The 72,089-nt window shown below is 41.3% G+C and overlaps 3 protein-coding genes across 3 annotated transcripts; all 3 read left to right on the top strand.

Moving 5' to 3' along the window:
* Nucleotides 1-514: 514 nt before the first annotated feature.
* LOC145413794 (transmembrane protein 65) lies at nucleotides 515-12,773 on the top strand. The gene is made up of 6 exons (XM_080283452.1): nucleotides 515-728; nucleotides 7,220-7,348; nucleotides 9,347-9,394; nucleotides 10,643-10,710; nucleotides 12,026-12,229; nucleotides 12,615-12,773. The coding sequence occupies exons 1-6, from the start codon at nucleotides 515-517 to the stop codon at nucleotides 12,771-12,773; spliced, it is 822 nt and encodes a 273-aa protein (XP_080139578.1).
* Nucleotides 12,774-43,265: 30,492 nt separating this feature from the next.
* Nucleotides 43,266-59,200, top strand: LOC145413359 (hydroxylysine kinase). The gene is made up of 8 exons (XM_080283040.1): nucleotides 43,266-43,301; nucleotides 48,433-48,506; nucleotides 51,500-51,611; nucleotides 52,788-53,028; nucleotides 56,015-56,157; nucleotides 56,938-57,112; nucleotides 57,622-57,878; nucleotides 58,400-59,200. The coding sequence occupies exons 2-8, from the start codon at nucleotides 48,448-48,450 to the stop codon at nucleotides 58,586-58,588; spliced, it is 1,176 nt and encodes a 391-aa protein (XP_080139166.1). The 5' UTR covers nucleotides 43,266-43,301; nucleotides 48,433-48,447; the 3' UTR covers nucleotides 58,589-59,200.
* Nucleotides 59,201-60,552: 1,352 nt separating this feature from the next.
* Nucleotides 60,553-66,239, top strand: LOC145413328 (protein FAM32A). The gene is made up of 4 exons (XM_080283033.1): nucleotides 60,553-60,656; nucleotides 62,310-62,469; nucleotides 63,328-63,481; nucleotides 65,744-66,239. Exons 1-3 carry the CDS (start codon nucleotides 60,583-60,585, stop codon nucleotides 63,448-63,450), a joined length of 357 nt encoding a protein of 118 aa, XP_080139159.1. The 5' UTR covers nucleotides 60,553-60,582; the 3' UTR covers nucleotides 63,451-63,481; nucleotides 65,744-66,239.
* Nucleotides 66,240-72,089: the final 5,850 nt, after the last annotated feature.

The raw sequence follows: 72,089 nt of genomic DNA, 5'->3' as shown, positions 1-72,089 counted from the left end.
GAAGAGAGGAAAGGGCAGACACCCAAAGCAGCGCTACATCGAATAAGTGGATGGTGAGCGCTCCCCCAAATTGCTATTTATAATATACGAAAAATATTTACATTTTGTGTTTCCGAACTTACCTGTTCCTATAAGGATGGAGATTTTATAATGTGAAATATAACTAGAACAGCGTATATTATTTATCATGGGAAAAAAAGTGCAGACGACAGGGATTACTTTCCACTGTAGTCGCGCGCTGCCTGTGACGTCACATTTGCCAAGTAAAAAAAAATATATATGTGGAGTGTGGACGACTTTCAAGTTTTGACAGTCCCAGAGGCGAGACGGTCTGACCCGCGGCGCGTCGGCTGCTGTTTTGTTTACAATGTTGACGGGATGGCGCCGGCCTGCCTATTATCAGCTTTCATGGACTTGCCTGCGTCACAAACTGGCCGCAAATGGCAGCTTTTATATCATTCAAACACGAAAAATAAGAACCTCAGCACGGAGGTACGAGGAAGAAGGAAGCAGGATGGGGAAGCGTGAAAACGACGTGGACCCTGACGGTAGTAGAACGTCAGGCAAAGTGTCAGCAACTAATGTCAGAGCTTTGTCAGACAACTCAACATTCCTGACAGACGAAGACTTAAAGCAGCTGGTGGCCTCACTCACTCCGGAGCAAAAGGTCACGCTCCACGAACACATACAGCTTTCACATGCCCACGATGTTAAACAAAGGGCAGAAGGTAGAGTACTGCTTGGATGTTACTGAGGAAGCTTGCTGTCATTTTACTAGTTAGGTCGTATTCTAAGGTTAGGGTAATGGAGATTGACGCAAAGAGATTGAATTGACTTTTTTTTTTTTTTCAAACATACCAGGGTAAACCAAAAGGCCTAAGTTACATCATAATGCCTGTTAGTCCAAGCTTTTTTTCTTTTTATGAACATCTATTGCAGATTAGCTGAAATTTTCATAGAATATTCCTATTTGTTTGCATTGGAAATTGCATTTCTCAGAGGCCTCCATACCTAATATTTGTTTACTTGTCTATATACAGATGTCATAATTCCATAAGGGATAGCCGTTTGTGTTTGAGTTCTTTTATGGAGAGGGACACTAACCCTCTGTTAGCCCGCTTGTTGACTCATAGGGAAGACACATGGGTTGGTTATATGGTTACCACCCAGCATTGTAAATGGTTTCCTGCTTTACAGGAAACCATTGGGCTTGTCACTCAATGTACAGCCACCTGAACTGGAGAAAAGATTAATAAAAAGTTACCGGTACAGGAAAGATGGATACCGGTACTGTATTTGTAAAGATGCTAAACTGGGTTAGATTAATAACAGTATTGCTGGCAGAAGTAGTTGTCAGAATTGGTGCTTCACATTAAAACTTTAGGAAAAATAACAGTTTTAATCTTTTAAGAGAGTCTGGTGTAAAAGTAAGAGAGGAAGACTCCCTGACCTATACTTTATCTTGTGTAACCCTATGTATGCTCTGGACACAGGCCAGTTATGCCTCTACTGTATGTCCATATCTTTATTATCATCTTCAGTGCTCACTAGTTGGGTGTTGAGACTGGCATCATAATCAGATTAAAAATCCTGGTTTTTCCAATATTGGTCTAGGCAGTTTTTGAAAGCCTGTACACTAGGAGCATTCACAACTTGAGTAGGTAGGCTATCCAGGTATCAGTTATTCCTAGGGGGAAATGCTACCATATATGCAATATACTGTATTTTTGATAAATGTGTATTTTTGTGCAACCAGAGAATATCTGGCTCCCTTTGTATTCTTCCAGTGTTTTTGTAATGTGTTTTGAATTTTTTTGACCCTCATATCTATTAGAAATAATTTTTGCAATATCTTCTCTCTTAGAATCTTAACTCCCCATAATGGTGAGAAATTTCAGTCAGAGTTATTTGTAATATGGTACATAAAAAAAATATTGGATATATGTAGTTTCAGCATAACCTTACCTACCAGTCTAATTTAATCTAGTCTTACTGTAGCCATTCTTTGGTCCGAACCAACTGGGAACTACTGTATTTGAAAGTCACCAACAATGACTGTGCCATGCCGCAGTTGTGGAATATTATTCACATACACCAAAAGTATAATATGAAGCTTCTAAGAATTATTTAATTTATTGCATATCCTAAATTCCCAAGATTCCATGTTTGTATAAAAGTAAAGTAGTACCCATATTTTTCTATTAATGACCTATTTTAGCAGTCCTTTCTTTAAACCATTTTCAGTTAAAGGTTTCTTATTAACCTTTTGGACTAGGAAATATGAATGTTAATAAGGTATGATGTTGAATTTCAGTTGGTCTTCATATTATTTTTGGGTAACTATATGGAAAAGACCAGCAGTCACATTTAATAGCTATAAAAAACTATATATATATTTTTTTTTACTAACTGTTGATGATTCTTGCAGAAGTGGTAGCCATTTTGGGGGGAAATACAGTACCTGGTTACTTAATTAGCTATAATCCCTTTTCTACTATATATCCCTTTCATATTCACACCACTGTTTATTTCTTTCTTAACCTGGGTAATAGTCTGTCCTGACCTAATTATCCTTCAACTCAAACCTTGGCAGACATTTTATGTCTGTCAGGAGGGCAAGCTGCGATGAATGTTAGTTGGTATGAGCAGCAGGAAGGTGTGGAAGGGAAGTACCGGTACAGCAGAAGTAAAGTACATATGAGAATGGCAACTGCAGGAGTTCTAATTTTTAAACACTTATGTAAATGTATAAGTGACTGAATTTGAAGGAGGGAGAAGGCCTTGTAAGGTAGTAGATAGATATAGTGCCATATATGATTGTGTGAGGAAGTGAGTTATGGACGAATGTTTGAGGAACTCGTTGTTTATGGACTGACTAGCAGTCAAGTAGATGTATGTGAAGTGCATCTATAAAGAAAAATACCGTACTAAATTGTACATAGATTGGTCTTGTGAAGGGGAGCCAAGATTCTGAGAGCTTGATATGTGATTAAATGTTTACGGTACCGGTACCCATTTCAGTGGACATAGCTACTGTTTATAGATCACCCACTATTGTTCTTTCTTTCTCTGTTTCTGGGTCCTGCATCTTCCTACCCTTACATGAGGAAAAAGATCAAGGTAATAATGATGAAATAAAGAAAAGAGAAAGGTGAATTTCTGAGCTAATCATTTGAGTAACAGAAGTACGGTAAAAAAATAGAAAAATAGGAAATCTGAAGCAAGTGGTATACAGTTGACTAAACTGAAGCTTAGTTATGGATGTGACAGACCAAACTTAAGAGGATCTAGCTTAAACGTAGACACCACATTCTTCTGCCCTAACCTTGGCATTATTTGGCCTTACCCCGCATTCACTGATCCTAACCTTAGCATCCTTAACCTATAACTTTGACATCTATTAGGCCAAACTTTTGCATGCCTTGGGCCAAATAGTTGGATTAGTCAGATCCAAACTTGGCATCCTTTAGCCCTAATGTTGACATCTGTTGGCCCTTATTTAGCATGCTTTGGGCCTAATCTTGTAACATTTTAAAAGGGTTACTCTATTTTATATGTAGCTGCAATACTAACCAAACGTAACGGAACATAACCTACCCATATTGTTTGGTCCTGACCATGGTAGTTTTGGATCAACTTGGCATTCTTTGGTTCTGAACCTGTCATCCCAGTATTCCATCAACCTATGGAAAATAGCTACTGTATCTCAGCACCTACATTAGTGTTTATTCACTACTGTATGAGTATAATCAAATTTGGACTGTTTTTCATGTCAGATCCTGGGATGAAGTAGTATATACAGTCTTGTGATTTTTTTTTTTTTTTCCCCACAGTCAGCCATTTTAGCATTTTCCAAAAAGTAAAGCCACAAAAAAGCAGATTGACCATATACCAGAGCCTCCTCTTTAATGCAACCTCCACTTACAAGTGTCAGGGCCCTACTCACTTGTTGCTTGTTTTTATCTGTAAATATGATCAGGCATTACATAACTGAAATCAGGGAAAATATGTAAAGTTGGGAAAATCACACAAGATGCAGCTTCAAAAACCCTTATTTCTTTTGTTTAACTCAGTAGTTTTGTGTATTTCTTACTAATCATCTATCCTTTTACAGCTCATACAGCACAGGTACAGTAGTAAGTAGCTAAGACTGTTGTGTCTCAATGTACTGTACTGTAGCTATGTGTCCTAATCCTAAGGTTTCCTTACAGGGTCAGCATTATTTGTTGACTTTTTTTTATCTTTCTTTACTGCTGTTGTCATTCCCTTGTTCTTCATCACCGTTTTTAGCATGCTTAGAACAGTTAAAATGTTCTGAGACTATTGGTATAAAGTTGACTTATCTAAATGTATTGCATGTTTATTATTATGTAGGGACAGTACCTTATAGGATCAATATTCTGTATCTTTTTTCCTTGTAATAAATATTGCTTTTAGCATGTTTCAAGATGCTGTAGAGAAATACCTTCACAAGGTGGCACCATAATAGTCAGGCAAGAAATTCCTAGTTGTAAAACATTTGTCACGTCTCTCCCTGTCCCCCTGAAATGGGGTGGTGGACTGCAGAAAGATAACTTCAGCTTGTAGTCTTCATGATTAGTCAAACCTTTGGGGCACAGCAACAGCAGCTTGCTTAGAATGCAGTTAATGTGTTGATCCATTGATATAAGTTTTGTGTGAAACAGTTGGGTGGAGGGTGGGTTTAGAGGGGGGGGTATGACAGTCTGGTACTGGAGGGGTTTGGTCTTAAATTTAATTGCTTCATAGGAGTTCAGTTTGTCTCGCTCAAATTCCCAAAAATCATGTAAGAGGTGGTATGGTTGTTCAGTAGCCTAACATACTTTATTACACACAGTGGTAAATGGTGGCAACCATTATTCACTCTCTTGATGTAGTACTCCCAACTACTTGCTTTGGTGGCTTTTAACTGAATGACAAGCCTAGTGTTTCCTGTAACCCAGGAAACCATGTACAATGCCAGGTGGTAACCATATAACCAAAACAACTGGTTGATATGGAACCTACTGTTGTACTCCTGTTAACTGAGTGGAGAGACTCAAATGTAGCATCCCTACAAGAACCAAATCTCCATACTCTTCTCTACACCTCACTGTGACAAGGTACTGTCAGCCATAAGGGAATATCAGTTTGCTGCATGGGATGACCCTGCAGGGACAACTGAATGCCTGTGGTTGATGGGTCTGCTAGTTCAGTCAGACCAGGGTTACTCTACTGGCTTTACTGTACTGCTACCAGTACAAAAAGTGTATTTCTCAATAACTGTATGAATATAGTGAGTACAGTGTTATATTTAGTTACACAAAGTGTATTTCTCATTACAGTAATTTTATTATCATATTTTAATAGTGATTTTTACTTGTAAAAATACTAAACAGGTTTAGCACATTGCTAGGTATTATGGTTTGAATGTTGTTTAACAGGTTCAGTTTACAAAGCTTTGGAATGGAAAAAAGAAACATAAAATATGGCATCGCTGCACCAGTATGGATAAACAGAAATGCTGTACGAAGAGATGGCATGGGCATATTCAGTGAGTACACATTGACAAGAGTACCAAAGAAAGTCAATGAAAGCGAGATTAAAGATAATTTTGAAAGCTGAAGACCATATGTGGCATGCAAGAAAAATGTATGACAGTAAACAAGTGTTGGAGAGGGAAAGTGAAATGGAAGTTTGATAACAGAGTGAGTGAAGCATGTTAGGATGAAGTATTGTGGAAGTGCTGTCATGGCCATTTCGTATTGAGGGATTTGTAGTAGCCAAGGAATAAGGTATTAAAATGATTGTTGTTCATTGAAATCTAGTCTGCTTTGTTGTGCTTGACCAGGCCATATGCTCCACAGTAGTGCAGTCAAAACCACATCACTACAGTTCCATGGACGTCTATTTTTAACAATATTTAATATGATAATCTCAGTGTTGTTGTTACCAGTACATGCGTTTGTTGGGTGACCATTGTTTTGTGTTTGTTCGTATGGTGGTTTTCATTTTTTTTTTTTCCCCATACTGTAGAGACTGGAGTAAGAATGACCTAGGTGACCAAGTTTATCAGAAATTGCATGTATTCTCTGACTTAAAATGAATTGTCCATAAATGTCATCATGCAGTCAGGGCTTAAGGAAGCTGCTTGCCTTGCTTTCCTCTTTGGTGGCCCTGATTAGGTGATGTCTAATCATGTAAACATTAGTGTCATTTATACAGTCCTTTTTTTTCCTTTTTTTTTTTTTTTTTTTTTTTTTTTTAAATTTCAAATTGAAAGTTCTCTAAATTATAACTGATACTTGTATTACCATAGATGTTTAAGATCTAAACTGCTTTACAAAAAATTATTGTTGACTGAAAACTTGTGCAGTGTAAGGAAACATCCAGCCAACTTGTGGTCACAAAGTACTTCATGCTCCAACAAACTTCGCTAAATAGGTGCAGCATCTCAGCTCCTTAAGAGAGGAATGCACAGTTTAGAATTGCATCCAACACTATATGTGGCTTGGGTTATGTTCTTTTCATGAAGACAGGAGCCAATGACTTGTGGGAGAAATAAGATAGTCTGAGAAAATCACAAGGTCTTTTCTCTCTCTGTTTAATTTCAACTCATTGGGATGAAACCATATGACAGTAGCGGAAATAAAGTACTGACAGTCTTCACAGTAAGTTATGGATGTTCCAAAACGAACTGTAACTATTTCCATACGTGTGGTTTTATGAAGAACAGGAAGCTGGGTAGTCAGCTGTATTCAGTAGGTAGTAGTCGAGCTCTAAAAAGCATTTTTCTATTTTTTTCTATAAAATGCATAAAAAAGAGGACTTATAGTGATGATTAATGGCAGTGAAAATAGCATCATGATTAACTCGGCTAGTCCATATATATTTTTTTTTTAACTTTAATTCTTACAACCACCAAATGATATTCAACTTATAACAGACTGCTGTTAATGAAGAGCTTCATGAATGTTCTGTCTAACTTTTTCAGTGTGGCAAGTCTTTCAAAGCTAAATAAAATAATTTGGATGTAGCATACATAGAATAAAACAGATGCATCATTAGGTTAAAAAAATCATTGGGAAAATGGAAATAGGTTTTAATTCCCCTCACAATAAGACGTATCTCTTAAGCCTGACCTACCATAAGCTTTATCTTCACTCTTTAAATGTACAGTATTCTGGTTTGTTGTGAAATACTTAGTTGTGACCATTTACAGATAAACTGGCGTCATGGCGGTGGCGATCAAAGTTTGGCCGCCCAGCATCCTTACACTCTAATAAGTTTGAGTCCGACCCCACTGGCACGTATTGTGAGATTCCTGTTGACTGGCTGCAGCAAAAGGCAGGTAGGTGCTGCATCATCTACACCCAGCTGAGAATGCAAGTTTGTCAAATATTCCATCACTTCTGCTCACTAAGATTATATCTGTAACTTTCATTCTGTGTCTTAATCTTACTTAGTACATGTCTCATTTTTTTTTTTCCTGAAGTGTGATATAAGGAAGCATCTTCTGTGGACAGAGAAACATAATAAGCCTCTCTTAGGAATATTATGCAGTAAATAGTAATGAGAAATGGAAGAGGTGAAATATTAGGTGGACTCTTGTCTCCAACTGTTCAGCTAGGGACATGTGTATTCCCAATATTCCACTATTTATGCTTGTTGCTGCCCTGTCATGGCTAAAATTCCAGAGCTGAGAAAGGTTTAGCATGTTTTTCAGCCCCTAGATGACCCTCTTTTATATGATGCATCTGGGAGAAAAATGATCAATATGCCTGAAATTTTAGTATATCTGGTGGCTTATTTAGGAAACTTATGAACCAGGCTGTACTGTCAACATCAGAACTCCAATCACCTCAGCTTCTCTATTCTCCATGGACTTTAGATATCAGTCTCATGAGTTCACAGCAAATGACTTGATGAGAATTTGGCTGCAGATCAATGTCATAAGTGTCAGTTGCTTTGGCCTCACCTGATAGATTTTCCAAGTTCATGGAGAAAGCAACGGGATATGCAACAAGGCTTTTGATGCCAATATTACGGTTCCTCAAATTGGATTAACATTCTTCTTAATAAGATCCAGTGCCTTTTTTCTGGAATCTTTATATTACTGGACAGGAAGTGGAAAGTTTTACAGCTTTTAAAGAAGAATGTGTGCAGTAAATGCCAGTAATGACTGCAAGATAATTCTTTGAAGTATTTGGAAGAGTAGGGAAGATGAATGTTCAGAAGGCACTGATAGATTATGCAGTGGTAGATGAAAGTCCCAGAACAATTATGGATGTAGAATCAATGAAAGAGTTATTGACAGGTTCAGATCAATTTGCAGTATCAGTAAAGATTAGAAATACAGCACAGTATACAAAACTGGAAGTGTGGTAAGACATGAAAGGATAAAACTGCCACTGAAAAGGGGTAAGGTTAAAGAGCCTGGAGAAAATTGAAATAGCTGAGAGTTTTAGGCTAAGGCTGAGATGTAGAAGAGACTCTGAGTGTGGAAGTAAATGAAGAGAAGAGTATGGTGTGAAGAAGGGCTTAATAGAAGCAGCTGAAGCATTATATGGTAAGAAAACAAGGAAAAGTGGTAAGATAATTGGAAATGCATGGTTTAATTGTTATACAGGTGTGTACTTTAAAGTGCAAAGGAGACATGGAAGAAGATGCTTAAAAAATAAATAAATAAATAAAAATAAAAAATAAGATGTGAGAGAAAGAGAAGACAGTAAACGTAGAAGCATGAAACAAAGTAAAACAGATCATAAAAGAAGCCAGGAAGAGAATGGATGATTAGTAATCAGTAATGTAATAATAATAAGAAATATTATGAGGCAGTGAAGGAAATCAAAGGATTCAATGTAAAGAGGCTGGAGTGAGTAAATTTTGGAGCATTGTGGTAGTGTGCAAAAGGATGAGAATAATGTATTGAGAGATGGAGAGACCATAATTGCTCTCCGGTAGTAGCAAAAAAAAAAAAAAAATCTATCTGTCTATCTATCTATCTATCTATCTATCTGTATATACTGTATATATATATATATATATATATATATATATATATATATATATATGTATACAGTATATATATATATACAGTATATAAAAGAGAGAGAGCAAGAGAGAGAGAGATTTGGGGGTTACAAGGCAGTAGAGCTAATGCAGGCTGCTAAACTGGCATGGGATGCCAGGATACTATCAGACGACTGGAGAAATTCAGTTATAGTTCCTGAAAACAATAAATTCCTCTGTCGCTTAATTATCTGCAGTGTTGCATAGCTTTTTACGTAACTTGTTATCATTCATCAGTTAATATTGGTACTGATATTGTTACACCTTTCCTTGACAGCTGAGCTAAACAAACCCAAGCCTCCAACAATGTCAGAACTGAGACAGCGTAAGTACTCTGCATGTTGTTTTACTATATTCTCTCTTCTTTAACTTGGCCTAAAATTGCCATATCTTGATCATGAATGCTGAGTTGGAAAGAGAAGTTAACACTGGAATATGATGCCATACACTGTGCACCTTATCTTAGCCTAAAATTTCTGTCACTCCAAATTGAATGCTGATACAGTATATGGCAAGAGATTACCACAAGGACATATCACTAGTCACAAAGAAGTGCTATAAAAAGGATGTAGAGCTGTAGTATTGACATAATTCTGCTATTGAACTATGAGAAATAAGCTAGAAAAGGGTGAAAATCTCCATAGTTAAGGTGGGTGAAATGCAAAGCCTGTTTCATTTTTTAAGTTTGACACCCCTTTTTAAAACTTGATGGAATGATTACTTTATAGGTGTATAAAAAGGACATCCATAAAGATTAGTGCAACAAAATTGCAGTAGGCATGATGTTTGACAGTCTCTGGTTTCTTATTTTTCTTCTAATATGTTTCTGATCCTGGATCATATCTCAGAAAATCTTAACTGAAAATAAGGATCAGGTTGATAATGAGAGTTATGATTTTATAGATGAAATCTGAACACTTACAGATCTTGCACCGTGCTTTGTGGTACAGAGATTATTAAAGTTAACCATTTCAGTATGATGTCTTTTTATTTTTTCTTTGTAATTTAAGACACTTTTATTCAGTTCAAGAGAGACTTTTCAGCTTGAAGGATTAAATACCCTTCATGAACACCTTCACCACTGGAGTGCCCTCTAAGACTGGATGAAGTCTTCCTGTGGGTGAAGGGGTCAAGTTCTGTTAGTGAATTACAGTACCTTGATTTGTTGAGAGTGGGTTCAGTTAAACATAGTGAGTCAGAGTGTACAGTACAATGTGGTAGGTGATGTTAGGATTGCTTACATAAGACTGCACTAGTCCCTTCAGATTGAGAGGTCATAGGAGCCTTCAAAAAAGAAGTCTTATTGACAGCCAGAACAAAGTAAAGGAATTGTTTGTATTGAATTGGTTAAAGTTGCCTGTAGTTCTAACCCCATCACTTCAGTAGCTCTTGCCTAATTTATGTGAAATTATTTGGTGTTTAATAAAAATACTTTCCTTATACTAAAAGAATTAGGTAGAGGACTGTAGTTAAATTTGCCCTCTCCTTGGTCGGGAAAAAGAGGTTGGGATGATGATGATAGTGATAAAATGTTAGTTTGTACATGAAAATTAATTACACCTCTTTCCCTCAGTGGCAATTCACAATGCCCTCCCCTTCATCGGGTTTGGCTTCCTGGACAACTTGATCATGATTGTAGCTGTAAGTATACTTGTGGGTAAGGATGTCTTGTGTGATATTTTTTAAAACTTTTGAGTGATGTTTTAACTTCTTCAGTCCTATGATGTATTTACAGTTTTGTTCTAGATGTCTCCAAATGTTTTTTTTCACTTTAGAATAGACTGGAGGGATTAAATATAGTCATCATTAATGTCTTCAGTGTAGTGTGTCTCCCCTAAGTTGAATGAAATAATATGATACTGGTGGTTCCAAAAATTATAGGAAAAGTACGTGAGCCTGTGGAGTCACGTGGAGAGACCGGCTGACGAATGAGGATATAAAGGAGCGTTGTGGTGTGGATGTGGATGTGATAGGAAGCGTTATGAGGAACACACTGAGGTGGTTTGGCCATGTGGAGAGGATGGAGGGTGAAAGACTGACGAAGAGAGTGTATGTGAGCGAGGTGGAGGGGGGAAGAGGGAGGGGGAGGCCGAGGATGAGATGGAGGGATGGGGTGGAGAGGTATATGAGAGAGGGGGGTGTGAGTTGGGAGCAGGGCAGTGAAATGGCGGGGGACAGGGCGACTTGGAGGCGATTTGTTTGTGGCCACCCCAAACGGGATTGAGGCGTCTGGCAATAGATAGATAGATAGACATCCTTGGAATGGGAGAGTTTATTTTACCCATGCTAATGTCAGATGATTATATTAAACTTAGGCTAGACATCCTGTAGAAGAGGGTTTAGTAGAGACTGCATCAAACTTCTTTACTTTGAGAAGTCTCTAAGTTTTTAAAAATCAGATGACTATAACAAGCTCTCTCTGTCTATAGCCAGATGCTTTAATCCTAAAGTGGGTGGTCATGAACAAATTGCCTCACCTCCATAGGTTAGAGTAAGGATCACAATAATGTCCTGCAGTGGCTTCATTATTTCCTTTTTCACTGACCTCTTTGTACTTAAAACATTCCTTCTCTGCTATACCCTTTCTCACACTTCAGCCACTGAACTTCAGTCCCATATGCAGCACATCACTTAGGTACAGTATTTGGAGCCACGTATGTTCTCAGTTTCCTCACCATTCAACATCACTGTGCACTGTGGCCTCATTCCTCACAGAAACCATGATCGTAGTTACATCTACATTTGCTTTGAAATTTTGCTTGTTATACACATTTCTTCTCATCAAGTCTTGCAGCTCCCACATATCTTCATGTACCAGGACAGTAATTGTAATATTACACCCCTCATTGATTGCAGTAATAAACCCTTGTTGCCAGTAAGAGTGCATATCCTTGATGTCTGCACTACCCTGTGATCCCCATTCTATTGAAAAGTGGTTGTTTCATCTGGCCCACAGGGTGACTACATAGATGTGACCATAGGCACTGGGCTGGGCATCAGCACCATGGCAGCTGCAGCTCTAGGCAACACCGTTAGTGACTTGGCAGGCATAGGATCTGCATGGTATGTGGAAAATATTGCTGGCAAGATTGGAATTCGTGCCCCTGAGCTAAGTCAAGCGCAACTGGATATGTTTGGAGCTCGGTGGTCTGCCAATATGGTGAGTGGTTGCTCTTGTGATCTGATATACTTCCAAGCTGATGGTGGAGGACTGGGTGCCATGATGCCCAAGCCAACTCAGTGTCACAGTATCCCAGTTAAAATAACTTATTTAGACAAGTACAGTATAATTTTAATTATAGTACACTGCTTTAAGGGTTCATTGGGTCTTGAGCAGTTTTCTTACTGACCTGTATCGGATGATGATTGTATTGCAGTATTTACCAGTGTCATATCAGTATATTATTTCTCCACATTGGCACCTATTTCGGCTATAAGAAACTCAGATCACTTATAATGGAATGCAGAAATTGTTGTCAAACTTTTGCTCTTGATAGAACCTGTGATTGATATTATCATCTAATTAGTTTTGTATCCTGTTACAGGGTCGTGGTCTAGGAGTGGTGATAGGTTGCCTGATTGGTATGTTTCCTCTTCTTTTCCTTCCAAACCATGGTGAAGACAAGAAGACCCAGGCAGACCCTGATGTGATTAATAAAACCCAGGTGGACTCGGCCACACCCAGCTCAGGTTCATGTAGTTAAAATTATGTTCCTTCCAGTGACAACCAAGCTACATCGGGAAACTCTTTGACAAGTACATTCATGAACCATAGAGTCTCCTCACCCTGTACCGGTACCTCAATCCTTGGCTGAAAGGAAGTCATAGACAGGGTTCACACCAAGACTTAGGGGTGGTTTGATGCTTTTCTACACTGCACAAATAACAGTGTTGTCATAAACTGTTCATTGTGTAAATTAGCAAAGTTTCAAACACTGTATAGCACGAAACAAAGGCTGGTTGTAGGTGGTTTGTTAGAAACTGTGGGCCACTACAGTGCTCCCAAACATGTAGGAATATTACACCCCAAACACATAAAGACATTTGTATGCAAATTGTAATATATTAATTGTGTTTGGAACATTCACACACACAAACACACAGACCCATCACTATTTACTAAGTCACACACCCTGTCTAATAATACATGCTGGTGTGACACTAATAAGGACTCCACATGTGGTGGTGCTGTGCACCCTGGGTAGAGCAAAGCAGCTGCAGTGTCTTCCCAGTAGCCAAACCTTCTCACATTTCCCTGCACCTCACCTTGTGGAAGGACCTTTGCCCAAACCTGGTGAAGCACTGACAACCACAAGGGGGTGCTTGTTCCTAGTATAGTGTATATACTATCACCTAAAAAAGCTTCCTTGATAAAGTGACACAAGTCATTTTGAAACAACTGATGACGAAATATGGAATATCGACACTGTTCAAATCGCATATCATGGAGTCCTGCATTCATGTAAACAAGGATACTTTTTTTAGCAGTAGTATTGTACTGTACCTGTAGGATGGCCCTGCAGAAGCAATTGCACACCTGTGGCTGATGGGTCTGCTCAGCCAGACAGATCAGGGTTAAGTAGTAACAACAACAACAACATGTTAGTGTGAATGGTGTTTTTAGTTCATTGTGTGGTGCTCTACTAACGCATGAGATTTTATTGATGAGAACTACTGTTTGTAGTTGTCGTTATTTTTAACAATAGACAGCTGCTCACCCCAGTTTTACTTTTTCTTACTACAGGGAGTCCTTACTTAAAGTCTATAGTTAATTTGTGTTCATCTAATGTGATTGGGCCACAGCCACAACTTGAGTACAGTACAGTACTTGAATTTTAGTGAGAATTGATGTAGTTATGAGGGAGGAATGAGTAACATAGGTCACAAGTTAATTTGGCCCTCCAGTTTGACAACACTTGTCCAGCAACCAAGTTGAAAAGGGCTAGAGATTTTTTTTTTTAGGTTAGGGTAAATGTGACATAGGATATGTGAGGGTGAAATACTGCTTAAAAAGAAATAACTATGTGAGACATGCTTATGCTTTGTGTGTCATAAAAAAATCTGACTTGAAAACTTTTAATATAAAATTAATTGTGAGCAATGTTAAGTAAGTAAAATATGTCATTTTATCATTAACCTAATGATGAAGGAACTTTAATTAAGGACACCCTGTTCAGTAAAGTTATTTATCAAGTACGATTTGTAATTCTGTGAGCCCCATATTATTTCACCCTTATTTTTGTCAAATTACAAGTGTGAATGAAGGAGGTATGCTCAAAGTAAAAGCAAATGTATATTTGTTTATAAGTGTACATTTGTTTACAGTATAAGTCTCTCAGAACAAATAATTGTTTCTAAGTCACTCAGAGGAGTATTTTAATTTCTGCCTTTGCCATTATGGTGTGTTTAGGCTTCTATCATTTCATAAAGTTTCTTTGTACATGGTCATTTAGGCTTTTGAAGATTTTCACATTTCTTCTTTTTAAATTTACAGCTTTTATTTTGAAATTACCTCATCTTGAATTTGTTATCAGATTTGTTCAAGTTCATATCCTCACTTATGATTCATCCTATTCATGTAACTTATTCTACACTCCACCAACACCAAAAAATATATCTATATACTATACACTGCTCAGTGCAAAATGACTTGGAAAGAAAAAAAAAAATCCCCCCACTCCCACCTCCCACGAGAAAATTGTCCATGTAATTACACAAACACTTAGCTTTCACAGCCAGCCAAAATCTTCTGCTAAGCAGTACCATATCCTGTAAGAGCTGTCCCTGGAAATATATCCCCCAGATATTTATTTCCCAAAGTGGCAAGAGTTTTCTTTACTGTATTGGATTAGAGTGTAGATATTGTGTTAGCCATATCTGCAACAGTTCCAACACAAGATCCAATTTATACACTTCCCATTCTGCTACCTCAGCAAGGCTTACTCGTACACTGGAACATGCTTGTTCCCTCAGATGTACAAGCACTTCATCCATACATCATAGTATTTCAACACACTATCCTTATGATATCTCGTGCATCACCAGGCTAAGCTGAAATGACCAGATATTTGTAGTGCATCTGATTCACAACTGCATGAGCCAGGGACCACAGCCAAAACAACAATGCTTGGGGCCATAATAGTACACGTGTAACCATTGTCCAGACAAACCTGTTTAGTAGTTTGTCCCATTCTTGGGTGTGTGGCAGCTGTTTTTATGGTATGTTTATATGATTCATGTTTTACTTTTGTTGTTGCTCTTTGATATTATTTTATCTTTCTCTGATATAAATATTTTATTGTTTCAGTGTTTGTTGATGTTTGTACTGTACATTATGATTTTCAGGTACTTACCTGAAGGTGTTCATTCCCTTGGTATATGCTGTATTTTGTGGCATAAAAAGATCATTTCATTAAATATGCATCCTTATTTTTGTTGGTAGTATTTGAGATAAAGTGTCTAGCGTATACCTTTCAACAACAGCCTATGTACATAGTCATTCCCAAATGAGCATGCTTATATTCCTGTGTCTGTGCTTAGTAATACACATGTTTCATATAGTAATGTCATTTTTGCTGGTAGTGGTATTAGCATTTAAAAGAAGTGATGTTTAGCATTACAGTATTTAGTGTTTTCCAGACATGTTGACTTTTCAGAAATTCCATAGGAATATGACCTGAAAATTTGTTGTTTATAGTATTATTGATTCTTAGCATTTGTCAAATTTTGGTAGAACTTTTACATGTCCCCATTTCTTAATGGAATTACATCCCTGTTGTCCCATCAGTAGTGAATGGCTATTATCATGCCTCTGAGGGGCAGTATATATTCAGTAAACAGCAACCATTCCTTGTAATGGAACAAGTTGGAGTGAAACACCACTGGATTTTTTTTTTTTTTTTTTGGGGGGGGATACCTAGTGCAGATATTGGAATTGCTTGTGTGATTGTTTATTTGTGAATGGGTATGTAGTTTATAGCCTTCATCATTCAAGATGCAGGAGAATTTAAGGTAAAAATATGTCTTACATTGCCATAGAATACAGTATCATGCTAATATTTATAAATGTCATTGTGTATCCTCATTTAAGAGGGACTTTTTAGGATAATATTTTCCCTGTTAAGGCCAATGATACCAGCATACTACATAAGACCGTTCTCTAACATACCTTTAACCCCTTCTGTGTGATGGCTTCTTTTGTATTTAATGGGCATTGCCACTGGATTACTTTACTTCATGTAGTGATACCTCTCATACTGAAGGGGTTTGAAGCAGTCTCTAATAACCTCTTCTGTGTGATATCTTGTAAATTATAGTTTGACTTGCTCTGTGTATATTTTTTTATCTATTTTTTTACTTTGTTTTTACCATTAGATACCATTGACTAATGTTTACTTTTTTCTGATAGGAGGTGCTCATGTTTAATTTGTTGATTGCTAACTTTTTAAAAATTCTTTAGAGACCATTGATTACTGTTAGATTACAGTATTTTATTCTGTCTAGGAGATCTTTGACACTGAAGGGGTTAAGGCAAGAAAAAGACTGCATGTATGTATTGCATGTGTGTGTGTGTGTGTGTGTGTGTGTGTGTGTGTGTGTGTGTGTGTGTGTGTGTGTGTGTGTGTGTGTATGTAGGATAATTCAGGACTTATTCATTTCTTCATGCAGTACCTTTAACCTCCTGAATCCATGTGATGTCCTTCTTGCTTTATTCTTGCTGTCACCAGACAATTCTCTTTAACTTCAGAAAGTCATCTAATTTAAAGAGTCTATTGAGCTAAGTAAAATTGTGAGGAGATGGCAAAAATGAAAAGCTTAAGATGTCCTTAGGAATGTTCATTATAAAGTTTTGTGAGTCTGAATTTTGTTGACTTTAGCTTTATACTGTATCTCGTCATCTGTCTGTCTGTTTGTCTGTCTGCTTTTGAGTTTTGAGTGTATCAGAGCATAACATTAGATTTTAGAAGCACAGATGTATACACAAGCATATTACTGTCATCTCTCCTCGAACATTCAGTATTGTGAGCAAATAACAGGCATACTGGTAAATATCAGTCTTGTTAGGGTTAGATCACAGTTACATCCTTTTAGATCAGTTTGTTTGTACTTCATGACTTATCTCTCTACATTTTGGAGATCCAATTACACAGTTTTAGCACAACCCCCATGAATCTCTAAAATGAGAAGAGATATGCCACCCAGACCAAGTCAGACAGACTTAACTCTGAAACAGTGTAAGTATGAGCACCAATTTGGCACTACATCCATACATAAAAAAAATAAGCAAGAAGTAGTGCCACCTAAAGCCAGTGTAACAGATCAGACCTAACTGTGACTTAAGATTGAAACCTGTATTTACTGCCATGTTGCTTATTTCCACACACTCTGTATGGTCAGTGGATCTTCATCATGATCCACAGAGAGATGGAAGAGATATGCCTCTGCAGATATGAGTGTGTGGAAGAAGTCCTCTTATCCAAGTATTGTACAGTTGTTTATATTCAGGAGTTGTACCTTTATCATCTTATTATTAGTGATGAACTGCCCAACTGCATTAGTACAAGGTTGCCAGATGATGGCATGGGTTTGCAATGTAGTTTTAAATTATTTTTGGGGTATGTGGTTATCATGCTCACCTGCAGACACAAGTCAGTTACAATGAGCTGGATGGATGATGCTTAGTTGCATTACAAGATATCTTTCATTGTCGTACACAGGATTACCCTCATCATGTTTAAGGATTCACACACAGGCAGTGAAATATGCTGCCACCACTGCACCTGCAGCAACTGAAACATTGTTTAGATATCATTCATGGAATTTAGTGCATATAATGTGCTTTGCAGGAGTGCTGTGTTATTGGTGATAGCAAATTTATGGCCATATTAGGCTGGGACATAAAATTTTGGGTTGCAAAAGTGAGCATCATATGATACTACCCAAATTGTAAGGATTAAATACCATATAAGCCCGAATCTGAATCAATTTAGCTGTCTTGACATTGAAGTACTGTCCTGTGATTGCATTGAAAGACAGATAACTGTAAGGACAAGTCCATGTAAGCTGTGTAGGCCAAAGTGGTCTGAGAAGAGAGAGTGCTACTAAGCCAGATCTCAGTTATGGAGAAATCAGAATTTGGAGCACCATTATTGAACACTGGAAGATAATGATCAGTATATGTTAATTTAGACTGTATCTTAAACATAAGTTGTTGCTCGTTATATATGAACTAGATTTTCCATTAGCAAATAATACACTGGTTTCATGCACCATAATTATGACGTATCACTTAGAGTAACGAATTCTGAATAAGCATATCCATAGAGGTAACGTTTATCATCATACATATATCACTTGTTACAAGATGTGGGAGAGAGAGAGAGAGAGAGAGAGAGAGGGAGGGAGGTGATGAGAAAGGAGAAATGGGAGAGTGAAAGAAAAAGAAATTGAGTAATAAAGAAAGAAAGAAAGTAAGAAAGAATATGAGAATAATATAATCATCATCATCATCATCCAGACCTCCTTTCCCACCCTAGGGCAGGGTGATATAAGAAATTAGAAAAAGCAGAGAAGGAAATGAAAAAGTTATGTTGTGGAGGAGAGAGAGAGAGAAAAAAGAAGGTATTTTTGAGATTGAAAGATATAAAGGTGAATCCAAGAGTAATACTGAAAAGTGGTTGAAACAGATTTAAGTAGTACAGTATAGAAGAAAAAAAAAAAAAAAAAAAAGGTACCGGTACTTAGCGATTAAAATGTAGTAGAGTCAGTCCTTGCCAGAGTTACTGATGTGAAAATGTAATCTAACCACTGCAGGTTTTTCATCTCAAGGTCAAAATATAGTACAATATGTCAGCTAAAATGCGTGCTCACTAAATGGACTAATCCACATATATCAGTGTAAGATGAAAAATATGAGCCAGTGTGTGGTTTGACTTACATGTATGTGCTGAATTTTTAATATATTTTTATGTTTGATGGAATCTATTTGTTTATGTTAAATTGTAAATGTTTATGAATGTTAGGTGGAATCACTCTCTTACTGTACATTTATTGTACATGTACTGTGTTATCAAATGTTCACTGGTACTTTCATGCTGGCAGTGGCATGAAAGGTATTATGTAAGAATTTTTGTGTGATAGCAATATGAAGCACACAACAAATGAGTACAAGAGTGAAGAATAATGTCTGATGTTTGGGTAGGAATACAGAAATTTGGAAGGCAGGACACAGTGCTGGCATGGGTTCGTTGAACTTTTGCTCATTAGAACTTTTTATGTAGCGCCAACCAGTTTCTCTCCTTACAGATAAGTGCTTGTATTGTTTCCATCCCTCCTGCTCTGGTCTGCTCTCATGCTCTCTTCTCTATTATCACATACATTGTCACCACATTTTCTCGCCACCCCTCTCCTCACCTTTTTGATGTCTCCCATATTATATTTTTCTCTTCATCACGTGCTCCTCCTTCCCGACTGACCTCTCTTCTTCTCCATTTGACATCATTTCCCATTCCTTGCTTTTAACTTTTACCCACAATTTTCCTCTCTCTCCCTTCCACAAACTCCTTTTCTTCGTCTTCCCATATCATCTTCCTATATATATATATATATATATTACTGGCTCATCCCCTTTTACAAGTTTACATGCATATAAGTAGATATATAACTGTCACATACTCTTATAAATATATCTTATCTTACTCAGTACTAAGCAAATAAAAAGGGCAATAGGCTAATAATAGTAATAACCAAGTTCCTCATTCTTAACAGACCTTATCAAATACATACAGTAAGTCCCTGTCAGAAGTTGCCTTTGTATGTTCTTTTTTCTTTTGAATCCACAGTAATGTACAGAAAAATGCCCTATTTAAAATCCATTGCTACCCATAAAGCTGTTTTGTTTGGTTCACATAATTGAAAAGTACTACAGTATTTATTTATTTATTTATTTATTACATAACAGACTTCTTATAAGGACTGTCTGTATGTAGTGTCTGTAAGTATAGGAGAGGCAGCTGCAATAGTTTTATGAAATAGCCACTTTTCACAGCTCACATTGTATTATTAGATATTATCACAAGAACACTAGATAAATACAACATAATAATAAGCTCTCACTAAGTAGGGGCATATCTTTTTTTCTTTCTTTCCATCTTACTTTCCTATGACCCTCTATCCCTAATTAATAAACATGCAGTTAAATATGTATACTTTTTGACTGATCATTTCAAACTAAAAAAGAAATTCTGAGAGAGTCCCTATGTTAACTTAATGTTTTTTTCTTGTCATCCTTTTTACTTTATTTTCAACACCTCCACTCCTCAGCTCATAGCATCCTGGGTTGAAGATGTTTACTTTGTGAATCCCCTCTCTCCTCTCCTACAATCCTGGATATGCCTTTGCTAGGAAGAGTAAGATTGAAGCTCCGTATTTCACTTTGGTGCTACACTTAATCTTTCCTGTCAACTTCGTAGCGTTATAATTTTAGGTTAGATTATACACTGACTGAACACAAAGATGGAATATAGAAAAGACTGTATTCCTGTTACAAGTAGAACATTAGTCTGAATATGGAATTTAGTAGAGAGCAGTTTATAAAAGGTTAGTCCCTTCAATCTGAGGATGTATTTTTCGTTTTGTTCTTGCTACTTCCAAATGATTTTATTCAGATATAGGAATACTTTTCAAACTGGAGTGGTTAGATATAGATGTCATTAACTTCTTTCTCATACAAAAGACATTTTCTGAGTTGACTAAGGATTATCTGGAAGTAGAAAGGATAAATTGAGGAAAACATCATCAGATTAAAAGGGATAATATTAGGTTGAACATGGAACTTGTTAGAGATTAGTTTATAAAGAGGTAATATCAGTTTGAATGTGATACTTATTGGAAAACATTGTATAAAGAATTAATAACAGCTCACAAGGAGAAATCTGCAGTGGAGATTGTACTAGACTAGGCAGACTACCTCCATTCTCAATATAGGTGCTAGCATAGTCCACCCCTTTGAAGGTAAACAAAGACAAAATACGCAGTACCAGGTGGTGATATGGTACAGTAATCTCTGTTATCAACTGGCATTTATGAAATATTAAGGGTGCTTCATGGTCAGTACTTGTTGTCTAAATGATAGTGTAAAAGCTAAAATTGTAAAAAACAATGTACTTAAGGTTGTTGATTTAAGCTTGTAGCAGCCTGATTGCATGGTACATGTATATTTTATAACTATATTAATTTTTTTTTTTCAAAGTCATTATCACACTGAAGTAAAGGTGGTGAGTACAGTAAGACCTCAGTATTATATCGTCTTGATTTGTACTTTTTACACATTAAGCTGATTTCGCAGTTTACAAGCATGGTGCTGGAGAGGGACATCTTTATTTGGTGTCGCCAGTATAACTGAATGGTGGAGCTGCCTGGTTATACAGATGTCCCTCAGCTCCTTCACTATCTCCAAAAAGGAGGTAATGGTCTGCAGGAGAGGACAGTTTCCACCTGCAGTCCACTGGGTTCACATCCAGATGAAACTGAGGTTGAAACTAGTACAGTATTACTACATGCAGTTTACAGTACCAGTTGTATTAAATGGTTGTCATATTTTTAACACTGCCATGATCTGTAATGAGGACAGCCTTTAGATTCATATTTTTCCATGTGATATACACATTGTATTGCTTGTAAGCCAACACCTGACCATTTTACACATATTCTGAGTGTTTACGCACCATTTGATGCTGAGATTATTGTACTGTTAACCCATTCACATTGTCCTGTGTATTTTAATTGTGCTGTCAACAGCCTATTTCGTTTAACATCTTTTTTTTTTTTTTAATAGCCTGATTATAATAACAATTTGTCATCATAGTGAAGAAAATGATAATAAATAGATAAACTTACCTTGTGATAGTTTTGAGAAAGTAGAAAGTTAGCTACGACACATTTTCCGAGTGATAATAGTCCTAGGAAATTAGATGATATAATACGACATTTAGCATTTTGTTTGGTCAATGTGATAGATGTAACATTTTGGCAGATAAATGATCAGCCATAGTCCATAATGAGAGTAGCTAAGTATAACAGTATTGTGAACAGTATTTTGGGAGACATAGGGTAGCCACAAAGGTTTAAATATTTTTAAGCAAAGTAGAATTTCTGGTGAGATTATATCATGGCACAGCAACATTTAATCATACTTGTTTGATCCTGAACATGATCTTAGCATACGTTAGCTCACATAAGACTGACAGACCAGAAGGTTACAGGTACAATATAACCATTTTTAAGTTTACTCAGAATTTTTAGCTCTGAAGAGATGAGACCTGGGGTGGGCAGCCCATTGGTCAGTGATCATATATGAGTTTTTTTTTTTTTTTTTTTTTGACTCAGTTTAATGTACTCAGAATATTTATTTAAAATTTTTCAAAAAATTCTATATCACTATATGAATCAATATCAATGTAAGAGTGTTTGTTGGCCTATTTATCTATGACGTAAAAAAAATCACCATGAGAAGCATCATAATTCTCTTGGCTTTCAGTGATGCCATGCATTTGATAGCATTGCATTTGATGGCTTGGTGCAAAACTGTCAGCAGTGTGGACAGTGCACTCCAGCCAAGAGTGTCTTCCTGTTTCAGCCTCATGCATCATTTCGTAAAAGATTCTTCGAGTTTCAATACAGTATTGAAAATTCATCAGAAGAATTTTTGAATTTGGTAGCATTAGATGAATGAACTTTCAGACAGGCTTGCTCTTGTTACAGAGCTGGCAGTCGCAACAGCAGGTTCAAAATGAATCTCTGGCTGAAGGTTGTCATAACTTATTTGAATGCCATCATTGCAAAAGTTCTTGTTGCTCAGGTCTGCATGTTAGAACAAGTTAACATACGTTTTCTGCGGACTAAAGGTCAGAGAACTGATTTTGTTTCATTGATATGAATCTGGAAATTAAACTGAGAAATGCATTGTGTGTGTAATTTGAGTTTCAGTTTCTTAAACATACATGTGAAGAAGGATGTCAAGTTTCTGATTAAAATTTCACTTTTTTTCCAGTTCATTGTTTTTTAAAACTGAAGTTGAATATAATTCAGATTCTAGTGTAAATTTATTATTAAAAAAAAGTCTGTCTTATTAACAGTATGGCCATTTCAGTGATTTACTAGCCACAGCCATGGTCAGGAAAAAAATTATGTTGCCCACCCTTGAATTTTACCACAGAGCAATGATGTTCAGTCATTCTTAAATTGTGATGTGTTCCGTTAGGGCTAGCACATTGTATATCATAATGATGATAAATAATGGTGCTGGAGAGTGACCTTCACATGGTAGCACTGATATAGCAGAGCGGCAGAGTTGCCTGGTTTTTCAGACATCCTCAGCTGCTTCCTTATTCCCCAAAAGAAGGATGGTGGATTGTAGATGAGGCCAAGTTAAGCCTGTAGTCCACTGGGTTTACATCCACTTGAGTCTGGGGCCACGACAACAACGTGATAAATAATGCAGAATAGGATAGGATGTTTGGTAAAGCACTAAATCCAGGAATTGTGCTTCATGCAGGTGTATTTCTTTGAGGCAAGAGTTTGAGATTACAGGTAACCAAGTTGTGTGGAAACATGTCTTCAGTATGTGTTGTCTTATAATGTGTAAATATTTCTGCATGACTATTTGTTTGTGAATATCGTACTTATTAAAGAAATTAGTATTTTTATGTGTTAGTGGTATATTTGCTCATTCTTATATTATAGTATGTGTATAGTACAGTAGTCTACATAAGTTATAAATTGTGTGTTATGAACACCAGTTTTTTCCAGTTGCTGGAAATGTTTGTGTACTGTCACAATCAAAAGTTTGCCAACACTTCACTACTGGCTGTAATAGTGGAAAATGTTACATGAAAAATGTTTATGAGATAGTGGTATCAAGCACACAGCAAAAGTATATGAGAAGGAAGGATATCCTCTGACATTCAGGTAGAAGTGAAAAATATGGTAGGCAAGACACAGTGGTATGGGATTGTGGATGAACTTTTTGCTCGTGATAGTGCAGGATGTTTGTTGCAGCAGGTGGAAGTGTTTTGTCATTTAAAGAATAATGTGCAGCATTTCAGTTTTGCACCATATACAGAACAGCTCAGTTCAGGTAGTTGTAATGAGGACAAGTGAGTGTACAGTAGTAGGATGGTATTCCTTGCTTAGATCAGTTTTTGTAAGGTTGTAATGGAGCTGACTGGTGCTGACACAAATTCTTTCACTGGTATTGTTGCACTTAAGTAATTTGTTGTAGCTAATGCATATATTTAGAAGTACTGTGTTCCATCCATACATGGGTCAGGCTTGTTCACCTGATGGCTGCTTTCCAAACTGCACAATATCTTGCAGCATCTCCATCAGATCCCTCTCTTCAGAATCCCATTCTGGTTTGCCATTAAAAATTCTTTCTTTAGTGTTTGGATATGTGCAACACTTCACTCACTTTCACATATTCTCCTCACTTGTTCAGCCATATCGGCCAGCATGTGTACATCACTTCACTGACACACTCAGTATTCTGATTTTTACACAGTTTTGTCCCTTAGCAATGGAAAATCCAAATTAGTCAAAAGGCTAATATGATGGAACAACCTTGAGTCTGGGGTATAGTGGCACTGTGACCTGCCCATGTAAGCCAGTGGTACCCTCCATTATTTTATTGCATTTTTTTTTTTCCCCCCCACCATAGGAGATAGGTAACATGATTGTTGCTCATTTTGGAAAAAAAGAAACCTTTGAAGTGTTAGTCATTTCATTGCAGTATTTCATTGCTTTATTAATTTTATATATATACAGTACTATGATCACTTCATAGATGCAGCATTGTCTATTATATTACAAGGTAAAGTTCAGTGATGTGTAGGTGTTTTGTCTTTTTAATGTATTTTGACAGCAACTTTGTCCATGAATTACTGGTATCCAATATTCCATCCTTATTAGCTCTCAATTATACCTCATGAATAATGCCAGCTCCTTCTATCCAATGATGTATTTTTATATTTTATTCTTCCTGGTGCTGGAGAGGGGTGCCTTCATGTGGTGGCACAGCTCCCTCCATATCCATGAAAGGAGGAGGATGAACTGCAGGAAGAAGGCCACTTTAGCTTGCAGTTCACCGGGATTAAATTCATATGAGCCTGGGGTTGCATCTACTGCTGCTATTCTTCCTACCACCAGACAATTTTATTTAGCTTACGACTGACCTCTAGAAGTAAAGAGGTTAATGAAGGCCATGTACTAGTCCTCTAGTCTGAAAAGTCTTTAAATCTGAATGAAATAATCTGGTGGTAGCATTAATACAATATCAAGTACATCATGGGATTCAAGGAGATAGAGCTGTATGTCATAATGATTCCACTGAGGCCTGTGTGGTGCAAAGATCAGGCCACTTGATGTATTACAATGAAAAATTAGGATGTGTGTAGCATTTTGTGTATTTTGTATCAGTTTACATTCAGTCTCTCTCTCCCTCTTGATTGGATATTATGGGCAGTATTCTTGTCAGTTTAAGAGCCCATCTTGCATCTTTTCCTTAGTGATTTATTTTGCATATTGCTGCATGTTATTCATTTAAATGGTATTTATATCTCTTCCTCTCAATGCAGAGTGCATAAATAACATATAAGAAACTAGAAAGCATTCAGAGAGTGCATACCTTCACCAGTGCCAATAGAATTTATGATTTACTGCCGTAATTCCTCTTTCCTGCCAGATTAATACTTTTGTTGTCGCAGAAAGTCAGTCAATATTGTGGTCTTAATTTAACCTGGTTACACAGTTGCAGAATGCATACCTCTACCCATGCCAATAAAATTTATAATTTACTCCAGCATCTGGATTCAGATTCACCCTAAAATCTAAGCAGCTCTTCCTTTACCCACTGCCCACCTCTCCACCAGATTTCATTGAAATCCAGTAATGACATTTTGAAATATCCTATACACAAACAGACATGGGTGAATACATAATCTCCATCCAGCTTTGTTGGCAGAGATAAATATTAATGTATTATAGAAAGAAATGAACTAGTATGAAAGTATTAGTAAGCCTTGTAAACTGACGAGAATATGGGTCCATATCCCAGTACATTAACCTGAGTGGCCTCCACTATAAAAACCAACACATCCTTATCGTATAGAGTCCTTTCTGGCTATGTGTAATTTGTTTTTTTACACAACTTTTTTAATGTTAAGTTCACAGTAAACTACCGAAAAATTGCCTGTTAATGCTCCCATGCTATCTGTAATGCTGATTTGACAGTTTACTCCTATTTACAGCTCCAATTGTGTGAAAATTTTTAGAACAGTCTCTGATTTTTCATGACTATTTACATAACTACTGTACATTCCTCCATTCCATCCCACATACTTGCTTTCTCCTTGTGTTTTATGATTTACCTCTCCTGATTTTTCCATTCTTCTCATCTTCCCATCCATCTCTTTAAATTCAGCCTTTTCCGATGAAAACTAACTTAGCTTCCATTGTTTTTGTAACCCCCTCGATTAATATTATTCTGCAGTATATTTTACAGCCACACTTTTTTTTTTTTTTTTTTTTTTTTTTTTTTTTTTTTAAACTTTTCTGTCACATTCTTCCTGTGTGGAAAAATAACTGACTTCAAAATAAACTGACACCATTCCATGCACTCTTTCAGACTTGCATTTATCTTTCCTTTACACTTTTGCCAGTTATACTTTGATGTGCATATCTGTAACTTGAATTTAGTAGGAAGAGAGAGAAGGATAAATGAACAATGTCTGGTTTGGAATTGAGAAAGATTAACTGCTAACCCAGAACTCAGCTTGTAGAGAGGGAGTCCAAACTTTAAGGTTATTTTAGGATTCCAAATACAAGGTAGGGTAGTGGATGTTGGAGTGGCCCTGGTGAGAGAGGATAGTGTTTGGAAACTCCCTGTACTGTTGTTTGCAGATGATACTGTGTTGTTGAGTGAAGATGAAGGGGAGCTGCAAGGCTTGGTGGATGAGTTTGGGAGAGTGTGTAAGAAACGGAATCTAAAGGTGAATGTAGGGAAGAGTAAAGTGATGGTCTTTGAGAGAGATGAAGTCAGTGAATGTACAGCGAGGATGGATGGTGAGGAATTGGAAAATGTAAGTACGTTTAAGTACTTGGGTAGTGTGATGAGTAAGGATGGAGGTTTGGAGGGTGAAGTGCTTGAAAGGGTACAGCAGGGAAGAAAGGTTGCTGGTTCTTTGAAAGCAGTGATAAGAAACAGGGAAGTGAGCATGAAAGTGAAAAAGTTACTACATGACAGTATTGTGATACCAACTCTATCGTATGGAAGTGAAGCTTGGACATTGTTGGAAGGACACAAGTCAAGAGTGAGAGCAGTGGAAATGAGTTATTTAAGAGGAGCCTGTGGAGTCACATGGAGAGACAGGCTGACGAATGAGGATATAAAGGAGCGTTGTGGTGTGGATGTGGATGTGATAGGAAGCGTTACAAGGAACACACTGAGGTGGTTTGGCCATGTGGAGAGGATGGAGGGTGAAAGACTGATGAAGAGAGTGTATGTGAGTGAGGTGGAGGGGGGAAGAGGGAGGGGGAGGCTGAGGATGAGATGGAGGGATGGGGTGGAGAGGTATATGAGAGAGGGAGGTGTGAGTCAGAAGCAGGGCAGTGAAATGGCGGGGGACAGGGCAACTTGGAGGCGATTTGTTTGTGGCCACCTCAAATGGGATTTAGGCGTCTGGCAATAGATAGATAGATAGAAATACAGTACCCCTTAAAGAAAAATAAGGGGCCTAGACCACTATGAATTGTAGTGGCTGGCATTGGTTATCTCAAAGTATGTTTCATCTGAGTTATTTTTCTCTCATATAGATATCATGTCCATGAAATATTATTTAATTAAGATACCAATGGAGAAGTTATCGTATGGCCACTGCATTTGTCTGACTCATTGGTAGAGTAGACCAGGTAAGAGAGTTACTGTTATATTAGGATTAGCCATTTCTTTTTCTATGATGGCCACTGGAACTCTTAAGACACCTTGTAAACTCTGAATCACATGTGTCACTCACTACATCAAGAAACACAGTGCTTATTTGTATGTCTGCTGCCTATACTTGCATAACCATGTCACAGGAATATTAATGTCATGAATCCAGCCATGTAATTTTATTATTTTTTCTTGCCACTGCTTGGTGATTTTATTCAACTTAGGAAAAGCCTGTTATATTAAAGAAGAATCTGAAGGCACTATTTAACATCCCCAGTTCTGAAACTCTCTCCGAAGGCAGCTAAATCCTTGCTGGCATGGGTGCAGTGGATGGGAGTTCTTCATCACTGAAACCCATAGCAGTTCTCATCCACACACACCCACATCCAGTGGGGCCACGTGTACAGGTTAGTGATACAAAACTTTCACATCCATCCATCCACATCAGGAAGCATTTGATGTGGACATAGCCTAAGATGAATAAAGTTGTCAGCACATAGCAAGAATAAACTAAACTAATACATCATCTGATTCAAGTGGTTAATATCTTCCCAAAGAACATTGATAGGGCTAGATAAAATAGTCTGGAGGTATCAGGATCTGTGTTTGTATCAATCCATACTTGATTCGCAGCAGGATCAGACCTTTTCCTCAAAGGGAAAGTGATAGCCTGAATCAACCCTTCCTTATGATGGCAAAGCATTTTTAGGGGAAAGTCTGGATATGGAAAGAATTAAATATAAAAGACATCATTAGTAGTGATTAATGCCTTCGGTCCGATGACGTATTTTTAGCCTTAATGCTTGCTGATCTGAAATTATATATATTCAACTTAGGAAGGCCCTCTAGCAGCGAAGGGCCTGGTGAAGGCTGTATCTAAAGACTCCAGTTGGAAGTGTATCTCCAAAGTCAAATAACATCGACTGAAGTTGGGTTAATCTGATATATAAATTAATGTTCATGGGAAGTTGTGTCATGTTCCTGTGACGTGATTAAACCTGTACCGCTCACACGAATTTTTGCATTTCATTATCTGTTTTTATTAAGTACGTTTTTTATTACATTCTTATTGCATCTCCATATTTATATTAGAGTAACTAATGCTTAATATCAAATGTCATTAATAAACAGATAATCAATTTTGCAACTTGTTCTTCCTGGTGTCATTGTTAAATATTATTTAATAACTGTTATAATTGTATTTATATGTAAATTACTGTTTGTGTTTAGGGTATAAAACTAGAGCACCTTCCTTTGACGGCCATATTGACTATATCAGTGGTTATGTATCAGGCTAAAAGTATACATGTTTATTTTGTTCATTGATAATAATAAAAGAAAATAGCCATCTCGTGCTGTTATTAACAATTACACTTGTATAATTTCACCTTGGTCCACGGAAGATATATAATGTCTCTGTCATTTTCACCTCTTGGTAGGTGGTGGTGACCATCATCCACCCACTTGATGAAGTGCAGCCTACTTCATCCTTAGGTGGCTTTACATTGAGCAGCAAGTATAATGATTTCTTGTAACCCAGGAAACCATTTACAAAGCTAGGTGATAACCATACAAGTACTGTATAACCAAATACAGCAATACCTCAATAAACGAAACCCGTAGATGCGATACCCCGGCTTAGCGATGGGGGTACAAATACCACCACGCCCCAATACCAGACGGCAGAGCCCTGGTTTAACAATGGGCCCTCTGACGTTGTGTCCACAGACGACGGGCTGAAATTTTGAATCGCGCACATTCCCACGGCCAGCTGAGACTACCTGCCTCCCAGGATGCGCAGAAACTCTCATGCAGGCCCCAGAGCCATTGATGACCCCACACTCACCCATATCGCTGTTTTCGCACCGGCCATCTCAGAGTAAGGATCTCCCTTACGCTCGCCCACCACACATCGTGTTGCACCACCAGTGTTACGCAAGCTGCTGTCATAGTGCATCGTAACTGTTTGAGCAGTGCCTTGAGTAGAGCAGTGATACTAATCATGTGTGGAGTGCGATATTGTGTGATCTTTGGCCCAAATAAGTGTCGTAATGTCTGGTAAGGGTGCTGCACATGGTGGGGCTATTGGTGGTGCTAGTGGAGTCCCTAGTTGTGGTGGTAGGCTAAATGGCCTGCTAGTGGTGGTGCTGGTGATTTTTCCACGAAGCTTATGCATAAGACTGTGTCACTAGAGGTCAAATTGGAAAAGCTTAAGTGCCACGACAAAGGTGAAGGTGCATGTGCTATCGCATTGGCTCTCCACCTGGCCCAGTTGACTGTCTCCACCATCATCAAAAAGAAGGAGGCCATTAAGGCTGCTGCTGGGGGGGTTACAACCTTACCCGCCTCCTGTATTGCCCGTCAGCGAGAGCCTGCGATGGAGTAGCCGGAGCAGACACTCCGCACGTGGGTGGAAGATAAGAACCGGTGCAAGGCACCCATGAGCCAGGCAATAATATGCACTACGGCCCTCTTGCCATGAGATTAAATAAAGGTCAGGCGAGCTCTTGATGAAAGCAAGACCTTCAAGGATAGCCATGGGTGGTTTGACCGGTTCAAGAAGCGACCAAGCCTCCACCACATAAAGATGTATGGTGAGGTGGCGAGTGCAGATACGGTGGCAGCGGCAGTGTTTCCTGACAAACTGAAATGCATCATCGAGAAGGGTGGCTACAGTGCAAAGCAGGTCTTGAATTTTGATGAGACTGTGCTTTTTTGGAAGAGAATGTCCTCCAAGACATATCTTGCAATTGAGGAAAGGTCTATGCCAGGATTCAAGGCCTTGAAGGACCGGCTGACACTCCTGCTAAGGGGACAACGCTGAGGGTGACCTCAAGTTGAAGCCGCTCCTTGTTTACCACTCCGAGAACCCCTGGGCTCTGGTGGGGTATGTTAAGGAGAACCTTGGGGTTATCAGGAAGTCGAACAAGAAGGCCTGGCTGACTTCAGATATCTGTTCGTCATATTTCCACTTGTACCTCTCTCATGTGCTTCAGTGAAGAGGTATGCATCGCGTGAAAATTTGGCAAACAGATTTCTCATGGTGGTGGGCAACGTGCCTAGCCACCCTCCAGAGATGGAGGAATGGGGCAGCAATATTGAGGTGGTGCTCCTGCCTCCCAACACCACGTCCTTGTTGCAGCCGATGGACCAAGGGGTGATTTTTTTTTTTTTTTTTTTTTTATGCGAGGAAGAAGGAACCAAAGGCCATGAGCCCGCAGTAACAGTTCCCACCAAGAGAAAAACAAAATACAATAGAGAGCCAAATTCAAGATCCGATCATTTTGAGATGCCTGGACACACTGCGTTTGAAAGACTGGAGATCATAGGCAGGAGGAAATACAGACAGAGGGAGACAGTTCCAGAGCTGACCTGTTGCATGAATGAAAGACTGGGAGTAACGGTTAACTCTTGCATTAGAGAGTTGGACAGAAAAGGGATGAGAGTTTGCTGCCAGACGGGTGCTACGCGCCCGTCGTAGAGGTGGAGGAATGCAAGCAGACAGTTCAGAGGAGCAGTGACCATTAAAGTAGCGATAGAAAAGAGATAAAGATGCAACAGTGCGGCGAAGAGACAGAGGTTGAAGGGAGTCAGTAAGAGGAGGAGAGTTAATGAGACGAAAAGCCTTTGACTCCACCCTATTGAGAAGAGCTGTATGTGGGGAGCCTCCCCACACATGAGAGTTGTACTCCACACAGGGACGGATAAAACCCCTGTATAGAGTCAACAATTGTGCAGGGGTAAAGAAAGAGCGGGAGTCGACACTTTGCACATCTCTTGGAAGCAGATTTTACAAGAGATGTAATATGATCTTTCCAAGATAAGTCCCGAGTAAATGAAACCCCAAGCATGTTCAAGGATGATGCAGGATTAATCTGAATACAGTATTATTAAACATAAGTGGGTATACCTGTGGAAGATTTTGTCGGGTTGATAGGTGTAAGAACTGAGTCTTAGAAGCATTAAAGACAACCATATTATTTTTACCCCAGTCAGAGATATGAGCCAAGTCAGACATTAGGTGTGCCATAGCCTCATCCCTTGTTTCTTGAAGTAACTGTTGAGATGGGCATTGCGGGAACCGAATGGAAAGGTGAAGGGTGGAGTCATCAGCGTATGAGTGGATAGGGTTAGATGTACAGCTTAGAAGATCATTGATGAATAAAAGGAAGAGAGTTGGTGATAGGACAGAGCCCTGAGGAACACCACTGTTGATAGATCTAGGAGAAGAACGATGGCACTGCCTACGACAGCAGCTATAGAACGACCAGAAAGGAAGCTAGCGATGAAGGTACAGATAGAAGGATAGAAACCGTAGGAGGGGCAGTTTTTGAAATTAAAGATTTATGCCAGACTCGATCGAAAGCCTTTGAGATGTCAAGTGCAATGGCAAAGCTTTCGCCAAAGTCCCGAAAGGAGGATGACCAGGAGTCTGAAAGGTAGGTGAGAAGATCGCCAGGGGATCATCCATGACGGAACCCATACTGACGATCGGAAAGAAGGTTGTGATAGGAAAGATGCCTTAAAATTTTTTTATTAAGAATTGACTCGAAAACTTTTGAAATACAGGACGTTAAAGCAATTGGACGATAGTTGGAGGGTTGGGAGTGGTCACCCTTCTTTGGGACTGGCTGAATGAGAGCAAACTTCCAGCAAGAAGGAAAGGTACAAGTTGACAGACAAAGGCGAAATAGTTTGCCTAGGCAGGGTGTAAGCACAGAAGCACAGTTTTTGAGAACAACAGGAGGGACCCCATCAGGCCCATATGCCTTGTTAGTACTGAGGCCAGTAATGGCAGAAAATACATCAACTGAAGAAATTTTAATGTCAGCCATGAGGAAGTCAGAGGGGGAAGTGATGGAGGAACAGCACCGGAATCGTCTAAGGTGGAATTGGAGGAGAGAAAGTCTGTGCGAAGAGATCTGCTTTATCAGTAGAAGAAATAGCTACAGAACCATCAGAGTAGAAAAGAGGAGGGAAGGATGATGAGGTAAAGTTGTTAGAAAGATTTTTGGCAAGGTGCCAGAAGGAGCGGGAAGAATTCGAGTTGGAGAGTTGAGAGCATTTAATATGGATGAAATTATTTTTAGTAGAGCGAAGAACAGACTTAGCACGATTCCGGGCAGAAACGTAAAGATTATGTGATTCAGGGGTGGGTTGGCTCCGGTACCTTTTGTAGGCCTTCTCCTTGTTGCGGACAGCATTAGAACAAGCGTGATTAAACCAAGGCTTTCTTGCGTTAGTCAAAGGATATGAGAAAGGAATGTATGCTTCCATGCCCGAGAGAATAACCTCCGTAATGCGCAAGGCACACTCAGATGGCTCACGGCCATGGAAGCAATAATCATTCCAGGGAAAATCAAAGAAGTACTGCCTAAGGGCCTCCCAGTCCGCAGCTCCAAAATGCCAGAGACGACGTTTCCCTGGAGGGTCCGCAGGCCGTACTGGAGCGATAGGACAGGTTAAGGTAATAAGGTTGTGATCGGAGGAGCCCAACGGAGAGAAAAGATTAACAGAGTAAGCAGAAAGATTAGTTGTGAGGAAGAGGTCAAGTATGTTGGAGCTCTCTCCAAGGCGGTCAGGGATACGGGTAGGGTGCTGTACAAGCTGCTCTAGGTCATTAAGGACAGAAAAGATGTAGGCTTGTTCACCAGGTGGATCCGTGAAAGGAGAGGAGAGCCAAAGGTGGTGGTGAACATTGAAATCTCCAAGAATGGAGATTTCAGAGAAAGGAGAAATGGACAGAATGTGTTCCATCGTAGAAGTAAGATAGTCGAAGAATTTTTGATAGTCAGTAGAATTAGGGATAAGTAAACAGCACAGATATATTTAGTCAGAGAATGACAGGAAAGCCGAAGCCAGAGAGTGGAGAATTCAGAAGAATCAAGTTCAGGAACACGAGAGCAAGATAAGGACGTTGCGTATGTATACACAACAGCCACCTTTGGCTTTGAAATGAGTATAGAGAAAGTAGGAGGATACAGAAAAGGGTTTGCTGTCAGTTGCCTCAGACAGCTGAGTCTCCAAAGAAAAAGAAGGTGAGGTTTAGAGGAGGAGAGGTGGTGCTCAACAGAGCGTAAGTGAGTTGAAAGGCCGCGATTGTTGCAGAAATGAAGAAGAAGAGAGTCAGACAGTGGTTCCAGGCACCTCGAGTCGTCACCGGGAGAGGGGCAGATGGCGGGGGCATTTATGGTCCCCCCCCCTGGGGACTCCGAGGCTGGGTGAATTGACGCCATTTTGGTAAATTTTGAATAGGAAGTGTAGTGTGTACTGTGCATGTAGTTTGGTGAAGATAGATAGAGAAATTTGTACTGGAGAGCATGCTGGCCTACTCTCTGTGTAACTGAGACACTGAAAAAGTTCAGCAAAGGGGGATGGTCAGGAACTAGTCCTGAGGGCTGATGAAACGGGAGCTCCAGCACTCCCTGTCATCAGCTTTCCATCCACCTCGGGAGTACTGCCCTGCTCGACTGGTGCTACAGGCTTATTACCTCTGCCGCATAATGCAGCAGTTGGTAAGGGCCTGTGACAGTGATGACAGGACAACAGTGCAGCAGTTTTGGAAGGGCTACAACATACGCCACACCCTAGAGAATATCACTGCAGTGTGGGGTGAGGTTAACCAGGCGATGATGAAGAGGGTGTGGAGGAAGCTGTGGCCAGAGTGCATACACTCCTTCACCGGGTTCCCCGAGGGCGTGCAAGCTCTGCCTGTCCAGCGTGTGTGGCAGGACATAATCGAATTGTCAAACGAGACGAGCTTCAGGGAGGTCGACAAGGATGACGTGGAGGAGGTTCTCAAGAGCCACTGGAAGGATCTCAGCAACAAGGAGGTCCTCAATATGGAGAGCCAGTGGGCGCACCACGAGGCAGAGAAGGAGGAGGTTGTGCCTGAGGTCCGATCCCTGAACGTCAAAATCCTCAAGGAGATGCTAACAAAGTTGGACAAGATAATTGACCTCATGCGGACACACGACCCCCTCCTAGGACGAAGCAGGGACACAGCTAATTGGCACAAGGAGAGGATGAAAGTCTATAGAACAATGCTAGAGAAGTAGAGGGCAGCCAGGCAGACTACGATCAGAGCCTTCTTCAATCAGGCCCCCACACCAGCAAGTCACTCAGGATCTCCCTAGCCCTCGACGAGCAGAGCATCTCCCCACCCTTCAACCAGCAGAGCACCTCCCCAGCCTTCAACCAGCAGAGCACCTCCCCAGCCTTCAACCAGCAGAGCACCTCCCCAGCCTTCAACCAGCAGAGCACCTCCCCAGCCTTCAACCAGCAGAGCACCTCCCCAGCCTTCAACCAGCAGAGCACCTCCCCAGCCTTCAACCAGCAGAGCATCTCCCCAGCCTTCAACCAGCAGAGAAACACCAAGGGACACCTCCTGCCGAGGACGTGTTTGGCCCATTGTGCTGGACCTAACCTCCAGCCGATCCCCGTCTCCCGCGTCACCTGTGTCTCCAGTAAGGCACTCTGTCACTCCATCGCTGCCTTCCTTGTCCCAGCCTCCATCTCCCACACCACCTTGGCCACTGTCTCTATCTCCCTCGCCACAACATGAGCCACCGCAGCTGACTCCATTGCTACCTTATCATTCATCACAGCGGTTTCCCTCGTCACCTCGCCAGTCATCACAGCTGTCTCCCTCACCACCTCCTCTGTTATCGCATCTCACTCCATTGCCACCCCCAGAGCCATTGCATCGCACCTCACCGCCACTGCTTGAGCCAGCACGTCACACCCTATCACCTCCACCTGAGTCATCGCATTGCACTCCATCGCTATCCTCCTCTGACCCTCCCCTGGAGATCGGGTTTGAGGGCATTGAGGAGAAGGATTGAGTGTTGGGGAGCACCACATGCCCCCTAACCTCGGGGTGGATAGCAAGGATGATGGCCAGGACTGGACATGGACTTACAAGAAGTAAGTGATGAGAGATATTTAATATTTTCTAACCTCTTCCTTATGATTTTCAGGCTTTATTTTTGCTTTTAGTGAGTTATTTACAGGTGTTAGGCTTAGGTTAGCTTCCTTAACAGCTGTTAGGCCATTTAGATTGCCTTTAAACCTGTTTTTGGGCTCATCTAGGTGGGTTTTGGACTTGGTTTGAGGGGAAACCCAAGGCTGGTAAATGGTCCACATTGAAATACATTTTAAAAGTCCCCCGATATACGATACCCTTCGTAATGATGGGGTTTTACCTAACCAATTAGATCGTTAAACTGGAGTATGCCTGTAATCGGGTGATGTGGAGCCTATTGTACTATGGTTCCCTTGTTAACTGTGTGGAGAGATGCAAGTGCAGCATCCATCCAGGAACCAAACTTACTTTCTTCCCCTTGCCTCACTGTGGTGAGGCACTGTCTGCAGCAAGGGAACATTATTTCACTGCATGAGGTAATCCTTCAGGGACAATTGCTTTCCTATGGTAATGGGTCCACTTGGCAGACAGACTGGTGTTACACTACTGTGGTATTACTACTGCAATTACTACACTTTTGTTCCTTTCTTGCTCTGTCAGGAGGGTAAAGGTCAGGAGCCATATTATTCAGTCCATGACATTTAAGGCTGCTATTCTGGTCACTCGTCTTCTGACTTTGCTTGCATTCCTCGCTCATTGTGGTGGGCACACAGCGCCCATACAGCTACATGCACCCACCTCCGCTCTGGCCAACTCTTTAGTACTGTACAAGAGTTACCATTACTTTTAGTTTCCCTTGTATGCAACTGGTCAACACTGAAACTGAAGTTTCTCAGTTTGTCATTCCACTGACTATAATACCAAGTCTATTAAATGGAGTGTATCCAGGTATCTGTAAATGAATGAATCTTTAATTTAGTTTTCTTTGTTGTTCAGGTTCATTTAGAAAAAATGAATTTTGCAATTTTTTTATTTTCTGCAATGAAAAGAATAGTTGCTCACCACTGACAGGCTTAATATGAATAACCAGTTCCAACCATCCATTGCATTACACAGTAGCCACGTACGGCCGGAATGGATTTACCCTACTAGACTACCAGACGTCACACAGGCTAATATTTACTCCTAGTAAATGAAATTGGCCTGGTGTGCTTCATCAGCCTGTAGTAAAATGCAATACATAAACAGCTTAAGTAACAGGTAGTACTGAAGCCTGGCAAAGAATGCTTACATGTCCGTAGTTCATTTGAGAGCCGTCTATCCATCAACCAGTACGTTATTGCTCTATGAGGAGTATAGGGGCCCAGGGCTAGGCTGTTCAGTTCAGTAATTTTTGTCGAGTGACCAGTTGCTCATCTAAGTGATATTAATTATGTTGTATAGGGAGGTGGTGTCCGAGTGGTTAAAGAGATTAAATGGTACGAGTTTGATGTCAGGCTGGAGCAGGGAACAGGTGAATGAACTGAATTTCGATAAAACAGACCCTACTGATCTTCTACAGGGCCCATCGACCTGTCATAAAAACATTCCTGCTAGTACCAGTGCACCAGTCGTGGATGGGACAGAACAGTTTGTATTCCATATGCACAGTCGGTCATTGAGCCAAAGTGGGTGACATGAAGGTGTGTGGCATGTACGAGGGAGGACTGTGGGGTTTAAGGGAACAGCTTATACCCAGAAACGGACATGTAGCAAAGAAAAAAAAAAAGGGGGGGGGACTTAAGGGGCGTGAATGGGTAGGAGGTGAAGGGAGGGCAGGATAAGTGGCCAAGGGTAGGTTCTGGGAAGGGAAGGCAGGGTGGTGTAGGGAAGGCAGGGTAGTGTCTTGTTATATCATTGCTATCATGTGAATTGAGATAGGATTCAGAAACAAGCAGAGGTATGAAAGTGACAGAACTATCAACAAAGACTCCAGTAAAATGGGCCACACAAACATCCACGTAACAATCAAGTCCCCGGATTCCCGACTCGATCTCACAGACCTAACCATCTACCTATATACGATTTTTTTTTTTTTTTTTTTTTCAGTAGATGCACTTCACATTTAGTATAGCCGCAAAACACCTCTTCCGTTGACTGTCATATTTAAAAAGCTGTGTCAGACCCTTGTCATGTGCTCCCCCATTCATATCTTACAGTCTTCTAGCCTCTTCAGCTTCCATACTTCGCTCTCCTACACACTCATTTATCACATCCATCTGTCTCCTTGACCTTCCATGCATCTCCCTATCTTGAAATTTATGTATTCGTCGAACCGCACTACAGTACACACATTCTTTCCATGTGACTATACCATCTAGGCGCACTATCTTCTCTTCTGTAACAGTATAAAAAAGAAAAACAAATCTCGTGCTGTATAGGCTTAGACTACAGCTTTTGCGATTCAGTTTCTTTTCCTCTCCATTCTAAACACTCCACACACATCCAGCAATTACATTTTCTCTGCTACTGCAAAGGTGCCGGACGCTTACCCTAGATGCGGGAGCGTCTTTAGGAGTGGCTTTGTCGTTTGTCATAATTATTTTTAGACGAGAGGTGTTTCATGCCCGTAGACTTAAGCGAAACTAACCACACCATGCCACCTGAAGCGTCCTGAAGCTCATGGATCTATCCCTTCTATACTTGTTTATCCAGTAACTAGGTTTTGCTTGCTGTACTTCGCATTGCCTTAAAACGAATGAATAATTGTATGTATAAAACTGAATAGCACTTTATAACCTGCTACACTTTATAACATGTAGGCTACACACAAGTATCCACGTACAGAGATGAAATGTGGACACGGTTAAAATTTACATAGTTAATACGTAATGTCCACATCAAACACACAGCACAGGCGCAGTTCATTATCGCTATATCAGGAACTTCCTTATAGCACCTCACTCACCTCTTGCCCACCCACCTCTCTCTCTCTCTCTCTCTCTCTCTCTCTCTCTCTCTCTCTCTGTTATTTCTCCTTTTCTCTCCCTAATCCCTCTTTTTAACTGTTCCTATTTCTTTCTCCTCGCTCTTTACTACCTACATTTCTCTCTCTCTCTCTCTCTCTCTCTCTCTCTCTCTCTCTCTCCCTGCCCCAAATACCGTAATAATGGGTAATCGAGAGTCAATAAACAGCAGTAGGGATGAATTAGCTGATAATAAGATGCGATAAAGTATAATTGCGTTGGAGGTAAGATTTATATAAGACAAACAATTTACTCTTAACTTTCTATTGATCTAGCCAACGAAAACTATACTCCCTTTATTCTAACTTGGCCTAAATTCTCTTCCTGTTCAAGCTTATTATTGCTACGGCTCTACATCCTTTCTTTAGCACTTTTTCGTGACTGGCATTACATTTTAGTGCTAATCTATTGTTACGACTCAGCATTCACGATGGAGAGATGGCAATTTTGGGCCAAGTTAGAGTAAAAATCAATATAGTAAAGTTGTTCATTGTACTGAGAAGATTAATATAGTGCGTTCATTCAAAGCTGACAAGAATCCCTAACACTTGTTAGTTCAGTGTCTAGATATCAAATTGGAGGGTTGGTTTGACTAGTAACCAAGGAGACTCACTTATGGCTCATCAAATTCAATGTAACCACAGTAGTAATGGTAGTAGTAGTAGTGGTAGTAGTAGTAGAGTGGTAAAAGTAGTAGTAGCAGTAGTTGTGGTAGTAGTAGTGATTGTAGTAGTGGTAGCAGTGGTAGTAGTAGTAGTAGTAGTAGTAGTGGTAGCAGTAGTAGTAGTAGTAGTAGTAGTAGTAGTAGTGGTAGCAGTAGTAGTAGTAGTAGTAATAGTTGTAGTGACGTGGTAAAGTAGTAGTAGTAATAGTAGTAGTAGTGGTGGTGGTGATGGTGGCAGTGATGGTGCTGATGGTAATAGTAGTAGTAGTGGTGGTGGTGGTGGTGGTGGTGATGGAGGTGGTGGCGGTGGTAACAGTAGTAGTAGTAGTAGTAGTAAACAGTAGTAGTAGTAATAGTAGTACTGGTGGTGGTGGTGGTGGTGACGATGTTGGTGCTGATAGTAGTAGTAGTAGTAGTAGTAGTAGTAGTGGTAGTAGTAATAGTAGTAGTGGTGGTGGTGGTGGTGGCGGTGATGGTGGTGATAGTAGTAGTAGTAGCAGCAGCAGTAGTAGTAGTAGTAATTTTAATCTAGCTTTACTGCTCAAATGTTCACAGACCCTGAAGATGTGCAAGATCTAAACACACGGAAGCTCTCGGGGCATTTCGTGTGTAATTTGCCCTTCAATTTTCGCCATAGCCATGAATCACGTGTATACAAGTGATGTGTGTGTGTGTGTGTGTGTGTGTGTGTGTGTGTGTGTGTGTGTGTGTGTGTGTGTGTGTGTGTGTGAGTGAGTGAGAGAGAGAGATCCACTTTTAACAACATGATGGATCCGCCTTTTATTACCCCTTTGCAGCTGCCATTGCCACTTTTAACAATTAATTTCTTATCTGAGTATGCCCTCCTCTTCTCCATTCTCGTTCACATCACTGTTAATCATTATTTTGTTCCTTAAACCTGTCATTCCCTTACCTATACCCAATTTACGCTAACTTGGCCTAAAATTGACGCCTCTCCACCTTAAATTCTCAGTTATAACAATGGATTGGCATTAAAATATGATGCTAGTCACGATGAAGTGCCGTGGAAAGGATGCAGAGATGTAGAACAGTCCTCTTGTAAAATCGTGCAATGAGAAGGAAGCTGCAAAAGGACGAAAATCTTGGGCCAAGTTAGGGTTATGTCGCTTTTACCTTGATGATCGACCCCATATCTATATCTTATCAAATTATGGTATTTTTCAGGTACTCTCAATGGTGTGACGCCCCTTTTATCTATCTCCTATATCTCACATCTCTCCTTCATCTGCCTCTCTCCTTCCATAAATAACTACATGTAATTATCCTTTCGCATAAGCTTCCATTAATTACTACGCTTCATTATCATACAGTATCTATCTATCTATCTATTGCCAGACGCCTCAATCCCGTTTGGGGTGGCCACAAACAAATCGCCTCCAAGTCGCCCTGTCCCCCGCCATTTCACTACCCTGCTCCCAACTCACACCCCCCTCTCTCATATACCTCTCCACCCCATCCCTCCATCTCATCCTCGGCCTCCCCCTCGCTCTTCCCCCCTCCACCTCACTCGCATACTCTCTTCGTCAGTCTTTCACCCTCCATCCTCTCCACATGGCCAAACCACCTCAGTGTGTTCCTCATAACGCTTCCTATCACATCCACATCAACACCACAACGCTCCTTTATATCCTCATTCGTCAGCCTGTCTCTCCACGTGACTCCACAGGCTCCTCTTAAATAACTCATTCCCACTGCTCTCACTCTTGACTTGTGTCCTTCCAACAATGTCCAAGCTTCACTTCCGTACGTTAGAGTTGGTATCACAATACTGTCATGTAGTAACTTTTTCACTTCCTTGCTCACTTCCCGGTTTCTTATCACTGCTTTCAAAGAACCAGTAGCCCTTCTTCCCTGCTGTACCCTTTCAAGCACTTCACCCTCCAAACCTCCATCCTTACTCATCACACTACCCAAGTACTTAAACGTACTCACATTTTCCAATTCCTCACCATCCAACCTTGCTGTATATTCACTAACTTCATCTCTCTCAAAGACCGTCACTTTACTCTTCCCTACATTCACCTTTAGATTCCGTTTCTTACACACTCTCTCAAACTCATCCACCAAGCCTTGCAGCTCCCCTTCGTCTTCACTCAACAACACAGTATCATCTGCAAACAACAGTACAGGGAGTTTCCAAACACTATCCTCTCTCACCAGGTCCACTCCAACATCCACTACCCTACCTTGTACCTCTTTTATTACCCCATCCATGTACAGATTAAACAACCATGGAGACATGACACATCCCTGTTTCAAACCAACTTTCAAAGAGAAAAATTCACTTAGTTCACCATTCACACGCACTGCAGCCTTCGCACCATAGTACATACTCTTCACAGCATTCAACAACTTCCCATCTACTCCATATATTCTTAACACTTTCCACAATCCTTGTCTATCCACCCTGTCATATGCTTTCTCCAAATCCATGAAAGCCACATACAATTTCTTTCCCTTCTCTAGAAACTTTTCCACTAAAGATCTAAGAATGTATATCTGATCTACACAACCTCTTCCCTTCCTAAAGCCTCCCTGTTCTTCTCCAACTAATTTCTCCGTTCTTTCTCTAACTCTGTCTATAAGTATCCTACCATACACTTTTCCTGTTATACTAAGAAGACAAATGCCCCTATGATTACCACACACTTCTTTTTCCCATTTTCCTTTGTACAAGGGAATAATTATACCTGACTTCCAATCCTCCGGGACTCTACCTTCCTCCCAGGCCAATCTGCACATCTTCCACATCCATTCTACTACTATCTCTCCCCCATGCTTCAGCATTTCACCACACACTCCATCAATTCCTGAGGCTTTCCCCGATTTAACTTTCTTCATTGCTTCCACAACTTCTATCCTACTGATTTCTTCCTGTCTTCTCACCTCCCTCCTTCTCCCAGCCATTCCCCAGCCACTTATACTCGCATTACTTCCATCCTCTACGTTCATCAATTCCTTAAAGTGTTCTCTCCATATGCTCACTTTTTCTCCCTTCTCCACTAGTAATCTACCATTTTTATCTTTCACTCCCCTGCTAACTTCACGTCCACCCTGTCTTACTCTTTCCACCTCTCTTCAGAACATTTTCTTACAGTCCCTCCACTTTACACTCAAATTCCTTCCAAATTCCTCATCCACTCTCTTCTTACTCTCGTACAGTATCTGCCTCCACTAATTACTCCACGCTGGGTAGAGGAGAAAAGAATACTTCCCCAATATCCCTGCCTGTCGTAAAAGGTGACTAAAAGGTGCTATTTTGTCTCCGGTCATAATGTCTTTTTCTTCTCTTCTGTCCTACTTCTCTTCTTGGCATTTCCGCGTTTCTTCCTGCATTTAGTTCCCTCTACTCCTACAAAGCCATATAACCTTATTATAACTTGATGCTAATTCTTCTTTATTCCTTCCTTCCATCTGAGAAAAATTATATATTGAACACAGGCATCTTTGACCCTCTCTCACCTGAATAAAATAATCACGTAAAAGTTGGAGTTGAATGCTAGAGTTCTCACCCTTCGTCTCTCTCTCTCTCTCTCTCTCTCTCTCTCTCTCTCTCTCTCTCAGTTATGGATCTATATACGCCTGGCAGTGGAGTTAACGTTCTCCCTGGGATAAAGTTGTTGTTCGTTCAGTTAGACGCGAAGGATCACATAGGGAGGTCACTCACTTCTCTCCTCGTCAGTCTCTTCTCATGTAAGTACCCAGTGATTTTTTGGTGCTCTCTCTCTCTCTCTCTCTCTCTCTCTCTCTCTCTCTCTCAATTAATCGTTCCAGCCTGGGGACGTCACATTTGTCTTCAGTAGATATTGTATGGCTTTGGAGGCGTTATCTGTATGTCTATAGCTATCTATCTGTCCATGCCTATCTATCTATGTTTATCTATCTGTCTATCTATCTGTCTCCGTCAATCTATTTATATATATCCATCTGTCTATATATCTATCTCCATCAATCTGTTTATCTGTCTGTTTATCTGTATCTATCTGTTTATCTATCTATCGATCCATCCATCCATCTATACATCTATCTATCAATCTATAGGCTATATCTACTGTATCTCTCTATCTTTCCTGAGTAGTAGTACATCGAGTGAGTGGATGGTGGTCGCCTTACAAAACCCCTTCACTACCAACTCTCTTCTAAGGGGACAGAAAAAGTCTAGAAATAGTAGAAAAAAACAAAAATACAAAGGCTCTTATTTCTCCTTTTATATGAACTTCGTAGCACCTCCTCCCTAGCGATTTATTTTTCACGTTACACTTTGAACATTCACGGGTATTGTTCTTTATATCTTTTTAACATCAACATCACATGCATCAGTAACTAGAAGATACCAGTGTGTCATAGGAAAATAAACCGCCTAGGAAAAGGAGTTACGTAAGGCTTGAAAGGGATTTAAGATGGCATGTGAGAGAACCTAGCACCTCTTCCTTAGCGATTTATTTTGCATATTACGGACTTTATACTCTCTTTCAGGTTTAGATCCTTACCGTCGACCTACCCTGCCTTAGTAGCATAGGAGAATATATTAAGATGTGCAAAATAAATCGCTAAGGGAGAGGTATTACGTAAGGTCCTGTGTTAAGCCAGAGATATGGGTTTATCATTGAAGGGATGATGGAGAGGGACGCCTTCATGTGTTGGCACTGATATAAGAGAGCCTTTTCACCGTCGGGTTATACAAACGTCCTTCACCTCTCTCCCTATCCCCTGAGAGGAAGATGGTGGACTGCAGAAGGGCGCTTTCAGCCTGCACTCCACTGGGTTTACATTTCAGATGAACCTGGGGCTACAACAACAACAGCTACAACCACTATTTCTATTACTACTACTACTACTACTACTACTACTACAGCTGCTACTACTACTTCTGCTGTTGCTACTACTATTGTTGCTTCTGTTACTACCATCACCACCACCACTACTACTTCTACTACAGCTACTATTACTGCCACTACTACTACCACTGTTACTACCACCACCACTTTTACAACTATTTCTACTACTACTACTACTACCACCACCACTACTACTACTATTACTATTACTTCAGGAAGAACTAAAAATAATGGAAGAATAAGCACCTCCTCGTTTATCTCGAGTTACTTTAATCTTAAGTTTGTTCGTAAATTTCGGTCTTCAGGGTACGATGGCCGGAAGGGAGATGCAGTTCCTTGCTCGTATTCTCGGTGATTCCCTGACAACTCTTCCTTACCGATTTATTTTTTGATAAGGCTAGCTAATATCGTTTTGTAAGGTATTAATGCTGAGTGCGATGATAAAAGATTGATTTACGTAACACAGTAGATGGCAAGATGTCATAAGCAAATAAATCGCTAAGGGAGAGGTGTTAGGGAGCTACCTTAAAAGACAAGAATATTTATGGCTTGTCAGTGCAATTTTTCTATACTCCACTCACTCTAACTGAAATGCGTGGGTTTGACCGCATCGATTCTCCGGAATATTCCGGAGAATACCGCAGTCTCCCCGACATCAAGGCGGACCAGGAGCAGTGGAGTCTGCCCTCAGAAATGCCGACACCCCCACTCGGACTCCCCCCACTCGGACTCCCCGGGGTAGCCGCCGCCAGCCACCACCACTCCGGGCAACAGCGGCATACGTCAGCCCGGGCCGTGCGCCCTTGTGAAACGCAACCACCGCGCCGCCGCCACCGTAGGAAAAAGACACTACCTTCGCGTGGCGGAATCACCGAGTTAGCTAGGGGTGGAGTCAGAAACTGTACTCCAGACAGCACCCCTAAGGTAGAGACGATCTATGGTCGCTCTAACAGTGGTAAGGTAGAGACGATGGTCGCTCCCCCCACAACAAGGTAGAGACGATCAATGGTCGTTCCCATAAAGAAAAGACAGAGACGATCTATGGTCGCTCACAACAAAATCAGGTAGAGACGATCAGTGGTCGCTCCCTGAAAGCTAAGGTAGAGACGATCGGCGGTCGCTCCCTCAGCACACTGGTAGAGACGATCAATGGTCGCTCCCATAAAGAAAAGACAGAGACGATCTATGGTCGCTCACAACAAAATCAGGTAGAGACGATCAACGGTCGCTCCCTGACAGCTAAGGTAGAGACGATCAGCGGTCGCTCCCTCAGCACACGGGTAGAGACGATCAATGGTCGCTCCCCTATAAAAAAGACAGAGACGATCTATGGTCGCTCACAACAAAATCAGGTAGAGACGATCAGTGGTCGCTCCCTGCAAGCTAAGGTAGAGACGATCAACGGTCGCTCCCTCAGCACCCCGGTAGAGACGATCGATGGTCGCTCCCAGGGTATAGTGAGGAGGAAAGACCTCCCTGTCTCCCCCGGCCTCTGTTCCCTGCGCGAGGCCCTTGAGAAGACCCACCTGTCGGGCCCCCGTGACAGCCGCTGCCGCAGTCCTTCCCTGCCGGCGCCCCTGCCCATAGGAGACCGCAGTCCGTCGCCTCTTCCGGCCCGCCCCAGGACACCCGGGCGAGACCTCACCACGCCCCCGCGACGCCGGGACCTGACCCAGAGGTTCCTAGCCCTCTTCGGCCCCAGTCCGGAGCCCAGTCCGGAAGCCCCTGGACGTGAGAGGACGCCCTAGTGAGTCGCCCCGCGCCCTCCCGGCTCGTCCTACCCTGGCGACACCCTCAGCCAACCGGATCATCGCCGAGGTAACGGTGTTTCTCTCTACCAGAGATACGAGGATCCGCAATTGTGAAGTAGGTTAAGTGTGACTCCTTTTTTTCTTAGAATAAGACTAGTGCAGTGATTTCATGTAATTTCCATTGGGGTAACCCAGGACATAATGCTACATTAACGGGTGAGAATAGGGGTAGAGACCCCAAGTGAAGATACGTGCGAGTATCATCCCGAGTTTACTAAGGACTTCTCTCTAGAGCCCAAGGAAAGGATAATACATCATTAGAGTGCTATTGGTTAAACTCTGAGTAATACAGTGGAATAGAATTTACGAGTGTTCCGACTTTGTTACGCGTTGGGAAGTGCGAGCCTACATAACCTACCAGAGAGATGTGTAGTATATAAGTTGTGCTGACGGAAATCTAGTGTTGCCAAACTACGAGGACCGCGAGTGATAACTGTACTCCCTTGTTCTGCACGCTATCCCTGAAAACCCTCCCCACTCCTCACCCACGCTCTTGAAGTCCAAATAAGAACCAGAGTTAATTATCAAAGAATTCTTGCCAATAGAAAACACCTAAACTCCCTTGTTAATATCGGGCCTCATTAAGTATTACTATAACTTCTCCCTCGCCGTTCTAAGTCACTCTCCGTGTCTCCCTACCCCCCCCCACCTCCTGGTAAATCACAACCCCCCCCCCTCTCTCCCCACCCGCGCTCCGCGCGCACGGGTATTTACTGTACTAAGATTTGTTGTATTGTCATTAATATCTAAGAAGCTAGTATCCTGCGAGATACACAATATTTTAAATAAGGTTTTGTATTGCTCTATATTGTGATGTAATGTCTGCTGAAATGTCTTGTGTCTAACTGAAATAATATACGTGTATGGTGTTGCCGAAAGTTTTTATGTCCTGCCTCTCTTCATTGCACTAGCTCCGGTCTCGAAAGAGGACCCCGCTCAGTGTTGAGTTGATTTGGAACGAGAGGTCGAGCCAAACTCTACTCAGCATTACACTAACCTGGCGGAGATTTTCGTCCTTTTCCAGCCTATTTCCCGTAGTTCAGGGACAGAAAAAGGCAGTACTACGACTCTACATTCTTTATCATGACGCTTCTTCGTCACTAGCACCCAGTTCTAGTGTTAATCTAGACATCTCAGCACTGAAGGACAATGACAATTTTACCTCCCCAGTTAAAGTGAAAAGGGCATAGTTTAGGTTAAGTTAGGCTGGGATAGGTTGGATTAAATTAGGGAAAGTTATAATAGATTAAGGTACATTAGGTTAGGGTGTTAGATGAGATTATATTGTTAGGTTTGGTTAGACTGGGTTAGATTAAATTAGATTAGGACTGGGTAGGGAAGCAGGCGACTGTGGACGGAATATCTGGTTTCAAACTGACCTTGAGGCAATCATGACTGAGGAAATGCTCAGGCTCCTCAGAGAATTAAGTAGGGTTTTTTTTTACTTGTTTAAATATTTGATTACTACTACTACTGCTACTATTACTACTATTATTACTACTAGTGCTACTGCTACTACTACTACTACTACTACTATTATTATTATTATTATTATCAATCCTGTGAGGTAAGATGGTGTAATTTTCGGCAAAGCCCCGCGTACCGGTGCGCTAGGCTCAGGCTGTGTGTGTGTATGTGTGTGCGTGTGTGTGTGTGCACGCTTTAGTCCTTCCTAGGCTTTATAATGGATATGAATGAAACTTCCCAGATGAGTTCGTCTGGTTACTCCAATTATTATTAATATATATATTTTTTTCATTATAAAGAACTTTCTAATCATGATTTTTAGGGGGCTACTCTCCTTCTCCAGTTTTAACATTTTCAGAAATACCGAAAGAATGCCATAGATATGACTTCGATATCATAGTATGCTTACAAGGGACTCTAATCCGTAATGCGATATTTAGGGAGCGTGACACCTCAGTGGCTGCTGGGGGGTCAGTCCCTCTCCCAGAAATAAAAAATGATCAGAAATGGGATTGTGAGCACGTGGATTTCAAAGACATCGGCATACATATTGCAGGACTGGGTAGGCAGTTTCCATGTTTTCGTTGAGGGCACAGGAAGACTCTACACGTCCCCTTTACTTATTTACATACACAGATCACAGAAGTTGTGGCGGGTAGGCGACGGTGTCATACATTATTAATTTATATTATTTATTTCCCCTAACAGTTAACAGAGAGCAGTATGGCGAGTGAGAGCACCAATGTAAACAACGGATTACTACAGCCGGGTCAAGTTATCAGGTACCGTATATAGAACAGTTCTTTTACGCTAACTTGGCCTACATCTTCACACTCCTGCAGCTTATTTTTCAAAGCTCATTGGTAGAAAAGGATACTACAACAGCTTTACATATTGTTCATAACACTTTTTCGTGACTAGCATCACATTCTAGCCCCAGTCTACTACAACTCAGCATTCAAGATGGAGAGATGGGAATTTTAGGCCAAGTTAGAGTAAACTGAATATACAAACTTTATTTAAACTGAACGGCCATATGATAACAAATTAAAAAGAAGATGGCTATTTTTCATTTCTATATGAAAATTTGGAACCGCAGAATAAAACTAATGTGCATGTCCTCTCTAAATCTTTGCTGACTGCACTCATAAAATGTGGGATGCAGGCTAATCGCACCTAATCAAAGGCGCGCCATAATTATCCGCCGGAAATTAAGGCTTGACTTATGATTTAAATACACGACCGTAAATTGGGTATAGGATCCTTTTATCAAAATCCTTTATAAATACTTGTCCAGGCTTTTATTGGGTCTAACTAAGAATCTTTATAAATACTTGCCCAGGCCTTTATTGTCCTATTAAGAATCTTTATAACTACGTGTCCAGGCCTTTATTGTGCCCTATTAAGATCTTTTATAATTACTTGCCCAGATCTTTATTGTGTCTTATTAAGATCCTTTATAAATACTTAAGGCCTCTAGTGAAATCTATATAATTACTCGTTCATGGGAAGGCAAGTGTGCAAGTCAGTTATAAAACGTACTTAGCCTTCTCTACACATGTTCTTGTCTTGAATTATCAGCAGGTCAAATTAGAAGCGAATTATTAGGCAGGTTGAAAGGTAAGGCAAGTAAATAGGCAGCGGTTCTATTCTTAGGTTTGTATTCCCATCGGTTAAGGTAGACCCCCCTAACACCTCTTCTTTAGCGATTTATTTTTCCTATATGGGTGGTTAATATACTTTTATACCTTCCTTATGCAGAGTATGGTGATATTGGAATGATTTATCCAACGCAGAGGAAGACTGTAAGGTGTAATAAGCAAAATAAATCGCTTGGGAAAAGGTGTTAGGGAGCTTTCTTAATTATAGCACCTTTTCCTAAGCGATTTGTTTTGTTGCTTACACCTTTGTCCTCTAATATCGCCATATTCTGCATAGATAACATACACATCGATATTAGCCAGCCTTATCCAAAAATTAATCGCTAAGGAAGAGGTGTTAGGGAGCCACCTTGCCTGACGACAATACAAGCTGGTGTCTCACTTTCACCCATGTTGACAGCCGCTTATGCAAACACGTACTTGTCATTGCTCCCGCCTCAGTTTGTTGTCGGAGATTGTTTTGGACGCGCGCGTGTTTCGATTCTTGGGTGGAAACACGTTAGTTAATTCCTGTGTACAACTTAATATGTCTGCCAGGTGAGCTAGGAAACTACTTTCAGTTCTATGATGTTATATAAGGAGTATGGGTGATGTGGAACCGAAACCAACAGGCGATGGTTTAGACACACTGTTATCCCCGTCAGTCCCGGTGGTATAATTTTCCTGCCATTCTTGTTAACTTCGCTTTGCACCGTTTATATAGATTCCATTATATTTTCATGCATCGGCCTTGGCCACCTAATGCCGACTCTCCATGCTGGTCGATCTCTGGCAGCCTCCCTATTCAATTCCTTATCCCTGAGTCACCCTATGACCTCGTACCAGGTCTTTTTCGGTCGGTCTCGGGCATCCCTATCTCCGACGTTCACACTTCTTACCTTCCACATCCTCCATCCTCTCCACACACCCAAACCGTCCTCATCGCAACACAAATACAATCCAGTCCCATCCTTCCTCTCATCTCTTCAATCGTAATCGTAGCCCCCACCCCGCCCCCAGGCCTCGCATTCAAGGAAGCGTCACACATCCATTTAATCCTTGTCAATTCTGTACATTTGAGCCTACGAAGATCCTCTTCCTTTGCTGCCCAGGTCTCACTACCATTCAGCATTACGCTCTTAACATCCCACATGAAGGTCCCACAGCACGAAGGGAGAGCCTTCTTATCGTCAGCCCTTACTAACTTCAGACGATTCTGTTTAAATTATAAGAGGCTTTTCGAACTACAGGCGGTACTTCATCATTACCTCCATTAATTGGAAGCTGTTACCTTTCTACAATGACCAGGAGATAGAAAAATACTTGTATATAATAAAGTCAGTGGATTCGAAGTTTTAATTACCCGCTTTGAACTTTAGCGATATACAGGATGGTCCATAAATAAGGCTCTTTTTCCACTCCGGCGGGGGAACGATATCAGCGTCTACCCTCCATTTATTCACTTACTCCCACTGCCACACCCACGCACACACCAACAGACTGAATCATCCCCGCAACATACAAGATACCGTCAAGGAGAATTTATTTACGGGCCTGTATGATGTTAGGAGGACGTATATGTCGGCCAAAGCATATCGCCAAATGAGGAATTATTTTCACACGACTCCAGCGACTTTTGTGTTTCTATTCTTCCTACCTCCAGACGATTTTTGTTCAGCTTAACATAGGCCTCTTGACCTCTTGTAGTGAAGGAGAATTTTCCCCTAACAAAACAAAATCGTCCAGAGATGATATAAAAACAAAATATGAAAGAAGTCAGTGGATTTAAGGGGTTACTCTTGCTATGTGTATACAACATGTCTACTTGTCTTAGTAAAATGAAAGCAAGCAATTTCCTCACTTGCTTTGCCTCTCTACTTTGCATCTTGTGAACCAGCCTCGTAATAACGTTATAAATAGCCTACTGTAGTTGCCCAGGCACGTACTCCTCTCATCAAGACCCTTAATAAATACTTTACCAGGCTTTAACAGTGGCTCCCAGTATCATCTTAAATACTTGCTCATGCTCCTAGTGGGTAAGATCTTTTATAACTACCAGATGACACCGTAAAAAAAATTAGTATCCATTATAGACACGTATCGTTAGTACAGTTTCTTTATAATTACATCCCCAGACCGCTAGTTGGTCCGGCTGAGGTCCCCGAACTGGTCAGCAGGATCTTCGGTCTCACCACGACCTCTGTCAAGGAACTGAATAGTTATGACGACAAGAACTTCCACATTCAAGTGAGTTGGATTTGTGTGTTTTGGTCTGGGATGGGTTAGGTTGGGTTACGGTATTTTTTTTTTTTTTTTTTTTTTTTTTTTTTTTATACTTATCGCATACCTTTGACATTTACCAGACACAAGTCAAGAGTGAGAACAGTGGAAATGAGTTATTTGAGAGGAGCCTGTGGAGTCACACAGAGAGACAGACTGACATATATGTGAAGGAGCATTGTGGTGTGGATGTGGATGTGATAGGAAGCATTAGGAGAAACACAGAGAGGTGGTTTGGCCATGTGGAGAGGATGAAGAGTGAGAGACTGACGGGGAGAGTGTATGTGAGTGAGGTGGAGGGGGAGAGAGGGAGGGAAAGGCCAAGGATGAGATGGAGGGATGGAGTGGAGAGGTATATGAGAGAGGGGGGTGTGAATTGGGAGCAGGGCAGTGAAATGGAGGGGGACAGGGTGACGTGGAGGCGATCTGTTTGTGGCCACCCCGTATAAGGGATTAAGGCGTCTGGCAATAGATAGATAATAAAACTCGGGGAAAAAAAAAAAAAGGGCTTGAGAACAGAAAAAATAAGAGTCTAACGTAAAATATGCCTAGATTACCGAAGAGGGATAAAAAGACGCAGGCAGAAGGATTCACTCTATCGGGTTGGGCTTGGCAGGGGTGGGAGGGGTTGGGTTGGACGTATGGTAGGCTGGGTTGGGCTTGGTTAGGCTGGATTGGGTTGAGTTGGGTTGCGGTAAATTGGGTATGGTTGCACGAGGTTAGTGTAGGTGGTACTTGAGAGAGAGAGAGAGAGAGAGAGAGAGAGAGAGAGAGAGAGAGAGAGAGAGAGAGAGAGAGACAGACAGACAGACAGAGACCAGTTGAATAACCTCATCTAAGCTTACTGAAATAGCTTGGAGATAATAAACTAGAAAACATATGCCATTAACTCCTAATTACCACAAGTGTTCAATAATTTACGTCTTAATTGGGTGCTTAAATGCACACCTTTGCCCTCGCCATTTTCAGCTTCTCCTGGCCAAGTTCGTTCTATTTATTTTCATATTTTTGTTACTGTTATTTTTTGGGGGGTTAGGAAGGAGCTGCTAGAGTCAAAGGGGTTGATGAGAGAGAGAGAGAGAGAGAGAGAGAGAGAGAGGTACGAGAGAAAACTACCCCTAAAAGCACCCATCACATCCTCAGGTATCGGACCACATAGAAAACCCTTACTTGGCCCAAGACACGAGTGCATCCGGCTATGTACTGAAGATCCTAAACTCACTGGACTCCCAGAATGAGGGTCTGGTGGAGGCGCAGAACCAAATGATGATATTTTTGGGTTCCAGGGGGTTCAACGTGCCTATTCCCGTCAAGAATATTAATGGAACCTACATGACTTTGGTGCAGCTTACTCCAGTTCAAGATTCTTTCATCGAGAATAATGGTAAGTGATTGTTTAGTGGGGTAAGGCGCTCTAGTCAGATGAAGCTCAGAAGGGTTTGTTTTCGAGGGTTGGGTGTAGTTACTTTCTCGCAAAATGACATTCAGTGCTAAAAGACTGGTTGCTCTTGCCTTATATTTAGTCTGATTAACCTAGCCCCGGCTCCCTACGCTCCTAATGAGGTAATAAGGGACTGGATGATGTATGGTTGGATGGATGAAGAGGCAATAAAGGACTCGATAATGGATTGATGGAAAATTGGATGAAGTTTTGAAGCGATTTTTTTTCCACAGTTGGATGATACAGGGAGGTGTTATTTCCCCGTGGTTGTCTAATATATATGCATGGTGTTATGAGAGAAATACAACGTAGGTCAGTGGATACTGGGGTGTCCTAATGAGAGAGGATTAGCTGTGGAAATTACTTGTGTTCTGTGTTCGAGAGGGTTTTAAGGTCCCTCGCCCTGTCAAGAATATTAGTCGAGACTACGAGACTTTGACGCATCATAATCCAGTTCAAAAATATGTCGTCAAAGCAACTGAATGACTATTGATGGCAGTAGAGTAGTGATATAGTAACAAACGGGCCAACAATGCCGAAATCTGGCAGCGCGAAATAATTTACTTAGTTAACCCTAAATTCCACTACCAAAGAAAATGCACAGTAAACATTAATATAAGAAAACGTAAAATATTCAAGGTAAACATACGTAATCCTGTAGATGTTAGTGGTGATGGAGTTTGTTTTTATCTGGTGGAATTGGACCATAGCCCCAAATTTAATGCTAAATCATGGTTCCGCGAAAATTTATTATTCTTGGTTAAGAAGTAGGAACAAGTCTCTTTGGTTAGTGTGTTTGTTAAGTTCTATCTTTCTATCTATCTATCTATAGCCCGACGCCCTAATCCGCAAAGGGTGGCCGCAGACAAAACGCCTCCAGGTAGCTCTGTCACCCACCATATGACTACCCTCCTCCCAGCTCACTCCCCCCTCCCTCATATACCTCTCAACTCCATCCCTCCACCTCATCCTCGGTCTACCCCTCCCTCTCCCTCCCTCCACCTCACCTACATACACCTTTCATTCTCTATTCTCTCCACATGCCCAAACCACCTCAGTGTATTTCTCCTAATCTTCTCAACCACATCCACATCCACCCTACAACGTTCTTCACTTCATTCGTCAACCTGTCCCTCCATGTCACTCCACATGCTCCTCTCAAGTAACTCATTTCCACTGCTCTCACTCTTGACTTGTTCCCCTCTTGCAAGGTCCACGCCTCGCTTCCATACGTCAGGGTAGGGATCTTAATACTCTCATGCAGTGACTTCTTAACTTCCATACTCACCTCCCTATTTCTCATCTTTGTTTTCGGTGAACCAACAACCTTCCTTCCCTGCTGTACCCTTTCACGCACTTCATCCCCCAGAGTTATTAAGTTACCTGATGAAATTGCGTCACCCCCACAACCTGAATGCCAAGTCACTGCTGCATGACAGACGATGAATGAGTCTCCTTCATTATAGTCAACGCCATCCTCCAATCTTGCTACAGCTTGTCATTAAGTGAACTGAACTGGATTAGGAGTTTTCGACAGGTTCGTAAAAAATCAATAGTTCCCTGCTTGGTATAATTTTATTTTAGCGTTATATTCTGATTTTTTAGTTAGAAATTTTTTCTCCAGATTCAGCGAAATACACTTACTGAGTACTGATACTGATAAATATGCAGTGGGGTTCTTGCTGCTCTATCCTGGTCATACCTGGTCCAGTTGAACTTTTGACCACATGTACTGTAACTACCTCTCTAGGTTCGTCTCATAGGTTCCCTACACAGTTATGTTGTGTCTGCGTCTTTGTATTGGTATAACGTATGCTGTTCACTAGTGTTCCATTATGTGAGTCAGTTATGTGGGCCTATCCTACAAGCAGGGGCACGTCATAACTGTCGCCCAACCCCGGTCTGTCTGGCCGAACAGACCCGTCAACCCCAGGTAAGCTACTGCCCCATGGGGCCGTCCACGAATAGATTATCAAGCAAATAACCCTTTAGCCAACAGTCTTGAGTCCCTACAAAAGTACGGGGGGGGGGGGTTGAAAACGCCTAAACGAGATGAATAGCGAATATAAAGAATGAAAAGAAAGGGGAGGGGGACTCCAAAACTGGAAATTACTCCTGTCACCATTAACCCTCTCGTGGTCGGAGCAGTTCCAGTATTCTGTTCTAGATAACACAGACGGCTTTATTGAGCTGACAATAAGTGATAGGAGCCAAATAAATCGCTACGACGTTTGTGCCAATGAAAATGCAACACAGTTAAATATACAGCGAAACGAACTATTCTCTTTTTCTCTGACTTGGCCTAAGCTTGCCATCGTTCCATCTTCAATTCTCAAACTATAACAAGAGATTTATAACAGAATATGATGCTAGTCACGAAGAAGTGCTATGAAAAGCATATGTCATAACCCTAACATATTTAGCCATCGAATTACATGAAGCTGCAAAAAGTCTAAAATCTAGGCCAAGTTGATGTGAAAGAACTATGAGGGTTAGAGGAGAGAGAACACAAACTGAGACGGCTAATATATCTGTTCCTTGATCCAGATTAAACTAAACTAAGCTTGAATATACCCAAGTAAGTCCAAATATGCAGTGAATCAACTAATCTTTGCTTCTTTTCAGTGATCGAGGTCAAGGCGGGGTGAACACATGCTAGATGAGCCTATACAATGTTCATTTTAACTAAATTTGCCATCTATCCAGTTTGAATGTTGTACTGTGACGTGAGATGAACAACTGAATATGGTGATAGTCACGAAGAAGTGCTGTGGAAAGGATGTAGGGCTGCAGGATGAAAATCTTTTAGTTAAAATGAATGAACTAAATTAACACACCTTCTTACGTACTTACCTACTTATTTCTAACTCATTAACTTATTGACTCACTTATAAAATGCTGAGACTAACCCATTTTTGTGTGATTGCAGTAAGTAATGATGAGAGGCGGAGTGAACACATGATAAGGCTACTAACATTCGTCCCAGGCAAGACCCAACATCATGTACCTCAAACACCGACCCTGGCCTTTGAGAGTGGCGTCTGTATTGCTCGTATGAACAACCAACTCAAGGTACATAATATACACCATACATACAGCTTAATCGACACAACCATCCATTCACTTCATGTAGCCAAACCAGAGAGCAATCGGAGTGCATACCTCTGCCAACTCCAACTGAGTTTATGATTTACTATTGTACTTCTTCTTTCCCATCAGATTAATATTCTTACGGTTTCCCATAGTCCATTACGTCTACTGTTTTAGTCTGCCCTGATACTTCCACCATTGTCAATAACAAGTATTATTTATTCCTGCATCCGGAACCAAATTCACCTGAATGTCTAATTATCTGTTCCTTGACCCACTCTCCACCTATCCAACAAATTACACTGAAATTCGATAACAACTTTTTGAGATATCTTGTACACAGACACAGAAGATTGCATAATCTTCCTCCAAATTCGTTGGCGGAGGTATTAATGAGAGAGTGAGCAGTGTCTTTCGAAACCCTAAATTACAAAGCTTTATCAACAGAGCCAAATTAAGTCGATTAGGGAGCTCCTTACATGTATTTCTTTCTTTCTTTTTTTCACTGTTGCAATGGGGGTGGGAGCAAGTTGGCAGTAATGAAAGAAGAGGAGGTTCCAACTTCTAGGATCTGCCACTGTAGTAACATACACGGTTGTTTATGCAAAACAGTAGTAGTAGTAGTAGTAGTAGTAGTAGCTGAGTAGTAGTAGTAGTTGTAGCAGTAGTAGTAATTGTAGTAGTAGTGGTAGTGGTAGTAGTAGTAACAACAACTCTTGATCAAGCCCTGAGGTTACATCCAGTCTCATTTTTCTGTGTCAGGATTTCCACAACGAACACCTGAAGCAGAGGACCTCTATCTGGAGTCTGGACAGCACCCCCAAACTGTCCCAGTTTGTTTATGCCGTACAAGATGCAGACAACAGGCGGCTTATATACGAAATCCTGAAGGCATGGGATGAAACCGTGGCTCCAGTGTTCCCTGCGTTAGAGAAAGGTGGGATTTATCAAGGTATTTGTTTTTAGACTGGTTTTCTTTACGCCTTCCAGTTGGCAGACCTTAGGCGAATTATGCATCAAATACTGGAGACGTTGGTTGGATCAGTAACATCTGTATTGGCTGAACTGGAGATACTAAGAGGTTATTTAGGTATCAGTTGTTAGAGACTGATAAAGTTGTACTACTGTTATTGCCTGAACGTGCGAGAAACAGGAGATTATAAAATTGTTATCATAGTTATTAGGGAATACTACTATTTTACAGTCTTTCCCTAACGTTTCTTCATAATTAGCACCTTAATCTAGTGTTAGTTTCTTGTTACAGCATTCAAGATAAAGAGATGCAGGTTCAGGCCAAATTAAAGCTGCCAAAGTATAATGTAAAAGATTAATATGGCACCAGACTTTAAAGACCCCACGTCACCTGATCTCCATTGCACTCTGATTATTGGATTATTGTATATTACTGTAGAAGAAATGGTTACTGTATTATATTTGTTCCTACAGGTTTCATACATGGTGACTTCAATGACCATAACATCCTCGTGGCACCAGACCCTAATGATCCAACGTTACATCACATCAGTGGAATTCTAGACTTCGGTGACATCCAATACACGTGCTTTGTGTTCGAGTTGGGCATCACCATTATGTACCAGATGGTGATGGCGAAGGTGGAAGAGGCGATGGAAGTTGGCAGAAGTGTTGTGGCAGGGTATCTAACTCAGCGACAAATTACACCGCAGGAGTGGGATGTTTTGAAGGTAACGTAACTTGTGATTTGATATCGTGAATTAAGTTTTGTGGTGATGGCAAGGGAAGCAGTATAAGTTAGCAGATATGTTGTGGCTGGTTACCTCACTCACCGACAAGTTACGATTCTGCAGTGGGTTGAGAGGGCAACGGCTTTTAATTCAGTGATGTTTCTTCACTTTTTTTCTCTCTTACCATTCACACTCCTTTTTTACTTAAACTTCCCTTCTGCAAAGCTAGTTTATGCTACCATGTTAATGCTTATCCACGTACCTTACAGCACACAAGGCTTACCCACACCAATCCACTCACACCACGCCTGCTCACACCACATCCACCCACACTTCACCTACCCACACCACACTTGCCCTAACCATACCACACCTCCTTTACCCACATCATACCTACTCACACCATACCACACCACATCACACTCACCCTACCTACACCAGACGATAAAACTAAGATGTGTCCTACTGTATTTTTCCTACCTCCAGACCAACTCATGTCGTTATTTATATCTCGCCAACAGGAGTGCGTGTGTGCCCGGTTCGCTCAGAGTGTGGTGATTGGTGAGTATAGCTACCAACAGGACCCCGGCAACCACTACTTGTTATCCACGGCGAAACAGGGCTGGGCCATCCTTAAAGCCTTATGGAACATCCCCAAGGATCAGGTTCTGGCCAGCTGGAGGACCACCATCGAGGAGTGTCAGAATTAGCCAAGGTGGAGGGGGACTATCAAGGGTGAGGTTACTGCCAGCTGGAAGGCCACCATTGATGAGTGTCAGAATTAGCCAAGGTGGAGGGGGACTTTCAAGGATGACCTTATTCCCAGCTGGAGGTCCATCGTCGAAGAGCATCAAAATTAACTAAGGTGGAGGGGGACTATCAAGGATTAGGTCAATAACAGGTGGAAAGAGACAGTGGTGGTGTATCAGAGACTATCAAGGACCAGGTCATTGCTAAGTGGAAGGGGACTGTCAAGGAATATCGAACTAGCAGTGTTGGAGTATGTGGTTGTAGCAGCTGTATTTAAATGGCAAAAGTAAAATGCTGAGAAATATATGAAATTCAAGCATAGCGGATACAGCTGCATTTTTAACGTGGAGAAATAAAGTGTTAAAAGATATAATAGAACTAACCAGTGGAGTATGTGGTTAAGTAGCTGTGATGACATGAAAGGAATAAAAATGTTCAAAGATGTATGGAGTGTATGACGTGTGTATGAGAATTAGGCATTGTGGAGTACTTTGTATGGATGTGACAGCAGTATTAACATAGGGATCTAAAAACTGCTGAAATACGTATGATAGGTAAGCTTAGTTGAATGCGTTTTGTATCAGCATTGAAGAAATACATTGTTGAAGGCTTGTGCTGCTCATTGTCAAACCTTTTCCTTTCTTTTCTTTTATTTTTTAGGTGATGTGGACGGAGATCCGATGACATATTTTATTAGTTTATTCTCGTTACTCTGAAATTATTTTAGTCATGTAAAAAAAAAAAAAAGGCCATCTGGTAGTGAAGGGGTTAATGAAGGCTGTTTCTAAATCCTCCATCTCGAAAAGTCTCAGATGAGTTGGTTAAAATTCTTCGGAGATGGCAAGAATAAAATTAAAGGTGCGTCATCATAGTGAAAATATTGTTATTGCTGTTGCTGTGACCCCAAGCTCGTCTGAATGTGAACCCAGTGGACTGCAGGCCGAAGTTGCTTCTCTCGGGCAGTCCACCATCCTCTTTTCGTGGGGTAGGGAGGAAGTTTAGGGACGCTCCACTGCCTGGTTATATGGCTGCCACCACATGAAGGCGCCCCTCTCCAGCATCCTTGAAGAGATATTATACCTTCTTTAGTTTGACATAAGACAGCCATATTCTGTCTTCAAATTACCACTAGAATGGGTTGCTATAGTCAAGAAGAGGTGCCGTGGAAAGGATGTAGAGCCATAGCATTATTTTTTTTTTCTCCACTAATAGCCACATGCTTGAATCAACCTATACGCTCAAATAAATTGTGGAATCATATTTGTAGTGTTGGGAGGAGGATGGTAACTTCTCCAGTGACAGCAGTAACTAGGACAAGATTTTTTTTTTTTTTCTACCTCACTGCTGTCGACTCTACAGATCAGCATTTGCCCTTCAGCCTCTCTTACCTATGCGTAATGCTGCGTGGAGAAGAGTATCTGCCTCAGTGACATGTATTATTTCCTAATCAATGAGATCTTTCTAGCCTTCTTGGTCTCGACTCCGCAGATCAGCAATTGACCTTCAAGACCCCCCAGACACGGGCAGTAAGTGCCTAGAGTCCATCTATATACTCGTGTGTATAATATGTAGATAGATAGATAGATATAGATACTTCCAAATATATATAAATAGATATATTGATAGATAGACAGTTAGGTAGGTAGATAATCTAACAAACACACCCACTGCTCTCTCTCGAAAAAAATTACCCCACCACCTGTCACCATCTGAAGAGCAGCAAAGCGCTTCATCCTTGATCACTTGCTGTAGCCGAAATATTGAAATACAGCATTAATGAAACTTGAAAAAGACCTCAGTTTTTTTCGCTTTTAGTTACGTACTAATTGAAGGTACAATAAGGTGACCTATTGTCATAGCGACTTACTTATTTTAGTTCTTCACGTAGCCGAAACCGAAGCAGTAATCACTATCATAACAAAAACACAGCTGAGCTGACAAACCTGAGGGCAGTATGGCGGGGGATGAATATTTTGCGTCAAAGGGATCTCTTAAACTGAAGGGAGTATCTGACACGGGACTCAAAAAGTAAGTGTCTGAAAGTTAAGGCTACTGCCAACGTTAAGTTCCCCCAAGCTAGTCCTAATCCTCTTTCGTATTTTGGAGTATTGAAGGTTGCGAAAGGTGCAGCGTTTTGGAAGGTCAAGTAACGCAATTTTGTGGTAACTACAGTGGCAAGCCAGATGGCTTCGTGTAATCCAGGAAGCCTTTTACTGCATTGAATTAAGCCGTATAACCGATGAACAAATCTTTGGTGCTAGTTTAAGAGACCACAAGGTTTAACATCAGAAGGGTGAATGGTTTTGCGTTATTGCTTACATTATGCTAATCATGGGTAAGCTGCTAGTTACTTTTGCCATATCTTAAATGTCTGAACTAAGTATCTAGTCTTGCATGAACCCCCTGTAGTCCTAATGAGGCAGTAAAAGACTGAATATTGAAAAGATGGAAATCCAGGAGAGCTCTGATGCATAGCCTAAAGCACAGTGTATCATATATATAATGTTTTGTTTCTATTATCGTTTCAACCCCTAGTGGAATTCATTATTTTTCTCTTCTCCAATGGAGAGTTCTCCCAGTGACAAGAATTTTGAGTACTAGTTACTTCAATTAGTACAGCACAGACTCATAAAGGTTAGGTTGGATTGGTTTGGTTAGGGTAGGTTGAAAATAATAAAGTGAGATTAGGGGCTTAAATGATAATTTTACCATTGTTTTTTACTGTGTAAAATATAACCAGACTACAAAGTAATTGGTGAGAAAAATTTTGAAATGCATAATTTTGAAGTTGCTAATTGTAGAGCCTCACATATTTAACTTGCAAACCAAGCTTAATAAGACCTGACTGGGAATGCAACATTTTTCAGTTGTAACTCGAAATTTGATAATTTCATGTTGGCATCCCCTTCACTCTCATCTTAAATGTCGAGACCAACTGCCTAGCCCTGGGCTCCTACGCTCCTCATGGGGCAATGTAAGTTTGGATGATGGATGGATGGATGGATCTTTAAAAAAAAAAAATTCTTGAACTTTCTTCCAGTTGAATCAAAATTTTAAGTGTGTTCATAAGGAGAATATTGAATTTCATGTGGTATTCATACCAGTAATATTTTTTTACAACATGTAGTTAACCACAACACTGCAGTGACATATGTGTTTATTTCACTTTGATTTTGAGAGTTTTCAAGTTAGAGGTGTTTGATGTAACCTTCACTGACCTTGGTAATACAAGAGGTCTTTCCCAAACTGAATGAAATTGTCAAGGAACAGCAAAAATAAATAACAAAAAGATATCCATAGTCTGAATGGTTTATGCCTATCTGTGATCAGACTCCAAGGGCACCAGTCTTGTGTGCAACAGTCTTAAATTATTGAGAAAATGGGCAGGATTAGAAGGTACCATAGGGAGAAATTGTAGGGTAAAGCATACATTATTACATTCCCTGTTTTACAGTTAGGCCTTACTGCAAGTTGCCTTTCATTACTCCTACTTCCACATTAAATTACCATACATTACAGAATATTGCCTATTAATTTCCCTCGATATGTGTAAAGCTAAACTGTCATTCTCATCAGTTATATGGAACAGACGTGATATTTTGGAAGGTCTGCCTGCCTTACAATCATTACCACCTGTACCGTAGTTTAATAAGCTGTTCATGCATTTTTTTCACTCCACAGGAAAAAGAAGAAGAAGAAGAAGGATTTGGAGAAGCAGATGGAAGCCAGCATACGGCGAGAGGAAGAAGTCACCAGTGACGATGAAAAGGAAACCCCAGTGTTGGCTGAACGCAGACACACTGAGGCTGAGCGCAGGTTCAAGGAGCGCCAGAGGAAAATGGTTAGTTGACATATACTGTTGATATAACTTTGTGATGGTACAAAAGAGGGACACCTTCACTTGGTGGCACTAGTATAGCAGAGCAGCCCTGTTTTCTGGTTATATAAACTTTCCTCACCTCCCCCCATCGCTGGATAGGAGGCTGGCGGACTGTAGAAAAAAAGTCAATTTCAGCCCCTTAGCCCTCCTGATTCATATGCAGATGAGTCTGGGCCCAGCAACAACACTTGGGTCACATAAAAAAAATGCCGGAGAAGAATGGTCAGTTGAGTTTTAGTGGTGATGTGCACCTGTGAGCTACTCAATATAGTTGGTGCTTACCCTCTACCCCTTGTCCCTTATTGAAAGAAAGTCATAGCTGTGGTTTCACAGCAAATAAGGCCCTGTTGTTGTAGTTTGAAGCTTTTGTAGACTGCACAAGTAACTGTCTTTACAAACTGTTCTTCATGCAATCATCAGCCACCTCAAATGGACAACATTATTTCAATCTGTGTAATAGCTTGGCTACCAGGTATGATATCCCTTCAGCCAGGCATGAAACTTTTCATGTGATACATACACCTCCAAATAATAAGATAATCATGCTAATCACACACTTTGTGTGACTGTAAGAAATTGTTTTAGGATGATGAAATTATTTTGTATGTGCTGGTGAGGCATAGCCCATATTACAGGGATATAACTGGTGTGTATATGGCTCATATTGTATATGTTGATGGTTATATTTGTGAGATGCAGCCAGGATTACAGGGACTTGAATTATCTGAGTCTGGCCCATTATGTACCAGTATGTGCTGATGGTTGTGCATATGGGGTGATGATGATGATGACTAACTGACATCATAATTTGACCCACAGGAAGCTGACAGGATCTTAAAGAAAGCCAACAAGACCCACAAGGAGAAGGTTGAGGAGTTTAATCGCCACCTAGATTCCCTCACTGAGCACTTCGACATACCTAAAGTGTCCTGGACCAAGTGAACTGTGTTACTCATCTTGTACTGTAGTTATAGTAAGTATTAACAGCTATTTGTATTATCTGCATCATTGATCTTATTTGCACAGTAAGCATTACCACAGTGATTATTTTGGTGTCTCTGGATGTACTTTGCTGTTGTGGTCCCAGGTGTATCTGAAATGTGAACCTGATAAACTGCAGTTGCTCATCTGCAGTCCATTATCCTCCATTTGAGGAATAGGGAAATAATTAAGAGACATTTGTAAAACCAGACAGCTAAGCCATCTGGTTATATTGATGCTACCACAAGGGGACATCCATATCGAGCACTGGATGAACATACTGATCTTATACTTACAGTAAGTATCAATACAGTGTGCTTGCAGAAACTCTGAAGTGTTTACAGACAGTCCTTGTTGTAAGTCAGGGACAAGTTCCAGAATATTACAACTTATTCATACACCATGTACTGTACATTGATGGAAACTGGCAAATCAGCTTTGTAGGTAGGAGCGCTGGTTTAACAGGCTTTTTTTTAGTACTATTATTACTTTGAACAATACAGCAGTAAGGAACATTTAAAAGATGGCTTAAATTATCATTTACTATGTCTTTTTGTGGATGGTCAGAAAAAAATGAATTATGGGTAATGGTAGGTCATCATTAAAGGTATTGTACAGTACCTTTCTTAACTTTTCTTCCTAGTTAATTGCACAGTACATAATGATGAAAGTTTTAACATTCTGTTGCTACATATAAAACATCTCACAATTTACAGAATTAGTTGTAAGAAAAACTGAAATAACTTAAAGCCCATCCCTGACATATTCAGTAGTGTAGTGACACATGTGTGTATTGATCTCATACTTACAGTGTGTACAGTGTAAGACACAACTCTGTTCCTGAAATCTGGTGAAAACGTGCCGTGAAGGACGAACATTACGGTACTCGCTTCCTGACGTGATCGGAACAGTTGGTACTGGTGTCTGAGGAAACTTTACAGTTTCTCCAGTGACTCTGCCATGGAATGTTGACAATGGTTCAGCATGACTGCTGACCTCTGCCACCTGCGACAATGTGGATGTGGCAAGCCTTCCATTATGTTTCGTCAGTTGTAATTATACATTGGACAAAAGCAGGAACAGAGTTGTGTCTCATAATGTACAGGATTGCTGTTACCCCTTTTATTATGAGGATATCTTTGTGCATTATTCGTACTACTTATCTCTATGCTTAATTCTTGCTGCCAGTGGACAATTCAGCATGAGGACAGACATGTGGTTGTAAAGGGGTTAATCACTTGAGGCTGGTGATGTGTTTTATTCATTGCTGCTTCCAGGTTATTTTGTTTAGATATGGGAAGACCTCTTGTAGAGTATGACAGTTGACAGGAGACCATAATCTGTGTTTTCACTGTCAGGTGATGTGTGTAGGGTTGATTATGACAGGAAAGAGGAGACCATAGCTGTGTTGTTGTACAATTGCCAGTTATGTGTGAGGGCTAGATTATGCTTGTTGACAGGATATATAACATATCTGTGTTGACATTATCATATGATGTGTGTGGAATAGATTATGACAATTAAATGGAGATGGGAGACCATAGTTGTGTCACCAGTGTAACCCAGTCATGACTGCTTCCTCCAGCCTCGCTCACCAAATACACTGTAGCACTGAGGAGTTCTTCTTTGCATGGCGATAAAAATGCCAGTTTAATACATAATGTCCTTAAGGTTTTCACAGTAAATAGCAACTGTTGGATTGAAAGATAAATATCAGTTATTTCATATATATGTATATCATTTCAGAAATATACTATTTTGATCCAAAATTAAATTTTTTGGGCTTGTAAAATGTTTATATTAACTGTGCAATAGTAATTTCTGTATGGAAACTATTTACTACACTGGGTGGTAACCATATAACCAAATTTTGGCGCCTGGTGGTTTAGTGGGTAATTGCGGCGCTCCAGTCGGATAGAGCTGGTGAAGGTTTATATCCAAGGGGTGGTTGGGGTTTATTGCTCACGTAATGCCACTCAGGGATGAGTGAGGCTGGTCACTCTCATCTTAAATGCCAGGACCAACTTGCCTAGCCCTGGGCTCTTATGCTGCTCATGGGGCAACATAATACTGAATGATGAATGGATGGATGGAACATTTTCATATTTAGCTACACATCACTACAAGGCATTAGAAGTACCACTGCAATATCCTGCCAAGAAATCTCACAAATACATTTCTTGTTGTCTTACCTTGTGTCTGCTATACGAAGACCCGTCTATTACCTACAGTGGCTTTTCTATTTTTTCTGCAGAGGAGGGGAATGGCCAGGGAGAGGAGCAGCTCATAGTGGAGAAGGTGGCAACTCTTATGGTCAAATTCTCGATGACATACTTGTAGGAAGCTTCATAGCACAAAGAAATCATCAAAACCAGGCTTTGTTCAGTCAGCCTTTCCCAACCCTATCCCCATGGTTCACACTTCTCACTTTCTGCACCCAATTATCCTTCATCCTCTCCACATGCCCAGACCATCTCAGTGTACCCTTCCTCAACGCAACACCATCAATGTACTCCAATCCCATCCTTCCTGTCAACTATATCAGTGTAATCCTAGCCCCCCATGGCCTTGCATTCAAGGATGCACTGCACATTCACTTAATCGTTGTCATTTCTGTATGTTTTGAGTCTACGAAAATCCTCATCCTTTGCTGCCCAGGTCTTGCTACCGTACAGCATTATGCTCTTGACACATGCTTTTTAAAATCAAGTACCGTATTCTTGATGTTCATATCAATAAACTTTGAAATAAAACAGCCTAAGAGATCTTTGTATAAACCCAATTACAGTAAGTATAATACTAAGAATATGGGAAATTAATAACTCCAGTTTGTTTTCCTTGTTTCTTTGATTATATATGCAAACTTGCTCTTTCAAATAATGCTCAAACTCTCTCTCTCTCTCTCTCTCTCTCTCTCTCTCTCTCAACTTTGGCCCAGATTTTTGTCTTTTAGCAGTTTGTTTCCCATAGTTCAGTAACAGAACAAGACAATGCTACAACTCAGCACACTTTCCATGGCACTTCTTCGTGACTAGCAGCATATTATAGTATTAATCTGTTGTTATGGTTCACCAGTCAAGGTAGAGAGATGGCAGTTTTAGGTCAAGTTGGAGTTGTTCATCAACCCAGTTCTGTCAAGCCAAGAAGACCCATCAACCACAGACAAGCAACTGCTGTTCCAGGATCATCCTGTGCAGTGAACCGATATTTCCATGTGGTTAACAGTGCCCTGCAATAGTGAGTCTGGGGGAGTAAAGTGATGAGGTATGGCTCCTGGATGGATGCTGCTTTTGCGCTTCCCAATCCAGTTTGCAGGGGCACCATAATAGGCTCCACATCACCCTGTTATTTGGTTACATGGTTACCATCCAGCATTGTAATGGTTTCCTGGGTTGTAGGAAAACATTAGGCTTGACATTCAGTGTAGAGCCACTTGAAGTGGAAAGAAGAGTAATAAAAAGTGACAGGAAGGAAAGGGAGAAATAGGAAGTAAGGAGAGCAGACACAGAAACAGAATGATAGGGGTGAAAGAAGACTTAGGCAGCACTACATCAATTGAGTGGTTGGTGGTAGTAGTAGTAGTAGTTGTTCTCTAGGCAGTCTGGCTGAAAAGCTCTCGAGTCCCTAAGGAAGGTCACAACTGAGACCGGGCATTCCCACAGAGCTCTCAAGGAGTGCATGTTGTGTTGTTGGTGCAGGCGATTGTGTGCAATGCAGTCTTCCTTAATGTGCTTGATAGTACGGGGTGCTGTGTTGCATCCTGGACAGGCATCAGCGACCGAGTCATCCAGCCTCTTCTGATAAGAGGGCTGGATGATGCCCACATCTCAGCCTAGCCAGGTGGACTTTGTCCTCACAAGGATGGTAGGATTCAGAAAGGTGGATATCAAGAGGCCGTGTATGCAGCTGTGTGTTGTCTTTGAGTGACTAAATGGAGCAGTGAGTGATTTGAACATGGATATGCTTCTGGAAGCTGGTTTGGGGTGGGTGAGGGAGGAGAGATGACAGTATTAGTGTATGATATCGTGTGCTGGGTGTTGCTTTGATGTTCCTTGGTGTGTGTGGATTTGCTGCCATGTAATGTTGTGGATGGTGTGGGTTTGTGGATGCTGTGGCAAGAATTTGTGTGCCTGTCATGTCTAGATGAACCTTGACTTTGAGGACTTTAGTTTCTTGATGTAGATGGTCTGTAGGTGTTGTAGCTGTGCAGCCTGTGATTATTTTTAGGGCCTTGTTCTATATGGCCTATAGGGTGTTGTAGTGTGTTTCAGTGAGGTTAGAAGCCCAAGCAGGGCTTGCATAGTTCATCATTGAACTTGTAATGCTAGGTGTTTAGGGCTTGACTTCCCGTTCCTCAGACACCTAACACGTAGTGGGGTTCTCCTTCGAGACCGGGGCTTAGGACAAATAAGAGAGAGGCAGGACACAAAAACTCCAGACAATAACCTTACATGTGTATTACTCAATCAGACAAGGGACAACAGCAGATCTTACAAACACAATATTTGGTTGATCACAAACACTTATATCTAGATAATTAGTATCTCGCAGGATACTATGGGAGAATACACTAAAATAACACTCGAGACGGAGTATTCAGAATGATTACAGTCCAAGGTCTCTGAGCATGTGGAGGAGTTAGAGATGAGGCTCACTAGGGGAGGGTGTAAGGCACTGGGGTCTGATTATGATTATGGTATTATGAGGCCGCTTTTGCTAGAAGCGTGTTCACTTTACCATTTTCTAGGGGCAAGGGACTTGAATGTAATGGAGATGAGGTGTCTGAGGAGTATGTGTGGAGTGACGCGTATGGATCGAGTGCGAAATGATGAAGTGCGAAGGAGAACTGGAGTTGTTCGGGAGATGGCTGGCAGAGTTGAGCAGAGGGTGTTGCGATGGTTTGGGCATGTGGAGAGAATGGATAATGAGCGATTCGTGAAAAAGATAACTAGATCTGATGTGAGGGGTGTAAGGCTGAGAGGAAGACCACGAATAGGATGGATGGACAGTGTGAAGAGAGCGCTGGATGTGAGAGGGATGTCTGTTGAGCAAGGAAGAGTGGCTGTGCGTGACAGAAATAAATGGAGAGAAATTGTGAATGAATAAGTGATGACGCAGCCCTGAGGGGATATTCTCCCGCATTTGGTCCGATCAGCTAGTCAGGTCAGGTGCGGGTAAGGGGATGGGTCTGTTATGATGTGGCAGGGGTAAACCAGTTCTGCTGTCGGGCCCTGCTGCGGATGTCACTGATTGCATTGCACAGTTGACCCTTGTGTGGTGTGGTGCGGTGAGGATCTGTCCGTTCTCCCCTTTGGGGCTAAGATGCGAATGAATGTGTTTAAATGGATGAGTAAATGGCGAGTGTGTCGTCCTGTCTCAGCTACCTCCCTTTCCTTGGGGGAAGCAGCCTAGGTATATAGATAGATAGATAGAAGGGACTTTTGGTTAATTATTATTACAAACTCCACAGCTTGGGTATTTCTCTTACTGTGATATGGTGGATATTGTGCATCAGTCTTATTCACTAGCACTTTGGTTCTATATGGACTATTCACTGTTCTGCCTTGTTACTGTTAGACCATCATTATTCCAATTTCACTTAAAACACTTGGTCTGGTACTATGAATGCACTTTATCGCCTCGCCACTGTTACACTACAATAGGGTCGCAGTCAGTGTCTCATGGGTCACTGGGCGGCGGGTGCGGCGAAGAGACAATCCGGCTTTATTTCTGCCGGAGCAGGGGCACCGCCAGGGGAGGCCGTGCCGAGAGGGTACGGGATCACGCACAGGGGCGTCTTCTCTTGTCCGGGGCTGCAGGTGGCGAAGGGGCCTGTACTTTCCAGGCTGGGGACAGGAGTGTGCCTCAGGAGTGGGGCCGAACAATTGCCTGAACCTCTTGTTCAGGTTCCTGACGGAGGTGGAGGTCCTCCGCCGTTAAGGCTTAGGGAGTTCCCGCCCGGGTGTTTTGGAGAGGGCCTGGGGTTCCCGAGGGCTGCGGCCCCCAGAGCTAGGCAGCGCCAACAGGGAGGGGCTGCGGCACCGGTCTGCATCGGGGTCCGTCAGGTGGGTCTTCCCCAGGGCCAGTTGTAGGGAGCAGAGGCTGGGGGAAGCTATAGGGCCTCTCCAGTACTCCTCTACGCCCTCTGCGTTGGGGAACTTGTCTCACGCTGGGGCCGCGGGGCGGCTCTCTGCCGCTTCCAGCCGTGGGGCCTGGCTACTGGCCGTTGCTTCCCAGGGGCGTGGCCACAAGGTGCTGAGGCCCGGCTACTGGCTGTGGCCTGAGAGGGTGAGTAACTGCCAGCCAACCCAGGGACACCTTCGGAGCGGCTGCCGGCCGTCTGAAGAAGGCGGGAGCGGCTACAGGCCGACTTCTTCAGGAGGGGTGGAGAGCGGCTACAGGCCGACTCGAGGGCAACACCTTCAGAGTGGCTACCGGCCGACTGATGAAGGCGGGAACGACTACAAGCTGACTCCTGCATGAGGGGTGTGGAGCGGCTACAGGCTGACTCGGGCAACGCCTTTGGAGCGGCTACCAGCCGACTCCTGCAGGAGGGGTGTGGAGTGGCTACAGGACGACTCAGGGGCAACACCTTCAGAGCAGCTACCGGCTGTCTGACGAAGGCGGGAGTGGCTACAGGACGACTCCTTCAGGAGGGGGTTTGGAGCGGCTACCGGCCTGCTCCAGAAGGACACCTTCTGACGAAGGCGGGAGCGGCTACCAGCTGTCTCCTGGTTACCCTCAGTTTGGCTACTGGCCGATTCCTTAGTGACGGGTGAGTGGCTACTGGCCGTCTCAAGAAGGAAAATGCCTTCAGAGAGCTACTGGCCGTCTCCTGTAGAAGGCAGGAGTGGCTACAGGCCGACTCCTTAGGGGTGCTGGCAGGAGCTGGACAGACAGCTCCACCCCGATGTTGGTTGGTGGAAGCTCGGCCGGAAGGTAATGCAGGATTCCTGCTATGGCGACGGCGGGGTGGCTCCGAGTCATAGGGGCATACAACCCTGGCTGACTTGGCCCATTGTCGCACCGAGTCTTGGTGTGCTGCTGCTGCTTCTCCATGGGGTCCTTGTGGGGGTGTCTGGGGGTTCACGGGGGCACTATGCTGAATTCCTGGTGGAGGTGGTTGGACGTTCCAAGGGGCACTATGCTGTATATCAGAACTTATACATTGTTTTTATTTTGTGGTGGTGGTTTCTTTGTTGTGTACAAATGTTGTGTGGGCAAGTGACCTTAGGCATTAAGTCTTGGTGTTAATTTATTTTTAATGTTTGTGATGTGTTGTTTAAATGACATTGATGTATGTACACCAAGGATTTTGTGTGTGTGTGTGTGGTAGGGGGGTGTTCTTTATGGTGAGGTGTGGAATGTGACTATTTTCTGCTGTCCTGTTTGTGAGAAGAGTCACTGTAGATTTGACTAGGGCTATATTGAGTCTGTGGTGAACCATTCGTGTAGCGTGTTGAGGTAACGGTGGAGGATGTGTGCAGCTGTATTTGTGTTTTAGTGTGTACATGTTAGTGTTATGTTGTCTGTATAGGAAGCTATGTGTACTTGTGGTGTGTAGGGTGTGGGTATGTCATGCATGTCTAGGTTAAAGAGTGTAGAGGACAAAACAGATCCTTGAGGGATGCCGTTTGTTAAGTTTCTGATGTTCGATGACTGACCGGCAAATGTTACACGTGCACATGTGCCTGCTACATAATTTGCCAGCCATCTTTTTGTGTTATTGTGCATGTTTATCTTGAATATTTTGTTTGTGAGGTTGTGGCGGGGATTGGCATCAAAAGTTTTGCTGATGTCTAGTGTGACCAATAGTGTTCTGTGTGGTGGTCTAACTGAAGTGATGCCATCAAAAACATTGGGTAAGTTCTGTAAGAAGAGTGTTTTTGGAGAGTAGCGGCCTAAAATCATGTTGTGATGGGGCTGGGGGATGTGAGGTGTTACTATATTGTAATACCAGTCGTTCAGTGACTTGGAGGGGATGCAGAGGAGTGTGATGGGGCGGTGCGAGGAAGGTAACGTGGGGTCTTTGTTGGGTTTGGGGATAGTGATGATAATACCATGCTGCCAGATGTTGGATATTATGTTGTGTGAGTAGCTGTAGTTTGAAATGTTGGTGAGTGCTTGTATGCCTTGTGATCCAAGATGTTTAAGGTGTATGTTGCTGCTACTGCGTGTGAGGCAATAGGCAGGATGAAGGTGGGGAAGGCAGCAGGTGTGTCTGGGTTGACTGCCAAAATGTTGAAGGCCTCAGGAGATATAGGGGTGCAGTTAGTCACTGACCTGATAAATAGGATTATTTATGAGTGTGTTGTCCCAGGTGATTGGCTGAAGAGTGTAATTGTAAATGTGTATAAAGGGAAAGATGATGCCCTGGAAAGAGGAAATTATAGAGGTATAAAGCTTTTAGATCAGATAATGAAGGTAATGGTGAGAGTTTTAGAAGGTATGATTAGAGAAAGAGTGAATAGTGATGAGATGCAGTTTGGGTTTATGCCAGGTAGGGAGACCACTGATGCCATATTCATTGTTCGACAGCTTCAGGAAAAATATATTGGTAGCAGAAGTGATCTGTATTTGTTTTTGTTGATTTGGAAAAG

Source organism: Coenobita brevimanus, chromosome 12 (assembly GCF_032717465.1).
Source record: "Coenobita brevimanus isolate Jiangsu-jjx chromosome 12, ASM3271746v2, whole genome shotgun sequence".
In the NCBI taxonomy this organism is placed as follows: Eukaryota; Metazoa; Arthropoda; class Malacostraca; order Decapoda; family Coenobitidae; genus Coenobita; species Coenobita brevimanus.
The sequence above is the reverse complement of the archived record's forward strand: the minus strand, read 5'-3'. Positions and strand labels throughout refer to the sequence as shown.

What these genes read in the sequence shown, in the direction of transcription:
- LOC145413794 (XM_080283452.1), top strand. Translation starts at nt 515, where the DNA reads ATGGGGAAGCGTGAAAACGACGTGGACCCTGACGGTAGTAGAACGTCA. An exon ending in TGTTAAACAAAGGGCAGAAG is followed by an intron (nt 729 to 7,219) that starts GTAGAGTACTGC and finishes GACCATTTACAG; the next exon opens with ATAAACTGGCGTCATGGCGG. An exon ending in ACTTGATCATGATTGTAGCT is followed by an intron (nt 10,711 to 12,025) that starts GTAAGTATACTT and finishes TCTGGCCCACAG; the next exon opens with GGTGACTACATAGATGTGAC.
- LOC145413359 (XM_080283040.1), top strand. Translation starts at nt 48,448, where the DNA reads ATGGCGAGTGAGAGCACCAATGTAAACAACGGATTACTACAGCCGGGT. An exon ending in TTCTTTCATCGAGAATAATG is followed by an intron (nt 53,029 to 56,014) that starts GTAAGTGATTGT and finishes GTGTGATTGCAG; the next exon opens with TAAGTAATGATGAGAGGCGG. An exon ending in GTATGAACAACCAACTCAAG is followed by an intron (nt 56,158 to 56,937) that starts GTACATAATATA and finishes TTTCTGTGTCAG; the next exon opens with GATTTCCACAACGAACACCT.
- LOC145413328 (XM_080283033.1), top strand. Translation starts at nt 60,583, where the DNA reads ATGGCGGGGGATGAATATTTTGCGTCAAAGGGATCTCTTAAACTGAAG. An exon ending in TCTGACACGGGACTCAAAAA is followed by an intron (nt 60,657 to 62,309) that starts GTAAGTGTCTGA and finishes TTCACTCCACAG; the next exon opens with GAAAAAGAAGAAGAAGAAGA. An exon ending in AGGAGCGCCAGAGGAAAATG is followed by an intron (nt 62,470 to 63,327) that starts GTTAGTTGACAT and finishes TTTGACCCACAG; the next exon opens with GAAGCTGACAGGATCTTAAA.